Source organism: Lithobates pipiens, unplaced genomic scaffold (assembly GCF_037356315.1).
Source record: "Lithobates pipiens isolate NorthernLeopardFrog02 unplaced genomic scaffold, aLitPip1_a1.2 Scaffold_30, whole genome shotgun sequence".
NCBI classification, from domain to species: domain Eukaryota; kingdom Metazoa; phylum Chordata; class Amphibia; order Anura; family Ranidae; genus Lithobates; species Lithobates pipiens.
Window position 1 is genome coordinate 15,710,656 of NW_027507791.1, and position 72,089 is coordinate 15,782,744.

The following is a 72,089-nucleotide window of genomic DNA, read 5'->3' on the forward strand; positions in this document are numbered from 1 at the left end:
CTTTATCATTTCTTGAAGGTGTAAAATCCTCTTCTTGATGGTGTCTGAAGAAGACTATCACACAGAGATAAACCTGTCAGGTGGGCCTGGCGGCTCTTTATGGGAGAGACAGATTGGTGTTCGAGATACATTTTCCTGCAAGACAACGTCATGTCAGATGATACAATTTGCCCTCCAGCCACGGATCCCACCTGGATGTCATTACTTCCGCCATGGATGTTTATTCTAGATTTTTACAACCAAATCTCGCCGTGCGCGTATTGCAGAATTTACAGTTGGAATAAAACCGGCGTTGAATTCTAATTACATCCAGCGAGCAAAAATAGCGCTGAAAGAAGAAAAGTCTGAAATGGAATGTCTTTAATTAAAAAGTTGTTTCTTGCAAGAATAAGGCAAAGTGTTTGTAGTGTCACGGCATTCATTTTGGTTTAGCTTGCGTTCTCTAGGCAGGACGTGCAAGTTATTACAGTTGGCAGGAATGTTTGGATCAATGCCCCTAATCATGCCAACAAGGTTTACCTTTAATGGGGCCCTGCTCAGAGTGCCACACATCTAGAAAAAAGGCCAGGGGCTTATTGTTTGTTATTACCACACCGGGACTAAAGCTGGATACACATTATAAGAAAAGTGGCTTGTCCCCTCCTCCTAGGCATCCAATAGGATCGCCTGTCCTTTCAGCCAGTCGGGTGGCGGGTGTCAAAACCTGCTTCCTGATTGGCCGGGAGGGGGATCAGCATTACAATAGCAATTATTCATTCTGTTGTAACACCGGGGTGGACTTTGAGCGCATTCTCTGCGCCCCGTGCCCACTCGATTTTGAAGCCTATTAGAGCCTCTGGCTCTAATCAGTGCTTTAAAAAACATCCCCCCCTCCCCCGCATTGGAGTTCATAAATCCAGTGTCCTGAAAGGGGCTGTATGCATGGATAGGGGGAGGCGACGCCCATGCACCCTTAATGGACGGCCTGCTCCTGTTTGTCGGTTACCTTATTATATGCACCTTCATGGAAAATTGGGCGGCTGTTCCCCTGATTTTTTCATAGTGTGTACCCCACTTAAAGTGATATTAAAGGTTTGTTGTTTTAAAAAAATAAAAAAAACAGACATGTCATACTCTCCTGTTCTGTGTAGTGGTTTTGCCCAGAGCATCCCCGATCCTCCTCTTCTCGGGTCCCCTGTTGGCGCTCCAGGCCCCTTCCTCCTGCCAAGTGCCCCCAGTAGCTTGCTTTCACATACAGAGCCGCGGCTCAGGCCCTGCCTCATCTCTCTCCTCATTGGGTCACTGGCTGTGATTTACAGCAGCAGGAGCCAATGGCTCTCGTTGCTGCCTCAGTGCATGAGGAGTGAGAGTCCCCAGAGAGACGAGGCTGTCGTGCACATTGGTGGATAGCAATGGGGCTTGGGTAAGTATTATGGGGGATCGGGCTGCTTCACAGGGAATGTTTTTTTTACTTTCATGTATAGAAATGCATGGAGGTAAAAAACCTTGAGCTGGGCCTACTGGTAAACTGGTAGCCATGAATGTTAACTTACCAAATGTGGTGCAAATAAGTGTCTAAGCCTCAGGACTCATTCTTGTGGAAAAACAATGTTGCTTCCTTATCTTGGGTTGAAATTGACCCCCCAGATCTTGTCGCTCTATAAAGCAAACTACCCGGCGCTGTTTTATAGACTGTTATGCCGCGTACACACGATCGCAATTTTGGTCGGAAAAAGCTCGGAATTCCGACGGGATTTCGCTCAAGCTGTCTTGCATACACACGGTCACACCAAATTCCGACCGTCAAAAACGCGGTGACGTACAACATGTATGAGGGGACTAGAAAAAGGAAGTTCAATATCCAGTAGCCAATAGCTTCCATCTCGTAATTGAATCTGAGCATGCGTGAGTTTTTGCGTTCCGAATTGCATACACACGAACACTTTTTCCTGACCGAAAAATTGCGAACATGCTCTCAATCTTTTGCTGGCCGAATTTCGGCCAGCAAAAGTCCGATGGAGCATACACACGATCGCATTTTCCGACCAAAAGCTCTCATCGGTCTTTTGCGGGTCGATTTTCCGATCATGTGTACGGGACATTAGAGGATGTGAGGACTTGGTCTGATACAACCCTGTCTTCTATGGGCAGAATTACAGAAGATTTTTCAGTAAGTGTACAGGAAATGACGATCATGAGATCTACAGAGTAGAAGCAGGTATAGATCTGCAATGAAGTGGGCTAAAATCAGTGATGTGTGTATAGCTGAACTGGAATGAATTGCTCTTTTTTTACTACATCTTCATCCAGCCTTCTGAAGAAGACAGAAGTGAGGGGTCACCCCCTTCAGCAAACAATCAAGTCTTTCTGGAATACAGCAGAAAAAAAGCAGCAACCGGATTTGAATTAAAAGTGATGTATGAGATTGTTTTTTTTGTTTTTAATCATACTTACCGATGTTAATCTAACACTGGCGATCGCTCGGTTTTCAGAGCTCCCTGAGCAGAGAGCCGGTGATTGTCAGTCACCGCTCTCTTCTCAGCCCCCCCTCGCTCAATGGAGTGCTGGGCTGTAGAGGGGTGGGAGCAGCGGGCTCAGGCTCTCAGCGGCTTGCTGAGAGGCTGAGCTGGGTGCCAGTACAGGCTTGTTGCTAGATCCAGATTATATGGTTGCGATCTTTCCCAAGTCTAGACTGGCTCTGTGACGTCAGCTGACAGCGGGCTTCAGAAAGATCTGCACTTCTGTGATCCACAGGGGAGGTACAGCCAAACAAGCTTTGGCTGTACTTTTTCTTTATAGGAAAGACAACATCTGGGATACAAGATGAGATAGGAGGTAATGGAACTAAGGGGTGTGTGCCTGTGATGGCAGGTATCACAGTTGAGACTTGGTAGGCTTATCACTGAAATATCAATGAAGGATGGTGCCCACCTAATAAGTACCTCCCCGCTTTATTTTCACCACACCAAACATTAAGAGTGTCGACTTACCATTGAGATTGAAATATTAAGTCCTATTCGCTCTGCTGTCTATTAGTAATGAGCAGTGTCGGGACAAGGTCATTCGGTGCCCAGGTCGAAGATGAAAAACTGCGCCACCCCCCCACTGTGAAAAGCCACAGTGCCTACAGATGATGAGCTTTATACTAACGCATCAGTGACAGTGCATTAACCCCCTTCCTGCTACATATTACCAATACCATTGCTCATTAAGCAAACTCCCCTCAGAGACTGCAGACATGATATAAGACAAGAGATGATTAGAGGCTGAGGACATGATGCAGGCGATGGTTAGAGACTGAGGACATCATACTAAACATGGTCAGAGACTGCAGACATGATACAAGAGATCAATGAAGTCTCACCAGTGCCAATCAAATGCATCCTACCACTGTGCCCATCAATGCCACCTCACTGTGCCCACAATCGCAGCCTCTCTGTGCCCACAATCGCAGCCTCTCTGTGCCCACAATCGCAGCCTCTCTGTGCCCATAATCGCAGCCTCACTGTGCCCATCAATGCCGCCTCACTGTCACCATAATTGCAGCCTCTCTGTGACCATAATTTCAGCCTCTCTGTGACCATAATCGCAGCCTCTCTGTGCCCATAATCACAGCCTCTCTGTGCCCATCAATGCTGTCTCTCTGTGCCCATAATCACAGCCTCTCTGTGACCATAATTGCAGCCTCTCTGTGACCATAATCGCAGCCTCTCTGTGACCATAATCGCAGCCTCTCTGTGACCATAATCGCAGCCTTTCTGTGCCCATCAATGCCACCTCTATGTGCCCATAATCCCAGCCTCTCTGTGACCATAATTGCAGCCACTCTGTGCCCATCAATGCTACCTCTCTGTGCCCATAATCTCAGCCTCCCTGTACCCATACTCACAGCCTCTCTGTGCCCATAATCGGAGCCTCATTGTGCCCATCAATGCCGCCTCACTGTGACCATAATCGCAGCCTCTCTGTGACTATAATCGCAGCCTCTCTGTCACCATAATCGCAGCCTCTCTGTCACCATAATCGCAGCCTCTCTGTCACCATCAATGCTGCCTCTCGGTGCCCATAATAGCAGCCTTACTTTGCCTATGAATGCAGACTCACCATAGCCTGCCCAGGCTGGCCTGGATCACACAGCGGACATCTCCTGCCGCATTGCGTGTCACATAGCGTGTGTGTGTTCAGCGGCGCTGTAACAAGGTCCCGCCCCCCTAGACCGGCTTGTGTGATAGGCGGAATACTTATTCAATCTGCTACCACACGAGTCGGTCTAGGGGGTGGGACCTTGTTACGGCACCTCCGAACACTCACACAGATCCAGCTTTGTGACACACGGCGCTCCCGGCGCTGTGTGACAAACAAGAGGAGAAGGTGGAAGGGGAGCGCTGCAGAAACGGATAAAAGCGGCCCCAGGACAGGCGGCCTGTAGCGTGGCCTCTACTGCGCCCTCCTTCCTCCAGTAAATGGTCCCGCTCAGGGCATCCGTCCCTTCTGCCCACCCCTTGTATCTGCCCTGGTAATGAGTTTGGTTTCAGTCCAAACTTGGGATCACCTAATGACCCAGATGAAGTCCCTCTCCACCTTCATTTCACCACACCAACTCCAACATCAAAAATGTCAGCTAACCATCAGGTTTAAACCTCAAATTCTATTAGCTATACTGTTCATTAGTGATGAGTTTATATTATTCGCCCAAGGGCTCTATCCAGGTGTCTTGGGACTCATTGCCCATGGGGTTGTTAACTTGGAGAACCAAGAAGAGGCAGCTCAGTGTGCCTGTCTTGGGGGTAAAAGCTCACCTCCAAAACTCTGGTTGCTGAAGCAAAGTTGTACCCCAAAGTCCCCTGGAAGGAGACCATCAACCTTTGCCCTATGGGTAGCAGGACCTACTACTTGATTACATGCTTATTTTAGTTATGCACAAAGGGAGCAAAGAACTGGCATCACGGTAGCATCATGTCTAAAAGTGGAATCAAGTTTTTCAAGATCAGCATTAACAATTATGTCTATTTTTATACCCGTCAGTGTGAAATTATTGGCATTTAGGGCAGAGCAGATCATGAACTTATATCATAGATTGCTATACCAGGTATGACTCAAGAAAAAAGTGCTGAGACATGTTCACCAATTAGAGTCACGTGCAGTCTGTTGGTGTCTAGATCATTTTGGCCCCATGGTGAATATTTCTTGGCTGTTCCCAGGATGGCGCTGCCGTCTTCACATTGCTTTCTCCGACAGTGCCGTACATTTGAATAGAGAAAACAAAGCTGCTGATTTCCCAATGCTGAGGCAAAGGCGGCACGAATCTAAAAAGCAAAATCATTTTTTTGTGCTTCAAACCCCAATCTAGTCTCCCATGTCACAATTGAGTTTAAAGCAGTCACCCCCCTTTAATACAATGACATTTTGTTGCTTTGCAGCCTGACATGACGACAGACAAAATGTCTTGTTTTATCCAGCTGTATTTAGTGAAAGATATAACACCAAAATGTCAAAAAAACGAAACAAAAAAACAAAAACAGAATCACTGAGTTGGAAAAAGGATCACCCCCCCCCCCCCCCCTTGTGTCAGTATCTTGTTGAACCACCTTTTGCATTAATTCCAGCCTTTAGTCTGTTGGGATTTATCTCTACTAACTTTGCACACCTAGACTTTGCAATATATACCCACTCTTCTTTGCAGAACTGCTGAAGTTCAGTTAAGTTTGATGGTGACCATTTGTGATCTGAAGTTTTCAAGTCATTACACATATTTTCAATGGGGTTTAAGTCTGAGCTCTGACTAGGCCATGCAAGGACATTCACCTCTTCCAACCACCACCGTGTGCTCATTGTTGCTGTGTGCTTTGGGCAGCAGATTTTTTTCAAGAGTCTGACGGTATTTTACCCCATCCATATTTCCTTCTATCCTGTGACAACAAGGCCCATAAAGACATGGACGAGCAAGTTTGGGGAGGAGGAACTTGACTGGTCTGCACAGAGTCCTGACCTCAACCCGATAGAAAACCTTTGGGATGAATTAGACTGGAGAACAGCCTTGAAGTGATTTTAAAGCTTTTATTTTTTCTTTAAAATAACAAACATGTTATACTTACTTGCTCTGTGCAATAGTTTTTCTGCACTTCTGGAGACAGGGCCGCGACTGATCTCCCGGAAGTTCAACCCTCCCTTCCTCCTTCCCCCGCCGCCGAGCCAATTAGAAAGCGCAGCGCACGTTGCACTTGCGCAGCAGGGAACCAACTGCGAGGCCTTCAGCCTCCAGCTTGAAGGCTTCACTGCTGGGTTCCCTTACAAGGGATGGCTGTGGCAGCACCCAGAAGTCGATCTTCAGATCGGCTGGGGGCGAGGACATTGCGGGCTCCCTGCACAGGTAAGTGCCCTAATATTAAAAGACAGCAGATACAGTATTTGTAGCTGCTGACTATACATTTTTTTTTCACCCAGGCTAGACTTCCTCTTTAAGCAATTGATGGTTAGACTACATAGCTAAATTCTATAACAGCCAGTGGAGGTGCAGCCATAAAGGGCGCAGGAGCGCCACCCCCTCTCTCCTGGCACTGCTCTATCACCATAGATAGATTCATTCATTGCATGAATCTAGGGTCGCTGCTGACACCCCCGGGGGTGTTTTTGGAAGCACCTGATTAGAGCCGTATGCTCTAATAGGAGCCCAAAAATCTGAACAGCGGGCGCAATGCTGTGAAAGAATTCTCTTTGCTAACACTGAACCACCTCTCAGCCAGTCAGGTGCTCAGGTCTGTTACCTGATTGGCTGAAACGTCAGGTGCTGTGATTGGATGCCTGATACTGAGGATGATAGAAGACATAGAGGAGTGTGCAGGACACCGCCGTTGACCCGCTGTGAGACAGGTAAGTGCCGGGTGATGCACACTGGCAGCATATAATGAAGCACATTAGCAGCAATTGATGGGTACACTGGCAGCATTTGATGGTGTACAGTAGCGGCATTTGACAGGCACACTGGCAGAATTTGATGGGGCACAGTAGCAGCAATTGATGGTCACACTGGCAGCAATTGATGGGCACACTGGCAACAATTGATGGGCACAGTAGCTGCATTTGATGGCACAGTAGCTGCGCATGATGGGCACGGTGGCTGCGTTTGATGGGCACAGTGGCTCCGTTTGATGACACAGTGGGAGCATTTGATGGGCACAGTGGCTCCGTTTGATGGGCACAGTGGCTCTGTTTGATGGGCACAGTGGCTGCGTTTGATGGGCATGGTGGCAGCGCTTGATGGGCACAGTGGCTGCATTTGATTTCACAGTGGCTGCATGTGATGGGCACAATGGCTCCATTTGATGGGCACAGTGACTCCGTTTGATGGCACAGTGGCAGCATTTGATGGCACAGTGGCTCCTTTTGATGGGCACAGTGGCTGCGTTTGATGGGCACAGTGGCTGCGATTGATGGGCACAGTGGCTCCATTTGAGGGGCACAGTGGCTGCATTTGATGGGCACAGTAGCTGCGTTTGATGGGCACAGTGGCTGCTCTTGATGGCACAGTTTCTGCAATTGATGGTTTGTTTTTCAGTTTGTTTGCGCCACCCAAAAAAATTTTGATCACCAGCCGCCACTGATAGCAGCCAGCAGTCAACTCCCTCCCTGGAACATGCAAATCTAAGCCCTTGTACACACGGTTGGACATTCCGATGGCGAATGTCCGATCGGACCGTGTTGTCGGATAATCCGACCGTGTGTGGGCTCCATCGGAATATCTGACCGACAAAGTTTTAGAACTGGGCTATAAAATTTTCCGACAACATGATCCGATCGGACTTTGTCCAAACGTTTGTAGAGAATTCCAATCGGACAAAGTGCCAATAACTCTCTGATGTTCTTTGGAAGTGAATTCCAAAGTTTTGGAGCATAGCAGGAGAAGGCTCTGTCTCCCATTGAGTGTAGGTGAGTAGAGGGGACACACAGAAGACCAGAATTTAGGTAGTGGAGGTTACGAGGGGGGAAGTTGATAAACGTTCAGAGAAATAATGGGGTGCAAAGCCATGAAGAGCCTTAGCCCTTGTACACACGGGCGGAGATTCCGACGGAATGTGTCCTATCGGACCGTTTTGTCGGATATTCCGACTGTGTGTGGTCTGCATCGGACTGTTTCCGTCGGAATATCCGACGGACCAAGTTTTCCAACTTGCCGGTAAAATTTTCCGACAAAATGCTCCTATCGGACATACTCCGATCATGTGTAGCCTACTCCGACCGACAAAGTGCCACGCATGCTCAGATCAAATTCCTAGACCAAAGCTATTGGCTACTAGCCTGAACGTAGTCCCATCGTAACGAAATAACATCATCATGTTACGAACGATCGGATTTTCCGTCAACTTTGCCGACCGTGTGTATGCAACACCAGTTTCGGACACAATCCGTCAGACAAAATACAACGGATTTTGTTGTCGGAATGTCCGACCATGTGTACCTCAATCCAGACTTGAGGATATCGCTAAAGGGTGCTCAGGATGGGTTCTTTCACATTTGCAATCAGCAGGAAGCTGAGATATCACCTACCTTGCTGGCAGCAGCTGCAGGTATGTACTGATGATATGCACACATTTTTGAAGTAAGAATAATATTTTCAGCAATATGACTGCAGCATTTTGAGTCTGTGATTGTTGCCCCTTATTGACTTGACTTTAGTACTCCTTTAATGTTAACATCCCAACATTTTAGTGAGGGAAATGTCAGTGCGATGATCTTGGCATTGCGCCTTGTACAAATGTTGTGCATCCAGTGCGGCGAGTAAACCTCGCCAAATCGCTTCAAGGCCCGACAATCTGAGATACACCTTTTTGTATATTTTTTCCTGTTTTGATGGACTTCTATGGCAACAATTAAGGTGCAAATCATGTATCTGTCATCTCCCTATAATAACGATCTGATAAAAATGGAGATCGATGTGCTGCGGGGCACAGCCCTTCTGGAGTGATGGCGTCCCTACGGTGGACTGTGTGCCAATCATCAGCTGAGAACACCAAGTGCGGGGTAAACAATTAAGACACATCCCCAGTAACACTTTCCTAATTATGTAGAATTCCCGAGGCTTGAAAATAACTAATTAATGCAGACGTTGGGTAATTATTGGGAGATGAGAGCAATGACACGCCCGAAACTCATCGCTCAACTCTCGTCCCGACACAGAGCTACCGACATAGTTACCAGACACCGTCCACAGGGAGGCGCAAAGGGCGCGCTCAACATTTCTTGTGCGCTTTTATTTTTTGTTTTATTTCGATTTTTATTTGAGAAGTTTGGCAGGTGGAACCAAAAAAAATCTAAGCCATGCAAAAAATGTGATTACTCTCACGCTCGGAGAATTCCTCAGGCATTTCCTTTCATTTCTTTGGTAATTTCACAAACAACGATCGCATATGATGAATTTTAATTCTGCAGCAGGGGGGGGGGGGACACGGGGCAGGGAAGAGACAAAGGTGGGAAGATTCGGAAGGGTGTGCAGTGAACGCAGATATTTCATCATGGATATTTTCTGACGAAAAGATCTGAACATCTTACAAGGATGAGGGCAAAATAACTTCTGCACACCGGGGGCGGCCCGTCCATAAAGGGCACATGGGTGCCGCACCCCCCTATCCATACCGCCGCCCTCCTATCCAAGCGTTCGGCCCCTTGCAGGACACCGGGCACAAGAATTACAGCAGCAGGAGTAGGAGAACAGGAGCGGCAGAAGAGAAACGGGGGGCCGGAGGAGAACACGGGGGCCGGAGGAGAACATGGGGGCCGGAGGAGAACACGGGGCCAGGGGAGAACATGGGGGCCGGAGGAGAACACGGGGCCAGGGGAAAACATGGGGGCCGGAGGAGAACATGGGGGCCGGAGCAGAGGAGGGGGGCTGCAGGAGAACACCAGCTCAGAGGAGAACAGGGGGGCTGAAGGAGAACAAGGGGGCCGGAGGAGAACCCAGGCCCAGAGGAGAACAGGGGGGCCAGAGGAGCATAGGAGGGCCAGAGGAGAACAGGGGGGCTGGAGGAGAACAGGAGAACCAGAGGAGAACATGGAGGCCGGAGGAGAACATGGAGGCTGGAGGAGAACAGGAGGGTCGGAGGAGAACAGGGGAGCCCAGAGGAGAACAGGAGGGCCGGAGGAGAACAGGGGGGCCGGAGGAGAACAGGGGGACTGGAGGAGAACAGGGTGGGGCCGGAGGAGACCATGGGGGGCTGCAGGAGAACAGGTGGACCAGAGGAGAACAGGGGGGGGGCTGGGGGAAAATAGGGGACCAGAGGAGAACGGGGAGCCGGAGGAGAACAGGGGAACTGGAGGAGAATGGGGAGTGGGGGAGACCACGGGGGCCGGAGGAGAAAAGGGGGGCAGAGAAGGACATGGAGGGCGCTGGGGGAGGAGCACACAGGAAACATGATCGTTGCAGCAGGAGGGACAGCTGTGAACACCAATCTCCCTGTATAGCTTTTTAGCTGACATCCACGGGAGGGAGAGACAGAGAAATGGTTTTCAGCTAAAAATCTATACAAAGGAGATCGGTGTGAAAAGCTGTCCCTCCCGCTGCACCGATCATTTCCGGGCAGGACTGGTGCAAGGATTTCTGACACCCTAGGCAAAACCTTATTTTGCCCCCCCCCCCCCCCCCCCGGCTCTACCCCTGACTCCATCTCCTTTGCTCTGCCCATGTATACCCCACCTTTTTAATGAAGCGCCCATTAAATGCAGCCTCACCAGCGCCCATCAAATGCAGCCTACCAGTGCCCATAAATGAATGTTTGTTTGCTTTGATTCATTTGGGAGTTGGGACACAGACACAATGACACTATGTTCGAATGGAGCGGCTGCCTGCTAATGCTTGCTGAGACTTAGTAGCCTGCTGCAGAGAGAAGAGAGTAGGAACACCAGTGGCCGGGCGCCATAGGCAGCAGTGCGCCCTAGGTAGCTGCCTAGTTTGCCCAGTGGTAGCACCAGCCCTGTTCCCGGGAGATTGGGAGGTCCTTGCAGGTGTGCGGAGGCCACCGCAGAAATGGGCGGGAGACTTGGGATGTCTGATTTCAACACCCATGACATCGGCATCCATTTGTGTTTTCAGCATTCACAGCATCCCAGCTTTTCAGCTTTTTCTATTTTTCACTAAAAGCAAATAATAAAATACCAGCAGCCAACAATCACACGGTGCCTTGGCAGAGCCACTGTCAGTCAATCACTGCTATTTTGTCAAATTTTGGCATAGGAAAATGTACACATACATGGAAATGATCAAACAAATGCACAAACCACTTTTTTCTTTTTTTTTTTTTAACTAATTGTCTTACGAGACAATTTTCTTAATTTGTTCACACATGGTAAAATCTCCATTTTATTTTGCAATAAATTAATATACATCCCCCAGAAAGTGTACATTTTCTGAAAAGCAGTAGGTGGTAGTTTAAATTTTTGTATGTTGCACGATATTTGCACACTATACATAATATTGAACCCTACGGACTAAGACTGGGATGCCATTAAAGTTCATGTGCGTGTAAAGGCGGGCGTCCCAATACATTTGGTAATATGTATTTTCAGAAAAAAATACAAAAAAATGAATTTAATGCAAACAAATAAGCCTTTACAGCAGGGGAGCCCAACCTTTTGAAGAGCGAGGCTCTACTTTAGAGACTTGGAAACCAATCGTGGGCCACAATGAGCGTAGTGGGCAGATGACAGGTCCCATATCCGCACTGCATATGCAGCCCGCTCTTCTCTATGGGACCTCTGATCCGATCCACCCAGACAGAAGGGGACAGATCCACTTCAGTTTTTTTAGGTAGATTGGATTGGAGATAGGTGGGTGTAAATATACACAAATCCATTTACATCTGCCGCTCTATAGAGGTGAATAAAGAGTCCATTTGGGACCGCATGAAAAAAACGGACAGGCGGACCAGATCGGACCAATTATGTGAAAGGGGCCTAATGCTGCTTTCACGCTGTTGCGCTGCGGTTTACCTGCACCTCAACTGACCTCAATCTTCACTTCTTACTCAAGATTCCTGCTGGTATCGCTGGCTTATGCTGTACATATGGCTGCCAGCTACAGCTGTCTGTCCTCCAGGATAGCTACTGCTGGCTGGTACAACTGGCTGGTACTGCTGACGGGTATTGCTGTCTGATACTACTGGCGTCTATCCCTGGTGGCGGCTGTCCCAGGTCACAGGTCCCCGCCATCCCTAAGCATCAGTGGGACAAAGGCGCTAGATCCCCTTCAGTTTATTTTTTATTTTTTATTTTTTTTAGCAGATCGGACTGGAGATAGGCGGGTGTAAACGGACACAGGTTTTACATCTGCCGCTCTATATCGCTAACTGCTGCCTTTCCCCAGACGGGTATGGCTGGTGGTTGCTGCTGGCTGTCCCCTAGGCAAGGTACTGCTGGTGGGTACTGCTGGCTGGTACAACTGGTATACTACTATATATATATATATATATATATATATATATATATATATATATATATATATATATATATATATTTTTTAGCAGAGACCCTAGAGAATAAAATGCCGATCATTGCAATATTTTATGTCATGCGGTATTTGTACAGCGGTCTTTCAAATGCATTTTTTTGGACGAAAAATTAATTTTTTTTTTCAAAAAAAAAAAAAAAAAAACAGTAAAGTTAACCCAATTTGTTTGTATAGCATGAAAGATAATGTTACGCAGAGTAAACAGATACCTAACTCAGGTACGCACACTGGTGGGTGTGCACACTCGTGGAATGGTGGCAAACTACTTAAAAAAAATCACCATAGGATATGCTTTAAAAATTTCTACAGGTTTCCAGTTTAGAGTTACAGAAGAGGTCTTGAGTTATAATTATTGCTCTCACTCTAACGATCACGGCTATATATCACATGTGTGGTTTGAACACTGTTTACATTTGCGGGGACACGACTTATATATACGTTCACTTCTGAGCACGAGCACGGAGTGATGGGGCACTCCCCCCCCATTGTAATCCATGCATTCGGCGCCCTGTATGTAGATTAGGGGCGCCACTGACTTTGACCCAAACTCTTGCTGGGGACTAATTATTTTCACACATTGCATTCCAGGGAGAGAAGAACAACTGTGCTTATAACTTATAACAGAACAAAACCATTCTGTCAAATGAACCTGTTATTTATATAGAACCTAACATTAGCATATAAGCACTTAACATTATCATGTAATCATTAATAAAATATATAATAATTCTTTTTATTTATCACTGATTATGTGTACAGCGATGAGCTTCAGTCGCTAGAAATCATAAATGCACATAATCAGTTAAAAAAACAAAGTATCATAAGCTAACTGTTGTCTGAAAGATTGCAACATTCTTTTTTTTATAAAAGTAAAGAGCAAATGAAAAAAATAATGATAAAAAAAAAATGTTCCATTGAACAAAGGAACGTTTCAAGTTTCAGGCTGAGTTACAAAAATATTTCTCCGGTATCATTAATAATGCCTCTGCAACCTTTAGGCACATATTTGTAAAAAAAACAAACAAAAACGGGTAGATCCGGATACTTTTATGTTTGCCTGTATTCGGTGCTTTTTGAAAATGCTAAAATTTCAGTGTAGCTCTACACCCAATCGCTACAATCTTTTCTCAGGTATAATACATAACATGTTTTAAATTTTTTTGTTCCCACTGAAGAAATTTGGATCATATTTTATGGGTTTTTTTTGCCTTCCTCTGGAACAACTATGGGTATAGGAATCTGTACATAGGGGATTTCTATTTTTTAACCCTATTTATTTACTTATTAATTGATTGATTATTTTCTACTGGTTGAACTATGTAACTATGTCTGCAGCTTTCATTAAAATAAACCCTGGCGCCTGTTAGAGATGGGTCCAAAAACCCTGTCACCCCCCCCCCCCCCCCGTTCGGTTCGCAACAGAACTCCCAAATAGGGGAAAAGTTCTAACTTGAACGGCGAATCCCATTGAAGTCTATGGGAGCTGAACAGAAAAAAATCAAAAGTGCCCATTTTGAAGGCTTACTGTAATTGGCCATAAAAGGGGTCCAGGTACTGCCCTGGGGGACATGTATCAATATATATATATATATATATATATATATATATATATATATATATATATATATAATTTTCAGGAGCAGTGATTTTAATGATGCTTAAAGCGCAAAACAAAAATTCATAATTTCTTTAACCACTGGCTGCCTGCCATGTAGCAAAATGACGGCGGCAAAGTGGTGGCGATATCCTGACCAGACGTCATATGACGTTGCCAGGATAACAAGCCGATGCGCACCCCCGGGGGCACACATCGCGGCAATCGTTGTTGTGACGCGTCAGTCTGACACACCGCAACTCCAAGCTAGGTAAAGAATCTCTGACAGAGACTCTTTACCATGTCATCAGCCGTGTCCAATCATGGCTGATCACAATGTAAACAGGAAGAGCCATTGAACGGCTTTTCCTCACTCGCGTCTGACAGACGCAAGTAGAGGAGAGACGATCAGCTGCTCTCCTGACAGGGGGGTCTGTGCTGATTGTTTATCAGCACAGCCCCCCTCGGATGCCCGTCCATAACCACTAGGATGCCGCCAGGACCATCAGGGATGGCCACCACACTGAATCACCAGGTACCTCACCCTAGACCACCAGGGAAATGCCAATCAGTGCCCAGGCAGATGCCAATCAGTGCCAAAGAAAAATGCCTGCCAGTGCCACCAGTAATGCCTATCAGTGAAATCTATCAGTGCCCAGCAATGTCGCCTATCAGTGCACATCAGTGCCCACCAGTGCCACCTATGAGTGCCCATCAGTGCCGCATATCAGTGCCCATCGTCAGTGCCCATCTTCAGTGCCCATCAGTGCCATCTCATTGGTGAATGAAATCAGCAAACATTAGCAAAGTGCCCATCTACATAATATTATGCGGAATAAAAATTAATAGTGGAGGAATAAATATCCACCATATCCATGTCCAATCAGTAATTGAATCCACATTGCACCCTCCAGTGAATTACAAACTCACCTGAATTTTATGCTGTAGGTAATACAGCACAGGCAACTTAAAAAATAAAAACAAGGCTGCCTGCTCCTTCTCTGTTATCAGAAGTTTCAACCAAAGCCGTCGCTCCTTTAAGCTTCAAGATAACAGCAGGGATGGCGGCAGGTATTTATTGATAACTATATAGGTACACGGGTAAAATGTCCAAAATTCTAAAAAAAACAAGCTGACTGCCAAAATCACACAGAGAGCTCAGCACCTGAAACCAAAAGCATGATGTCAGCTCTAAGACTCCGCCCTACAAGTTTTGTCCAAAGGGACATCTTCAAGGGGCTTGAAGCAGAGCTCCACCCAATAGGGGAAGCTTTGCTTGTTTTCCTTTCCTTTCCACTGCCACATTTGGCACTTTTTTTTGGGGGGGGGGGGGACGAGTGAGTGGGTACGTGGTTTTCACAGGTACCGGCTCCCACTTCTAGCTCAGATTGCCACGGTGTCAGAAACCATGAAATCGGACTAAGACAGAAGTACAGTTAAATCAAACTTGTTTAATAATAAAAGTAAATAAAACATAGTCAAAATAATAGCCAAAGTTCAGGAACCGGGACGGGTAGTCAGACAAGCCATACATCAGGGAGCCGGAGATAAGTGTATTATAACAGCAAGCAGGATCTGAAGCCAGAAGGGATGTCAGCCAAGCAAGTCTTTTAACAGGAATGCAGGAGAACATCTCTGTGATGTTGACTAAGGTGAAGGCAGAGCTTCTCTGGACTGGACGGCTTAAGTAGGCAGGACTGACGAGCAGGATATCATCAACAGCTGAGTAACTGTGGAGAGATAGGAGCTGGCAATTAGCCACAGCTGAGTGGCCAGCTCAGAGAAGGGAGGGCTGAGCCCAGCCCAGACACACGGCGATCTGAGCCGGAAGTTTGGCCCCTCTTCTTCCCTCCACAGTCTTCTGGGATACGTGACAAGTCCCAGAAGACTATGGGACCATTCACAAGGCACACTGCGGTTTGTGCATGTGCAGTAGGAAACTGGGTGTAAAGCCGAAAGGTTTGAATCTCAGCCAGTTCCTGCTGAACTGGCCAAAATTTGAACCATCTATGGGCAGCTTAAAGTGGAGCTCCACACCAAAAGGGGAAGTTCTGCATCCTTCCTGCTCCTCCGCCTAACTTGGCATGTAATTTTGGTGGGGGTGCCTAGTTCCCCTTCCCCCTCTCACTCTCCGCAGTCTTCTGGGGCACATCACAGGTCCCAGAAGACTGCAGGACCATTCACAAACTACAGCACGGCATGCACATAGGAAACCGGCTGTAAATCACAAGACATAACTTCCTGTTTCCCTTACCAGACACGCCGGCGCCTGCACCTGAAGCTGATTGAAGAATCGGTTCAGGTGGGGGCCTCGATTCCTGGACAGGTAAGCGTTCTTATATTAAAAGTCACCAGCTACCGTATTTTTTATTGGGGGGGGGCTGCAGCTCAGCCCTAAATCGACTTTATATGGGGGCAAGTGTAACATTGACCTCACTGTAAATCCCTAAATTTCTACTGAGACCTACAACAGTGAAACAAGTGTTGGCAAAATAGTGGCAAATGTGACCTGATTGGGAGAACATGTTGGCTGATCTGGCTGCAGCAAAAAAATGCAGCAAATGTCACAATGAGAAAAAAGCAATAAATAACGTATTATTATTATTAGAGTTTTGCCATATAAGTTTCATAGTTTGTAAGGTTGATAAAAAGTCCATATAGTTCAACCAATAAAAAAAAATAATAATAATAATTAATAAATAAATATATTGAAAACCCCAATTTACAGAACACCATACCCAGGGCTAATCCAGAGGAAGTTTCAGAAACCATGAAATCAGACCGAGACAGAAGTACAGTTAAATCACACTTGTTTAATAATAAAAGTAAAAAGAACAAACATAGTCAAAACATAGCCAGAGTTCAGTAACCGTAACGAATAGTCAGCCAAGCCAGAAGTCAGGGATCAATGTATTGGAAGCAGAAAGCAGGGTCTGGAGCCAGAAGGAATGTCAGCAAAGCAAGTCTTGAACAGGATTGCAGAAGATAGTTTCTGTGATGTTGACGAAGGTGAAGGCAGAGATCCTCTGGACTGGACGGCTTAAGTAGGAAGGACTGACAAGCAGGATATCAACAGCTGAGTAACTGTGGAAAGAGATAGGAGCTGGCAATTAGCCAACAGTTGAGCGGCCAGCTCAGAGAAGGAAGGTCTGAGCCCAGCCCTGACAGGAAGGTAAAAAAAAGTCTCTTCTATAAAACTACAACAAATAGGATTTAACATACACCTTTCAGCCATAACATTATCAACCTGACAGTTAACATTAATAAAACTGATTATCTCATTACGATGGCATCTGAAAGTTGGTGGGATATATTAGGCAGAAAGGGAAAGTTGTCCCAATAGCTTTGCACAGCCTATTACATTATATTGTGCACCTCAAAGCTCAAACACACATGTAGCCTCAGCTGGGAAGTGCTGAACGGCTTCCTGTTCATTCACAAACTCAAGCATAGTAAACACAGTTTACTATGCTTCAGTTGTTAATGAACACAGTGAAGGATTGGCACTGATCACTCACTGTGTTCATTCAGAAAAGGAAGGAGCCTGTAAATGACATATTTACTGCCCCGCTTCTCCTACTCTCCTTCCTGAAACATCCCCCTTTGTGCCTGCAGCAGCATCCAGCAGGGTGGGAGAAGAGGGAAGCCAGCAGCTCGTTGGAGGGACAGGGCCTGGGAAGCAGGTACAATCTGCACCACTCGAGGTGATTAGAGTGTGCCAGGCACATCTAGCACATCCTGTGCGCAGACCTATAGTTGTCCCTAAAATTGATGTGTTTGAAAGCAGAAACAATGGTCAAGTGTAAGGATTTGAGTGACTTTGACAAAGGCCAAGTTGTAATTGCGAGAGGACTGGGCCAGTGCAAATCTACAGATCTTTGTGGGATGTTCCCGGTCTGCATTGGTCGGGACCGACCAAAAGTGGTCCAAGTAAGAAAAACTGGAGAATCGGCGACAGGGTCATGGGCAGCCAAGGCTCATCGATTCACGTGGGGAGCGAAGGTTGGCCCATTTAGTCTGATCCAAAAGAAGAGCTACTGGAGCTCAAATTGCTGAAAAAAGTGAATGGTGGTTGTGTTAGGTGTCAGAACACACAGTGTATTTAGGGTTGTCACCCCGTCCCTTTAAACCCTGTTCCGTAGCTGATTAAGGTGGCTTAAATTAGTCTCAGAGCCTGTTTAATTCATATGTGTTCGGGTTTAAAGTGATGAGGTGGCAACCCTAAGTGCATCGCAGTATGTTGTGTATGGGCCCCACAGCCCCAGACTGGTTAGGGTACCCATGCTGACCCATGTCTACAGCCAAAAACACCTACAATGGGCATGTAAGCATGAGAACTGGACCATGGAGCAATGGAAGAGGGTAGCCTGGTCTAAGGAACGGATTCATGATTTGAGGAGCACAACGATGAATTTGCGGTGTTGACGGGCTCCAGATTCTCCAGATCTCAATCCAATCAAGCATCTGTTGGAAAAACAAGTCCAATCCATGGAGGCCCCACCTCGTACCTTACAGGACTTAAAAGATCTGCTACTGAAGGCATGGTGTCAGATACTACAGCATACCTTCAGAGGTCTAATGGCATCCATGCCTTGATGGGTTACGGTGGGTGGCCATAAGGTTGTGGCTGATCGCTATACACACGGGCGCCTTTTCTTAACTGTTCATTCTCATTGCTGTCTTTCATTAGCTCCACCGCTCCTTCCCGCTGGTGGTTTTATATTACAGTTGAGTTTACCAACAAAGCTTCTCACTCTCTCAGCATCCTAGGAAGACGTGACCGGCATGCCCACCCTGTCTACGGGCACGCTGTGATTGAAAGGACGCATTAAAGAGACACAGCGGGAGTTCGTTGGGGTCACCGTCATCCTTACACTTAAACAGAAAACTTTCAGCTCCAGCAATGACTTTTCACAATCGCTGAATATCGCCATTTTGCATTTGTTCGAAACATGTAAAAAAAAGATTTACAAACAGGAAAACATTTTTGCTGCTCCTCCGGGAGGCAATATACACGACTTGTGAAATGTGCCCTGCCACTGGGGATGAAATCTTCTTTTGTCGACCTTCCCGCAGGCGTGCTTGTCAGCGGGGTCAGTCAGTCACATATTACAGAAAATAGACTTTGTGTTCAATAAACAATTACCCTGCAAGGGGGGACATTTTTTTTTTTTTTTTTGTTACATTTATTTCATGTAATCTTGGGAAATTAGAGGAGAAAAAAAATAAAACATTGACATTATAAAAACTGAGCTTTGTTCCTGGGAAAATGTCAGTAAATATATATTCAATTATTAATATTACATTTAATATTATCATTTTTTTTTTATTATTTTCATAGCTCTGAGAAAATGAAACCATTTACTAGAAATGAGGGAATGGAAACCATTGAGCTAAGAATGCCAAATCAGATTTACAGGTATCCGAATACCAAATAAAAGTATTGCCCATCTGATGCCGCTGATATGCTATATATAGCCATGATCAAAATCCCAGTACTTCTAGGTATAATCTGATGTATGTGTGTGTTAGCACTGGACAAAAAAAAAAAAAAAAAAAAAAATATATATATATATATATATATATATATATATATTTATTTATACAGTATCTGACAAAAGTGAGTACACCCCTCATTTATTTTTATTTATAATATTTTATTCTATCTTTTCATGTGACAGCACTGAAGAAATGACACTTTGCTACAATGTAAAGTAGTGAGTGTACAGCTTGGATAACAGTGTAAATTTGCTGTCCCCTCAAAATAACTCAACACACAGTCATTCATGTCTAAACCGCTGGCAAAAAGGTGAGTACACCCCTAAATGAAAATGTCCAAATTCGGCCCAAAGTGTCAATATTTTCTGTGGCCACCATTATTTTCCAACACTGCCTTAACCCTCTTGGACATGGAGTTCACCAGAGCTTCACAAGTTGCCAATGGAGTCCTATTTCACTCCTCCATGATGACATCACAGAGCTGGTGGATGTTAGAGACCTTGCGCTCCTACACCTTCCGTTTGAGGATGCCCCACAGATGCTCAATAGGGTTTAGGTCTGGAGACATACTTGGCCAGTCCATCCCCTTTACCCTCAGCTTCTTTAGCAAGGCAGTGGTTGTCTTGGAGGTGTGTTTGGGGTTGTTCTGTTGGAATACTACCCTGTGCCCCAGACTCCGAAGGGAGTGGATCATGCTCTGCTTGAGTATGTCACAGTACATGTTGCCATTCATGGTTCCCTCAATGAACTGTAGGTCCCCAGTGCCGGCAGCACTTATCCAGGCCAAGACCATGATACTCCCACCACCATGCTTGACTGTAGGCAAGACACACTTGTCTTTGTAATCCTCACCTGGTTGCCGCCACACACACTTGTCACCATCTGAACCAAATAGGTTTATCTTGGTCTCATCAGACCACAGGACAGGGTTCCAGTAACCCATGACCTTAGTATGCTTGTCTTCAGCAAACTGTTTGCAGGCTTTCTTGTGCATCATCTTTCTTCTGGGATGACAGCCATGCAGACCAATTTGATGCACTATGCAGCATATTGTCTGAGCATTGACAGGCTGACCCCCACCCCTTCAACCTCTGCAGCAATGCTGGCAGCACTCATGTCTATTTCCCAAAGACAACCTCCGAATATAACCAAATGAGGAGAAAGATTTTTGTTGGGCATCTGAAAGTCACTTGGCACCACATCCCTCATTTAAGCTTAGCATAGAGATGTTTTTTTGGGGATTTTAAGGGTGCAAAAGTACAACAGAACTAGAAAAAAATATATAATTTTATTTGAAAAATATTAAAAACATTTAAAGACATAAAGAGCATGTCCGATATGATCATACGAATATGATTTCGCCAAACCATTGGCTTCTTCAGGAGAATTGTTATCAGGCACTGTACATAAGATCACTAAAGAATCAAAAATAAAATATTTTTTAGGAAACTCTACAATTTTACATGCAACAAAGAAATTATTATAAAGATTATAAATTATAATTAGATTATATTAGATAATATTAGATTATAATTATAAACCAAGATGAATATTGCCTGCAAGGTTGCTCAAATACCTGCAGTCAGTATAGGAGGGGAAGAGGATATCCTCTTCCCTCCTATACTGGAACATAAATACTGACTGGGCATCGTTTTATACCCCCTTCCGCCTTCAATGGCGCCAATTTGGCACTGTATGAAGGTGCGGGAAGGCCCATTAAAGCAAGTGCACATGCCCACGATCACGCCGGCCATGACATCCGACGTTCACAATGAAACTGCCAAAGAATGACGGACGTTAACAACCGGAAGTGGCGCCAGACATTTAAAGACGTCAGATGTCCATAACGCCGGAAGTTCCACATTGGTCAAGGACGACAGCGTCAATTGACGTCCGACGTCCAACGCAAGGGGGATAACCAGTACCATGATGAGGGAAAGCTCAAAGGACCTGCTCTGTTAAGCAGCCATTTCCTGATACAATTGGACGCCCCCGGTGGGAATTCAGCATTTTTATGTATCTGTGGTAGAGCTTACAGAGTAGGCAATCTGGGAGTTTTTACTGTCAAAAATGTGCACATTTTATTGTCTGCCAGACCATCAACAAAGGCTTGAGAGATCAAGATTTGATATTTTGTTTGAGCATATTTTACCTGAGCCAGAGGTATAGGTCTATACCTATTGGTGGTTTAGCAGAAGATCCATAGCCATAGCTTTATATTTTTCTATATTAATCACCACAATATTACCCCCTTATCGGTGGGTTTTATAATTAATCAATGGTTATTTTTGAGTGAGATTAAATGTTGCGCTAAGTTGAAATTGGAAGATCTACTGAAACTATTCCAATTGGTAGTTTGAATCTCTTTTGTTACCTGTTGAGTGAAGACTCAAACATTTGGATTTCCCTGAAGGACGGGAAAAGATCGTGATTTTGGTTTGTAAAGATATGGTAGAGGAAAGCATCCCTCAGCTGGGGAGATCAAAGATTGGGAAAGATTCAAGAAATGATCCTCTAACGGATCATCAAAAGGACTACTCTCTTCCTACAATTACATTAGATCATTTAAAGCCTTTACTTAATTTATAGTTTGATTCTTCCAAATATCCTCTGAGGGTGCCCCCTTAGGAGGATTTTTTTTGATTCTTATCAAAAATTATCTTAAAAATAAGTTTCCTGGCAAATAGGTTAACATCCTTGATGATCTCAAAGGAATCCACCTCCTGATCAGGACAGAACGTCAGACCCAGACTGAGAACCTGGATCTGATCTTCCGTCAATGAATAAGAATACAGATTAATTACTTGGAACCTGTCTCTTTTCCTGTCTTGGGTGCTATTGCGTATGTATTGAAAATCTTTTTTGGGTCTGGTATAGGTTGTGGAGAAAAAATCGGTGCTGCGTGAAAATCCCTGATGGATGTGACAAGGGAGTCCCCCGAAATAGTGTTAGGCAAAGCTTTACTTACCTTTGATGCTGCTAAAGAATTGAGTGAAGATACAGAAGAGACAGTGCTGCCATCACCATCAGAAGGAAGTGAAGAATGTGAAGTTTTGCTCTGAGAGCAAAGACCTGGACGTGTAGAATAGTGTGGGGTATGGATTTCATAGGCTCCAGAGACAAGGGGGTGAACTAGTTTGGACCAACTGGTGTAACCATAGAGAAAAATTTATATGTGAATAGATGCCAGTTAATGATCCATCTATGTGGATAATCAATCACTAGGATACAGATCAAGCGAAAAAAACTAAAGTTTAAAGTTACCTATGATGTTTCTCATTTCTGAGATATCTTTACACATAGGTGTTTATTGGTTACATTTAATATTGGGGGATAGAGCCTGGATTAGGTGACCATACAGACACCCGGGGCGTCATCCTAGTTGTTAGTCCCTTTCCTTGGACTACACTAGGTGGCGGCACTTGCCATTTGCTTGTGCCTTAACACTCCCTTAATATCTCCCTTAACACTCTGGGATGTTACCATCAAAGCGCTGGTGTGGTTATCCACAGGCTTTAGGTCCTTTGAGCCTTCCCTCATCATGGCGCCGGTTATCCCCCTTGCGTTGAACGTCAGATGTCAATTTGAAATTTTAATTTCAGAAAATGGTTATATTCTTTGTATTTTATTCTATTCTATCATTTTTTTAATTCTATTCTGTTCTTCTATTTTCTATTTTGTTCTGTTTTACTATATTATTTTCTAGTCTATTATTTTCTGTTATATTCTTTTCTATTCAAATATATTTTTTTCTATTTTAGTCCTTTATTTTTTATTCTATTTTATTCTCTTTGGAAATTGGAAAACTATTCGAATTTGAAAACTTTTAAAATTCAAATTCGAAAACGAGTCGAATCCAAAAACTTTTTCGAATGTGAAAAATATTCTAAATTGATTTGAAAACTATTTGAATCGATTTGAATTTCGTCCGAATATTTTTTTATTAGTTTTTCTAATAAAAACTTTTTTATTATTATTATTTATTATTAATTTGTTCCATTCCATTTGTTTAGATGCAGCATTTGTTATTTTGGATAATTGGTATTCGTTACGTTCACTGACATCCAAATTTGAAAGGAATTTCCAATATCTATAATTTAATAGCTTGTTATTATTAGTCAGTTAGTTATTATTTAGAATTTTTGGATTTTCTTTCTTATTTTCGGATTTTCGAATTTATGAATTGCGATCATAACGAATGATCCGAAAAACGATAAAAAAAACAATAAAAACGAATGAAACGATAACGAAAAAAACTAACAAATTTTTCATCAGTGCACATGTCTAACAGAGTGTGATTTCAGCTCTCCGACCCCCTTTTTTCGAAAACTCAGACAACCTTTATAACTTCTGGACTTTAAAAGGATGTAGAGAAGATACGACTTCAGATAAACTGGTACAACTTATGTAGGAGGATTTGTTTAATCTATGTGTATCACCTGAGGCCAGTCACCTCACTGGGTATATGGAAGGGTTTACAACCACTTTAACATTTTAAAGCTTATTTTACTGATTGGGTTTACAACGACTAGAAGAGATGCAAATGACAGGTTCAACATAGATCCTATTTTCACACAAGAAAAGTGACACTGCACGTCATTGGGGGCACATCTGTGAGCTCCAGGTGTACCTGATAATAGCAGCTCCATGGAAGGATGCCCCAAATTTCTTAGGTCGTCTTCTTGCTTGCTGCAGAGAGTTTGACAGGCCAGCGGTGGTGGGTGAGAGATGACAGAAGGGGATGCTGCCAGGTCTTGTTTCTGCAGATAGAGATGTTGGCATTTGAACTGACTTATCATGATGCCAGCACAGTTCAGGCTGCCCACTGCAGATCAGGTGAGGCTGTGCCCACGCTGACCAGACATCACCCGTCTCATTGTCTGCGCTCTACACTCACTCACCCCCCCCCCCCCCAGGGAGACTTGCAAGCGATAAATAGGATGCTCTTTATTGTCCTCCTACCTGCATAGTTACGTGTTGCTAGCACATGGAACAGCTGTCATGTCGCCACGCTTCAGGTGCCGCGTAGTCGGCATGCTCTGGAACAAGAGAAGGAAATGTTCTGCTCTCAGGCGTTAATTATTGTGCAGAGCTATAAAAGGAACACAACACAACATTCAGCTACCAAATGTGACATGGAGGGTGAAGGTGACGGCACAAGGACTGTACCTTTTAAGTCTCAGACAGGGTTACAGATGGCACAACAGATGGCAGAAGAACCAAAAAAAAAAAAAACATTTGAAGGATTAGGCCCCCTCACTGGACCAGTCTCTGAGGCCTCCATCCCTCTTACTTTAGTTGGGGAAAGATCATCATTGGCTGGCTGTTTTGCTGGTCACCTGAGAGCTCCAAAGGATGGTCAACCAGTTTTCTGGATCTGGAGCCCTGCACATGCACCTACCATGCTGTAGATGCACCAGAATTTAAAGGGTACAAAGAATTTGTCCTTCTACCAACACTCTGGAACCAGTTGAAGTAATTTGGGAAGTCCAAAGGATGATCAACAAATGTTCTGGATCTGGGGCCCTGCACATGAACCTACCATGCGGCAGATGCACCAGAATTTAAAGGGTATAAAGCATTGGTCTTTCTACCAACCGTCTGGAACCAGTTTAAGTGACGTGGGAGGTCCAAAAGATGGTCAACCAGTGTTCTGGATCTGGGTCAATGTACATGCATCTACCATGCTGCAGATGCTCCAGAATTTAAAGGGTATAAAGCACTGGTCCTTCTACCAACATTCTGGAACCAGTTAAAGTAATGTTGGAGGTCCAAAGGATGGTGAACCAATGTTCTGGATTGAGGCCCTGCACATGCACCTAAATGCTGCAGATACTCTAGAATTTAAAGGGTATAAAGCATTGATCCTTATACCAACATTCTGGGTTGAAGTGACATGGAAGCCAAGGTTGCACCACTTGCAGCTGGTGCTGAGTCTCTGCTCCAGGAAGGGTACGGGACAGTCTTACGCCATCATCATTATGACAATACTTCAGATCACATGACCAAATCCAGGGGTTGAGTTTAAAGGCGTGTCTGAGCCCAACCTGTGCAGCTCTGACTTTTAATGCATCTATTGGTTTGCCAATTAGGACCTTCCATCAGGACTCTCATGTGGGAATCTTTAGGAAACAGGAAGATGGGGATGCCCTGGACACCCAGCAGGGTCGTTTTCAGAAAATGATGTACAGTGCTGGGCACGCCCACCAGGTAAAGATAGTTGGATCATAGGGGATGGTTAATATTTGTACCGGTGGACAGCACTTTGATTAAAGAACAATTTTACAAAGGTACAATTGTCCTTTTAGGGTGCAATGGACTCTAAATGTTATACAAAAGCAAAAAAAACTTAACTACAGTAGCTAAATAACCCCCCCCCCCCCCCCCAAAAAAAATCCCCTTATATAAAAAAATAAAATAAATGAATGCAAATGTTGCCGCAGTGAGAAAAATCAGGAGTCTACATTTTTCCAAAAGCACTTCTCTCATTCCTTTATTACAGGAATAACCTTGAGCCATTTATGTCAGCAGTTGAACTACATCATGATGAAACAAAAAACAACATCTATGGTGGTCACTGTGACCCAATCATTTGGTCTTATGACAAGGAGATGTCATTGGCAATCACTTCTGTGACAGACCTAGCCGGGACACAGGCTTTTTGTGAGGACTGAATGTGAGCCTCTTGCCGAGGGATTATGGGCCCTGGATTTTAAGGAGCACAGGGTGAATGAGAACCCCACTATAATCTGTGCTAGTCAGATTCAATGCTGTATATATGTATATATAATGTGTGTTGTCTCATGCTGTTGGGACACATACTGTTAGATGCTAATGTCATGAACTCCAGTCACCTGTATGTTGTGTAAATGAGTCTAGTCTGAGTATTGAGTATTCACACATTGTTGTTTGCGCTAATTAACCCTGTGTTTATGTTTATGGTAATGTTTATTGAATTGTTAGTGAGCTGAAGAAAAGTCTTATCTCTCAGTCAACTAGTCTGAGTGTTGATTTAGATAATTAGCTCATGCTAATTAGGTTAGGTTTTAGTCTTCTACTGTATTATAAATACTTGACATTTTGATTCTAATAAATGAGTCCATGTTAGCACTAAGCAAGTGTCGTCTTGTTTTGTGCTTGTGAGCGGTTGGAATATCTGATCTCTATATTCAGACTTAGGAAGCGGTATACTGACGGAAGCACTCAATCGGAGTGTGGGATCGGTTCCGTCACAAATTCATCCTGGGACCAGGAGATCATCATGTCCATTGTCCAGTCATGCGGACCTGAGACCAGAAGATAGTCATGTCTTTGGCATGTCCAATCATACAGTCCTGGGACCAGGAGATGTCATTTTCCAACCCTACCTTACTAGGAACAGGAGATAATAATGGCATTGTTTAATCAGTCGATCTTGGGACCAGTAAATGTCATTGTCCCGTAAATTAAAATCTGGGACCAGGAAATATGACTGATCCTGGAACAAGCACATATTATTTTCCACTCTTGCCATCCTGAACACAATAGATAATCATGCCATTGTCCACTGTCACACAGACCTGGGACCAGGAGACCTCCTTACCCAATCACATAGTCCTGGAACCAAGAAATAGTCATGTTATTGTCCAATCATGCAGTCCTGGGACCAGTATATGTCACTGTCCAATCACTCAGTTCTTTGACCAGGAAATAAGATTAACAAGTAAGGTGGTCCTTGAACCAGGAGATGTCATTTTCCAATCCTGCCATCCTGGGAACAGGAGATTATAATGTCATTGTCCACTCATTCAATCCTGAGACCAGTGGCTGTCATTGTCCAAACACACAGTCCTGGGACCAGGTGAGTCATGCCATTGTCCAATCATGCAGTCCTAGGACCAATATATGTCAATGTCCAAACATTCCTGTGAAAACAGGAAATATCATTGTATTAAATAGAAAGGTGGTCATGGGACAAGTAGTTGCCATTGTCCACTCTTACCATCCTGGGCACAGGAGATAGTCACGTCATTGTCCACTGCCTCTCAGTCTTGGGACCAGGAGATATCATTGTCCAATCAAGCAGTCCTGGGAACTGGAGATAGTTACGTCATTGTCCGATCACTTGGTTCTGGGACCAGGGGATGTCCTTGTACAATCACATGGTGCTGGAACCCGGGAAAAGTAATGTTACTGTCCAGTCCTGGGACCAGGAAATATGATTGTCCAGTAAGGTGGCCCTGGGACCAGGAGATGTCTATGTCATTGTCAAATCATGCCATCCCGGGACCAGTAGATAGTCACATCATTGTCCAATCACTTAGTCCTGTGACAATAAGATGTCATTGTCCAATCATGCGGTCATAGGGCCAGGTGATAGTCATGTCATTGTCAAATCAAGCAGTGATCCTCCTGGTCATAGCTAAAGAGGAAAAAACTTTTATTTTCCCAGCAGTAGGTGAAGAATTGCTGTGCAATGACTCACCGGGTCTGGTCAGGTATCTCTATCTCTTCCTGTATCACATTCCTGCAATATGAGACATCATCAGCACATCACACGCATCAACAATATGATCTACTCCCTCATCTTTAAATATCTGATACACTCCCAGGCAAGCCTCTATTAAACAATTGGCATATAAATGTAATTTTTCTGCCCACAGTAAACATTTATATGAGTCATTTTAGAGGTAAATAAAGATTCTTCAAGTGACATACAAAGTGAGTGCAACAAATATGCCAAATTGGGAGATAAACCGTCGGGTGAAGGTCATGGTGACTCTGACACTTTAGGGCAACCTTTCTCAACCTTTGTAACATTAAGGAACACTTGAGATAAATGTAAGGTCTCTGGGAGCACCTACTAATAATTACTTTATCCACAGCTCTTGGGAAATTAGCGTAAACAGCAAGTTGTAGATGTAAGAATATAAAATAAGGAGAGCGATGCACTTAGTATATTTGACTCCCAGGGCTGCTCTATACTACATTATATTCGTAGTCAGAGGAGAAGGATCTTCCTTTATAGGTGGTCATAGGAGAAGGACCTTCTTATATAGATATTCAGTGGAAAATGCCCTATATAGGTGGTCAGTGAAGAAAGGTCTTCTTATTTGGGTCTATAGTTGGTCAGTGGAGAAGTACCTATTTGTATAGAAACTCAATTTTGTATGTGTATAGGTGTTCAGAGGAGAACAGCCTAGTCTGAATTACTTACAAAGGCACTTAAGTGTATTTCTATGGGTGTATTTATGGAGTATTCATAAGAACTGGCAGTTGGGAGCAAACCAAAAAGTGTAACTATGCAGTAACAAGTGTCACCAGGATAACCCTTAAGGTCATGTATCTGGAAAAATTAACATTTTGGTCAACCTTTATGGTTGGAGCACATAGAGTTGTAAAAAGAGGGAGAAGCAGCCAGTTGACATAGGAAGTTAGGATATAGGCTGGTAACAGGGAGTCACGGTCCCTACTTTTTCTTTTAGACAGCCAGGTGTGGTCGCGCCCAAGTGGCTCTGGGTGGTATTGAACTCATGACTGCCAGTTGTTGTCTCCTGTTTTGCCTAAGGTTCCAATATTCCTGTGTTCCTGTGTTCCAGTTACAGCGTTTCAAGACTGACTCTGGCTTCTGACCCTGGCTCAGCTTATCGTTTATTCTAACTTCCGGAATCCTTGACTACGGCTTTACTTCGACTATCCCTTGGCTATTCCTGTCAAGCCCCCATGCGCAGATTCACAGCCCAGGTAGCTTATCTCTTTGTTACTGTGGGCTGTGTGTACTTGCAAGGGTGAGCGTACATTTCTGCACCATGGACTCCAACCTAGGTAAGCCCTCACACAGGGGTCCTGGTAATGAGGGAACAGCTTTGTACTTTATGTTACCCACTTAGTGGCAGGATCTCTATATTGGAGCCTGCTGCAGTACAGGACCTACCCAGGGACCGAGCCTAGGGTCACATTGTGCAAGGCCTTGCGAAGAGAAGTAGGGTGGCTTCCTTGTGTGCCCAATGGTGGAATCTAAATAAAGGAACAGAGCTGAAACCTGAGGGAAGCTGGTGGGGTAAACAACTTGCTCTATTTTCTTCAAAAATGATTCAAAATCATGTGTCAGAGCAGTAACAAGCCTAGCTGCCTGCTGAGGGGTCCACATAGTCCTTCTGCAAGTGTGAGAGGCTCTCAGTGTGAAGTGTCCTCTAGCCTGAAAGTGTTAATGCCTGCATGAAGTAGGAACTAAAGTGTACAACTGAATTGGCTTGCAGTTCCCAAGAGGTTTCTGGGGGTGATAGGTTTAACTACCAACCATATGAAGATTAGAGACAATTAGTGGGTGGTCTGTGTTTCCTTGGGCAATTTAAATATGAAAGTGTCAGGTTTGATTGGCAGTAAGATTCCACAGCTTCACTACCTATAAAACCTACCTACGTGGAAGTTTTTAACTGTTACATCCTTGTGTGGGGTTTTGCCTTCTAGAAATGCCCACTCATGCCTTGCAGCACCAGCTCCTAGGTTTGAGGTCCCCACCAGGGACACTATTTAAGCAGAGTATGGTTTCCCTCTGTTTTTGTTTTCTCCCTCTATCAAAAATGTATCTAACAGATTAACCGACATTTACAAAATTAGACCTGAAGTCTGTAAGTGGTCGAATGTCCATAAAAACTACAGACATTCTCCTCTGGTGTACAGTCTGATGTGAAAAGCTTTCTTTTCTTTATGTGAGCCTATAGTGGGACAATAGTGTGTACATTTTTTTATTAAAAAAATCATAAAAACATACATATTTAAACAAAAATAAACAAAACTAAACAAAAACAAGTGTGCTTACATCAGCAAGTAAAGAAACTCATTTCCTGACAAGATAACATAGAAAGAAGCATATTTTAATGACAACAAAAAAAGGGACTACAAACCCAGAACCTCAACTTAAACACATCCAAGAAACCTTTGGAGATTTAATTGCCCTCAGGATGCGATTCCACCCCCCCCCCATTAACCGCTCTCCCCACATTATTCACCCCAACTTCCACATCATTCACCTTGCAATTCTGCACCAGTCACCCTCATTCCCTTCCCACCTCATCCTCCACCATCATCCAATCCATCCCTCACATAAGGTTACATTTAATGATGTTACAGTCCCTTGCCAGATGCCTCTGTTCCTGGCACAAAGAGCACTTCTTTTCTGGACAGGAAGAGGAGAGATGTCCCTTGACTCCACATTTATGGCACAGCTTAGGTTGACCAGGGTAAAAGACGGTAATCCTATCTCTACCAATAAACGTAGAGGAGGCAAATGCTTGACCACATTCCCACACACACTCAACCTCTTTGACACCGACCACCCACCCACCCATCCAGATTCCTCTATCATCCACAATCTTTTTTAGCAGGCACAAGGTTTCACCAAACCTCCTCAACCAGACCCATAAATCCTCAGGGGGTATAGTCTCATTCTTTGTCAGGGTAGTCACATTTTTTATCAAGGGCTGACATGAGATTAAATTAGGAACAAGCCCCTTCCAGTCCGGCTGGCCCCTATATACATGCTCAAACTGCTCCCAAAACAGATCCAGCGATTCTGGACACACAAATGTTTAATCATATACAAAGGAACCAGCCAGACTGATAAGAGCATAAATATCCTCCTTCTTAAATCCCATGGGTAGGATCTTATCCACAACCACCCTCCTGATAGGTGGAATACCTCCTCCTTCCCACCTGAGCTGTAACACATTCCTGCATTTAATGGAAGGTGTGTTATGTGAAAGTCCCACAACTGGCTCCATTCCACTAGCAGCATGACTTTGTCCCGACACGGCCTTAGCATAGCTCATAACTGGGACATATGACACATTAACTGGTTGCATAGGAACATTAACTGGCTGCATGGGTACCTCTGAAATCTGGTTTGGTAAATCACCCACCACTTGATCCTCCCTCCTGCCCTCCAGCACAACAGTCTTGCTCACCATAGTCCCAGAAGTACCACAGTTACCAGCAGTCCCATCATCAAGTAAAGTCTTCTATTTAGAAAAAAACCACCAGCTGTTTCAGTGTTCATGCGGCCCTCCTGCTCTGCAGTTTCAATGTTCATGCGACATTCCTGCTCTGCACTGTTATTGTCCATGTGGGACTCCTCACAGCCAGCAGAAACTTCTCTGTCTGGATACACACCATCTCCTCCTGCTGATTGCAAGGATCTGTTGGCAGGTGCAATCTGTTTCTTTGTAGCAGCAATCTCAGGAAAGTCCTCCACACACTGAAATTTTCAGGAAGCATTTCTTTACTAAGATTTTCATCTGATGAGGGAGATTCCATTTCTGCCATTTTCCTCAACCTCCTCCTGAGATGACCCAGGCTGCTGGGGAGGGAGGGGAGCAGATACTGTGCCCCAGATTCTGAGATAGGCTAGTACTGGGCCACCATGTGAAGCCACTTTCTTACCCCCCATCCATACTGTTGCCCTTGCTCTGGCATCCACCCTCTGGCTGGTACTGACAAAGGCACTTTCCTTCATCTGTTGAAATCTCTCCTCGTTCTCAAACTTTTCTCTGAACACACCGCTGCTCTCCTTCAGAGAGGCGACTAACTTCTCCAGCTTTTTCAGGGCCTCCTCCAGAGACTTTAGCTTGGAGACTTCCCTCTTAGGCCCCTTTCACACGGGGCGGATCAGTAATGATCCGCCCCGTGATGATCCGCTCGCTCAGCGGGGATCGCTCCGTTGTCCCCGCTGAGCCGGCTGCGGACAGGGCGGTCTCCGCACACTGTGCGGGGACCGCCCTGTCAGCTCTCCGCTCTCCTCTATGGGGATCGGATGCGCACGGACCATCTGTCCGTGCTCATCCGATCCGCTCTGCAGACGGATAGAAAAATAGTATTTTCCTCTGTCTGCACTATCGGACTGTTGCGGAGGCGGAGGAAATCAGGTGTCTGCGGATGTTCATCCGCAGACACCCGCTATCCCATAGGGATGAATGTGTGCCCGTATTTCATCCGCAAACGGATGGATGAAATACGGACATATCATCCGCATGTGTGAAAGGGGCCTTACTGTTTCCAGACTTACTATGCAGGGATTTCTTATTCCTGAGATCTTTTTTCATGACAACAAGTTTCTGTTCATATTTAGCAATGTGGCAAAGTCTGTTCACCACTCTATCCTGGAAGGACTCCTTTTGCATAGGTACAAGCCCAGGATCCATTGCAGCTTGAGCACATGTAATAGGCCTCAGTGCCTCTGGAGAGCCTCCACCTTCATCTCCCCCCACCCACTGCATGGTGGTTGTGGGAGAAGCCTGCAAGACAGGCCCAGGCTTGCTGCTTTTCTCAGCTGAGACCAAAGCAGAGTGAGCCAACAGCACCTAGAAAAACAGCACCACCTGGTGGAAAAGCTCCTCTGGTGCACTGATGTGACTGGCTTAGAGCCGGTTCACACAGCGGGCGATGCGAGGCGACACGACTCGCCTTGCCTCGCTCTCGCAAGTCACCCCCGTTCTGTACAATGGAACCGTTCTGAGAGGAGCGACTCGAGTCGCTCCGACTCAGAAAAAAGGTTCCTGTACTACTTTTGGGCGACCTCGGGGCGACTTGCATTGACTTCTATACAGAAGTCATCTGCAAGTTGCCGCTGAGGTCGCGGCAGGTCGCGGCGAGGCAAGTCGGAGTCGCCTCGCCTCGCCTGCAGTGTGAACCGGCCCTTAGTGTTCTCTGTACAGTACCATGGTATATGTCAGAGCTATATATAAATGAATACTAATAATAGTTGTGATTTTGGTGGATGTTAGCGTGTAAGCTCCTGTGGTGTGGAGAATGGCGTGAATGCTGTACTGTTACATGTACAGCACTACTGTATATGCCAGAGCTATACAAATGTATTATTTTTATAATAATAGTGTGTGACTGTGGTGGGAGTGCAAGCTCCTTTGGTGCAGAGACTGATGTGAATGGCTTAGTGTTCTCTGTACAGCACTATGGTATATGTCAGAGCTATTTCAATTTATAATAATACACTGTGACTGTGTTGGGACCTTAGAATGTAAGCTCCTGTGGTACAGAGGCTGTTTGGAATGTCTTTGTGTAAAAAGCTATGGAATATGTTGGATGAGTATGACAAATAAATTCCCTTTTGGCTGGCACACCTCACCTGTTGGCTCCATCCTCCTGCTGGGCACTGTTTTCTTTGCCCTGTTGGTGCGCAGCCATTGTACATAAACTCGCACAGATTTCCCTTCACCTCAGATAGTACAGAGCCATCTGCTCGCCTCCGTGTGCATCTGTTTGCCTGGTCGAGACATTTGTTACTTTCATGTAATTTAATGGTGTCTTTCCTGAGGCAACCGCAGAAATAAACCAGGATAGCTTGGTGAAATTAAGCCACGGCAGTCGCTGCCAGTCAGGAGGAAACAATATTTTAAAAATAAAAGCGGCGTGGTGCGGCCATTGTAATGCCTTCCTATTAGATCTCATTGATCAGGAGAATGAATCTTTAAGCATTTAAGCTGCTTCCTCTATAGAAAAAAAATAAAAAAAAGTGTCGTCAACGAGCGATAAAACCTGTTCGGAGAATGGATGGCGTCCAAGAACTTGCTCGGCCACCTGTGGTTTGGAGGACGCGCGCGGCTCAGCGCCGGGGAACGCAGGTGGCAGACTTCATTACGCTCTCACTAAGATCATGTTTTAGGAGCACAAACAAGTCTAGAAGCCGTTCTGCCGTTTAATTGGCAGCTCTAATTCAAAAACTCGTTACTTGCTTTAAACCTGGGTCCCGGCGGTATTGGATGATTGACAGCGCAGGGAATTTTTGGCTTTCTTATCCATAATTTAGTCAAGACATTGTAAGGAAAGTCTCTGTCTACCTGTTTATTAATACACTCCATAAACAGCATAGTTGTTTGTTTTTTTTCAGCGGGAATGCGGGGGAAATTCAGTGCGGGGGGGGGAACGCAGTTCTGGCACCGCCAGCGCTGAATGTATGTAATGCCAAGTGATGCTGGGGTGTGCTGAAGGATCTACTTATGCTGACTGCTGGGGGATCTACTGTTGCGGGAGGGGTCTATTATTATACAGGATTTATATAGCACCAACAGTTTACGCAGTGCTTTACAATATAAAAGGGAGACAGTACAGTTACAATACAATAAAATACAAGAAGGTTAAGAGGGCCCTGCTCATAATCTATTGTTGCAAGGTCCTATTGTTGCTGGGAGTAGTAGGTTGCTGCAGAGCAGAGTCAATTCCTTTCTGGGAGGGATCTACAGTTGAGGGAGGGGTCTACAGTTGCTGGGTACTGGAGGGTCGAATGAAACTGGCCTCTGGGAGATCTATTGTTGTTGGGGGTATTTTGTTGTTGGGGGAGCTATTGTTGCTGGGGGGGTCTATTGTTCTTGGGTGATAGACACTGCCGAAAAATGTGTTCATTTTAGTTTCATTTGTTCTTGTTTTTGTTTTTGTTTTTTTAACGGGTTATTCATTATGATCGCAATTCATACATTCGTAAATTCCCAAATTCATAAATTCGCTAATTTATGAATTAAAAAAATAAGAAAGAAAATCCAACAATTCAAAAGAATAACTAACTAATAATAACTAACTATTAAATTATAGGTAATGGAAATTCCTTTCAAATTTGGCTGTATTTATCCAAAGTTACGAATTATCTGAAATAACAAATGCCGCATCTAAACAAATGGAACAAATGCAATGGAACAAATAAATAATAAATAATAATAACAATAAAACGTTTTTTGGCTTCCAGCAAAGTTCCAATAAAAAAAGAGATTGCGCCAAAAAGGTTAGAACAGGCTTTCTCAACCAGGGTTCCACCAGAGGTTGCAAGGGGTTCCTTGAGCTATGAGCAATTTCTGCCATTTAGATACGTTCCTGCTGACACCATTGATCTTTGTAGCTATGTGTAAGGGGGAAATCTTCCCAATGACCACAAGTGTAAGTTGCATTCTTCCCACTGACCATCACACTCATTTATTCTGTGTTGTAGATATGGTAATTATTAGCCAGCGTTCCCTGAGACTGGAAAGTTATTACAAGGGTTCCTCTGTGTGGAAAATGTTGAGAAAGGCGGGGTTAGTGTATCAAAATGGTAACAGGTTGCTTCAGGGTAATGTTATCCTTAGAGTGGGGTTTGCATTAGAGTTAACTTTAGTGTTATTATTATTATTATTATTCAGGATTTATATAGCGCCAGCAATTTACGCAGCGCTTTACAATATAAAAAGGAGACAATACAGTTACAATACAATAAAATACAAGAGGATTAAGAGGGCCCTGCTCTAAGAAGAGCTTACAATCTAATAGGGTGGGGCAGGTGGTACAAACTGTCGGGAATGAGCTGATGGAAGTGGTAGGAGATTAGTTTGAGACGTGATAGGCTTCCCTGAATAGATGAGTTTTCAGGGATCGCCTGAAGGTAGCAAGAGTAGGGGATAGCCGGACCAGTGGAGGTAGCGAGTTCCAGAGGATTGGAGAGGCTCTGGAGAAATCCTGGAGACGAGTAAATTTACATTCAGTTTGGCATTGGGGTAAAAATTTGCATAGGGTTAGCATTAGGGTCTGCATTAGGATTAACATTAGGGTCAGAGTTTGCACTAGAATTAGCATTAGGATTCGCATTAGAGTTGATGTTAGTACACGCGACCGGACTTTCCGGCAGACTAGATCCGACGGTCTTACAGACAGACTTTCGGTGGAGTTCTGATGGACTTTCCGAACGAAAGGACTTGGCCACACACGAACGGACTTAGTCCGTTCGAAAATCCGTTCGAAAGTCCGTTAGTTTTGAACATGATGACGTAAACGGGACTAAACAAGGAAGTTTAATAGCCAGTAGCCAAAGCTGCCCTTACGTTGTATTTGATCTGGCGGACTAGCACACAGACGAACTGTTTTCACAATTTTTGGTCCGTCGGAATTGAGTCCGTCAGATAGATTTGAAACATGTTCTATTTCTAGGTCCGACTGATTTGTATTTTTTTTTAAAAAAGATCGGACTAGCCCACACGTGATCGGATTGTCCGACGGACTGATCCGTTGGACCTAGTCTGTCGGAAATGCCAGTTGTGTGTACGTGGCATAAGGGTTTTGGTCCATATAAGGGCTACTGTTAGACATAGGATTTGCATTATTCTTATGCCCTGTTGTTGGCTCCAACTTGTCTTGCATACGCACGGTCACACAAATATTGGCCAACAATTATGAACATAGTGATGTACAAGACGCACGTGATATCTCCATTACGAACGCTAGTTTTACAAGACCGAGTACTTCCAGCTCATACTTGATTCCGAGTATGCGTGGACTTTTGTGCGTCGGACTTGTGTACACACAATCGGAAAGTCAGACAACAAAAATTTGTTGTTGGAAAATGTGAGAACCTGCTAGCCAACATTTGTTGGCGAAAAGTCTGACAACAAATGTTTGATGGAGCATACACACGGTCGGACTCACCGCCAACAAGCTCACATCCAACATTTGTTGTTGAAAAATCCAATTGTGTGTATGGGGCATTAGTGTTAAGGTTTGGACTTACAGTTAGTGCTTGGGTTAAGGTTTACTTTACATTAGGGTTAGCATTAGGGTAATCATTTGGGTGAATATTTGTATAGGTTTAGCATTAGGTTCTGCTTTGGAGTTAGCATTAGAGATAGCCTTAAGGATTTAGGTTTCATATAAGGGTTAGCATTAAAGAAAGGATTTGCATTAGGCTTAGCGTTTGGGTTATGGTTTACATTAAGGTTAACGTTAGGATTAGTGATGGCCGAACGGTTCGCCCGGCGGTCGTTTCGCGGCGAATTTCCGACTTTCGCCGTCCGCGGGTTCGAACGCCTTTTTCCGTCGTTCGCCCCGGCGGACTTACGTGTTTAATGTATACAAGAACTTTAACCTTTCGTGACACGTTTATCATGTGTTACAGGACAACCAATTGAGACATGACAGCTCATGGACACTTGGACATTCCCCCTAACCTATAAATACACCCGATCCGGTGGCCATTTTACATTCTTTCTTCTGTCACTGTAGGGAAAGGATCCTGTGTGGAGTAGGGACAGAGAAAACGCTAGCTATTTGGTACACAAAAGTTCTTTTCAGGACTGGTATAGGTGTTAGGTCAGCAGCCTGAGTTTCTTTTGTCAGTTTAGATAAAGGGACAGAGCGCTGTATGCTGCTATTTTAGGGACAGCTCAGCCAGATTAGTCTTTCTTCATCATCATCATCATCATCATCATTAGCTGTTACTATCAGGTCCACAAAAGAGCTGTTCCAGCTAATCGTTCCAGCCTACTCTTTTTTGCCAATTTGTATAGGGACAGGCAGGAAGCAGTGTGTCAGGCAGTGAGGATAATTTTAAAGACTTGCTGTTACTATTAGTTCCACAAAGGTTCTTTTCAGGACTGGTATCAGTGGTACGGTAATAGGCTTGTACACGTATAATATTCTTTCTTCCAAATATAGAAAGAATATTATACTTGACTGCTGCCCTTCTGCTGCAGTCTGCTAATCATTCACAACTCACTTGTTCCACAAAGCTCTTTATCAGGACTGGTAACTTGGTCTGTCTAGGGTGCTACGGTACATAGGCTTGGGTGCGGTACAGTCTGCTGTTCTGTAAGGACCGCTATCGGTCCACAATACATAGGGTTGCCGTGCACTACTGCTGACCGCTGCCCTATACTGCAGCAGTCCTTCAGCGGTATAGGGACTGACGCACAGTCTGCTAAACACTAATACACAACCTGCTTGGTCCACAAAAGTTCTTATAAGGACTGGTAACTTGGTATAGGGTGCTACGGTACATAGGCCTGAGTGCAGTACAGTCTGCTGTTCTGTAAGGACCGCTATCGGTCCACAATACATAGGGTTGCCGTGCACTACTGCTGACCGCTGCCCTATACTGCAGCAGTCCTTCATTGGTATAGGGACTGACGTACAGTCTGCTAATCACTAACACACAACCTGCTTGGTCCACAAAAGTTCTTATAAGGACTGGTAACTTGGTATAGGGTGCTACGGTACATAGGCCTGAGTGCAGTACAGTCTGCTGTTCTGTAAGGACCGCTATCGGTCCACAATACATAGGGTTGCCGTGCACTACTGCTGACCGCTGCCCTATACTGCAGCAGTCCTTCATTGGTATAGGGACTGACGTACAGTCTGCTAATCACTAACACACAACCTGCTTGGTCCACAAAAGTTCTTATAAGGACTGGTAACTTGGTATAGGGTGCTACGGTACATAGGCCTGAGTGCGTTACAGTCTGCTGTTCTGTAAGGACCGCTATCGGTCCACAATACATAGGGTTGCCGTGCACTACTGCTGACCGCTGCCCTATACTGCAGCAGTCCTTCAGCGGTATAGGGACTGACGCACAGTCTGCTAAACACTAACACACAACCTGCTTGGTCCACAAAAGTTTTTATAAGGACTGGTAACTTGGTATAGGGTGCTACGGTACATAGGCCTGAGTGCAGTACAGTCTGCTGTTCTGTAAGGACCGCTATCGGTCCACAATACATAGGGTTGCCGTGCACTACTGCTGACCGCTGCCCTATACTGCAGCAGTCCTTCATTGGTATAGGGACTGACGTACAGTCTGCTAATCACTAACACACAACCTGCTTGGTCCACAAAAGTTCTTATAAGGACTGGTAACTTGGTATAGGGTGCTACGGTACATAGGCCTGAGTGCGTTACAGTCTGCTGTTCTGTAAGGACCGCTATCGGTCCACAATACATAGGGTTGCCGTGCACTACTGCTGACCGCTGCCCTATACTGCAGCAGTCCTTCATTGGTATAGGGACTGACGTACAGTCTGCTAATCACTAACACACAACCTGCTTGTTCCACAAAAGTTCTTATAAGGACTGGTAACTTGGTATAGGGTGCTACGGTACATAGGCCTGAGTGCGTTACAGTCTGCTGTTCTGTAAGGACCGCTATCGGTCCACAATACATAGGGTTGCCGTGCACTACTGCTGACCGCTGCCCTATACTGCAGCAGTCCTTCATTGGTATAGGGACTGACGTACAGTCTGCTAATCACTAACACACAACCTGCTTGTTCCACAAAAGTTCTTATAAGGACTGGTAACTTGGTATAGGGTGCTACGGTACATAGGCTTGAGTGCGGTACAGTCTGCTGTTCTGTAAGGACCGCTATCGGTCCACAATAGATAGGGTTGACGTGCACCACTGCTGACCGCTGCCCTATACTGCAGCAGTCCTTCAGCGGTATAGGGACTGACGTACAGTCTGCTAAACACTAATACACAACCTGCTTGGTCCACAAAAGTTCTTATAAGGACTGGTAACTTGGTATAGGGTGCTACGGTACATAGGCTTGAGTGCGGTACAGTCTGCTGTTCTGTAAGGACCGCTATCGGTCCACAATAGATAGGGTTGACGTGCACCACTGCTGACCGCTGCCCTATACTGCAGCAGTCCTTCAGCGGTATAGGGACTGACGTACAGTCTGCTAAACACTAATACACAACCTGCTTGGTCCACAAAAGTTCTTATAAGGACTGGTAACTTGGTATAGGGTGCTACGGTACATAGGCTTGAGTGCGGTACAGTCTGCTGTTCTGTAAGGACCGCTATCGGTCCACAATAGATAGGGTTGACGTGCACCACTGCTGACCGCTGCCCTATACTGCAGCAGTCCTTCAGCGGTATAGGGACTGACGTACAGTCTGCTAAACACTAATACACAACCTGCTTGGTCCACAAAAGTTCTTATAAGGACTGGTAACTTGGTATAGGGTGCTACGGTACATAGGCTTGAGTGCGGTACAGTCTGCTGTTCTGTAAGGACCGCTATCGGTCCACAATAGATAGGGTTGACGTGCACCACTGCTGACCGCTCACCTATACTGCAGCAGTCCTTCAGCGGTATAGGGACTGACGTACAGTCTGCTAATCACTAACACACAACCTGCTTGTTCCACAAAAGTTCTTATAAGGACTGGTAACTTGGTATAGGGTGCTACGGTACATAGGCTTGAGTGCGGTACAGTCTGCTGTTCTGTAAGGACCGCTATCGGTCCACAATAGATAGGGTTGACGTGCACCACTGCTGACCGCTGCCCTATACTGCAGCAGTCCTTCAGCGGTATAGGGACTGACGTACAGTCTGCTAAACACTAATACACAACCTGCTTGGTCCACAAAAGTTCTTATAAGGACTGGTAACTTGGTATAGGGTGCTACGGTACATAGGCTTGAGTGCGGTACAGTCTGCTGTTCTGTAAGGACCGCTATCGGTCCACAATAGATAGGGTTGACGTGCACCACTGCTGACCGCTGCCCTATACTGCAGCAGTCCTTCAGCGGTATAGGGACTGACGTACAGTCTGCTAAACACTAATACACAACCTGCTTGGTCCACAAAAGTTCTTATAAGGACTGGTAACTTGGTATAGGGTGCTACGGTACATAGGCTTGAGTGCGGTACAGTCTGCTGTTCTGTAAGGACCGCTATCGGTCCACAATAGATAGGGTTGACGTGCACCACTGCTGACCGCTCACCTATACTGCAGCAGTCCTTCAGCGGTATAGGGACTAAGAGTTTTGTCACAGGGTCATTTAAAAAATGACATGCAGAGGAAGAGGCAGGCCCTTCCGCAGGGGTGGTAGGGGTAGGGCAGGAGCAACAGGCTTGAGCCAAAGTGGGAAGTTGCAGAAGGTGCGTTCAATTACTTTAAAGGATGCACCAGACTTGGTTGAGTGGCTCGCTCAGCCTTACTCTTCTGCACCCTCCTCATCCTCTCGATCTGCACCCTCTTCTTCACTCTCTGCTATGTGCACCCCCAAAGACACTACCACCAACAACACGACCACCACCACCACCACCACATACCTTCCGCTTGAGTCACTGGAATTATTTTCCGATCCATATCAAGAGGACATTTCTGATGCGCAGCCACTCTTGGTATTGGATCAGGAAGAGGAGGTAGCAACAAGCGCTACTCAGCAGTCTGACGCCAGTACCCAGATCAGCCCAAGGAGGAGGTTGGTCCCCGGTGTTGCTGCCTACTCTACTTATAGCGGTGGGGAAGGTGACGTTGATGATGACGTGTCTAGTGATGTCACGTGGGTGCCCACAAGAGAGGAAGAGGAGGGGAGTTCAGAGGGAGATATGGACCAGCAGATAGGGAGGAGAAGCAGCAATGACTTACATTGCACAGCAGGGACAAAGCAGACTGCAAATGTATCAGGAGCGAGTCATCGACCATGTACGGTCACATCTGGCGCTCCCAGGACACCGGCACATGGCTCCGCAGTGTGGGCTTTTTTTAACGTGTCCGCTGCTGACAATAGCGTTGCCATCTGCAATCTTTGCAGTCAACGCGTTAGTCGCGGTAAGCCCAATACTCACCTAGGGACGACCGCCTTAAGAAGGCACATGAGCAGCCATCACCGAGCCCAGTGGGAGCAACGGAACACACAAAGCCACACTGCAGGCTCTCACCGTCCAGCCTCGTCTTCTACTTCTCCTTCTCCTCTCTCCTCACAATTGTCCTCCACTCCACCTTCCATCACGCCAAGCTCACATTTTTCTGCAAAAAGGCAGGCTTCCGTGGGCCTAATGTTTGAGCGTAAAAAAATGATGACGCCGGATAACCCTCTTGCCCAACGGTTGGCGGCTGGCTTGTCAGAACTCATAGCCCGCCAACTACTGCCATATAAACTGGTGGACTCGGAGGCCTTTCGCAAATTTGTGGCCATTGGAACACCACAATGGAAGGTCCCAGGAAGGAAGTATTTCTCAGAGAAGGGCATCCCAGAGCTATATGGCCATGTTCAGCGGCAAGTGAATGTATCTCTGGCACACAGTGTCGGTGCCAAGATACATCTGACCACAGACACGTGGTCTAGCAAACACGGGCAGGGAAGGTATATCAGTTTTACTGCCCACTGGGTGAACCTTCTGACGGCCGTCAAGCATGTAACCCGTGGCACCCGTGTAGATTTGGTTTTACCGCCACGGATTGCATGCAGGCCTGACTCTTCTTCTCCTCCTCCTACTCCATCCTCCTCCCTCTCCTCCTCAGCTGCCTCCTCCTTTTCCGCTGCTAGCGTCTCTTCCACTGCACCGCCCAAGCTCCCCAGAACCTATTCCACATGCCAGGTGAGACGTTGCCATGCCGTGCTGCGTCTGTTGTGCCTGGAAGCAAAGAGCCACACTGGCCCGGCACTCCTTTCAGCTTTGCGTTCACAGGCAGATGAGTGGCTAACACCGCTCAATTTGACAGTTGGTAAAGTGGTGTGTGACAACGGTGCCAATCTGCTTAGCGCATTGAAACAGGGCAAAATCACGCACGTGCCGTGCATGGCACACGTCTTAAACTTGGTCGTGCAGCGATTCCTTGTCAAATACCCTGGGGTCCAGGACATCTTGCGGCAGGCAAGGAAAATCTCGGCCCATTTCAGAAGATCTTACACGGCCATGGCTCGCCTTGCTGACATTCAGCGGCGACACCATCTGCCGGTCAGACGTCTTATTTGCGATTGCCCGACGCGATGGAACTCAACCTTCTATATGCTTGATAGGCTGCTCCAGCAGAAACGTGCAGTTAACGTCTACCTGTATGAACTCTGCGAAAGAAACGGTTCTGGGGAGCTGGGTTTTTTTTCACCGCGCCAGTGGCTGCTCATGCGCGACACATGCAGACTTCTGCGGCCATTTGAGGAGATCACCAAACTGGTCAGTCGCAGCCATGGCGCCATCAGTGACATGGTACCTTATGCCTTCTTTCTGGAGCGTGCATTGCGTCGTGTCATTGATCAGGCTGTGGAGGAGCAGGAGCGGGAAGATGAGGAAGTCGCAATGCTGGATGAATTCCCAGGGGGGGCTACTCTATCTGAGACAAGTCAACAACAGGAGTCTGATGAGGAGTCAGAGGAGGATGGTGCCGGGGCGGATGAGCAGGAGCAAGAAGAGCATGCTTTAAACCTTTCTGGGATCCCTGTTGTGCGAGGATGGGGAGAGGAGAATGAAGAGGACGACATTATCCTGGATGATGAGCAGGAGCCAGGCCACCACACCGCTTCCACTTTAGTGCAAATGGGGGCCTTCATGCTCCAGTGTTTTAATAGGGACCCCCGTATAAAAAGCATGAGGGTCAAGGACCAGTACTGGGTGGCAACGTACTTAGACCCCCGGTACAAACACAAAATGGCGGAAATGTTACCGCCGTCGCAGAGGGCTGTCAGAATGCAGCACTTCCAGGCCTTGCTTCGAGAAATGCTGCATTCTGCTTTTGCGTGCGCTGGCAGAGGAGCAATTCCCACTCCCAGAGAAGGATTTGCGGGTACCAATCCAACAGCGCCTGCAAGAAGAGGCCGGTTTGAAGATGTGTTGGTGACTTCGGATATGAGGTCATTCTTTCAGCCGACCCATCGACAGGTGTCATCCGGATCCAGCATCAGGGAACGCCTAGACCGTCAGGTGTCCGACTACATTGGGTTAACGGCCGATGTGGACGCTCTGAGGAGTGATGAACCCCTAGACTACTGGGTGGGCAGGCTTGACCTCTGGCCAGAGCTTGCCCAATTTGCAATCGAACTGTTGGCTTGCCCCTCATCCAGTGTCCTGTCCGAAAGGACGTTCAGCGCAGCAGGGGGGATTGTGACCGATAAGCGTACTCGCCTAGCTCACCACAGTGTTAACTACCTCACATTTCTAAAAATGAATGAGGCATGGATCTCGGAGGAATTCAACACATGTGATCAGTAGACCATGTATATGTCTATAAACAATTTTTGGAATCAAGCACACAGACCTTCTTAATTCATTTGGCTCACTTCCCTGACCCAAAAAAGCACACCGTACTATATGCCCCTACCCTCCTCTTTGAAGAGGTTGAGCGGTGTCATATTTCTACTGGGGCTGCTTATTATGAGGGGTTCCCACCATCCCTGTGCTGTGCTGACTTCCTCCTGGGTGTTCTTATTATGAGGGGCTCCCACCATCCCTGTGCTGTGCTGACTTCCTCCTGGGGGTTCTTATTATGAGGGGATCACACCATCCCTGTGCTGTGCTGACTTCCTCCTGGGGCTGCTTACGGTGCTGCTGTCAGCGCTGTATGTCACGGAGCTGCTGTCAGCGCTGTATGTCACGGAGCTGCTGTCAGCGCTGTATGTCACGGAGCTGCTGTCAGCGCTGTATGTCACGGAGCTGCTGTCAGCGCTGTATGTCACGGAGCTGCTGTCAGCGCTGTATGTCACGGAGCTGCTGTCAGCGCTGTATGTCACGGAGCTGCTGTCAGTGCTGTATGTCACGGAGCTGCTGTCAGTGCTGTATGTCACGGAGCTGCTGTCAGCGCTGTATGTCACGGAGCTGCTGTCAGCGCTGTATGTCACGGTGCTGCTGTCAGCGCTGTATGTCACGGAGCTGCTGTCAGCGCTGTATGTCACGGAGCTGCTGTCAGCGCTGTATGTCACGGAGCTGCTGTCAGCGCTGTATGTCACGGAGCTGCTGTCAGCGCTGTATGTCACGGAGCTGCTGTCAGCGCTGTATGTCACGGAGCTGCTGTCAGCGCTGTATGTCACGGTGCTGATGTCAGTGCTCTGTATTACGGTGCTGCTGTCAGTGCTCTGTATCTCCTGCACCCTCTTGTTTGCCTACCCTGGTCCCTGACCTTCCCTCTCCTCCATTGCCTTCATTAGCTCCATAGTCCTGAATTGTCAGAACAATTTCCCAAATAAAAAAAAAATGCTTGTAGTTATCGATCCCAAATTCACCTCATACATGTATTATGCTATTGTCCAGGTGGTGGGACTACGTGCTACCCCCTAATAATTACCCCGTGGCCGCAAATTCGACCTAAAGGTTTGCGAAATTCGCCTCCCATTGAAGTCAATGGAGCCCGCGGCGAACGGTCGTTTTCGCGAACGTTTGTGTCCGTTCGCGTTTCGCGTTCGCGAAACGTCCCGTCGGAAGTTCGTCCATCACTAGTTAGGATAATCATTTGGGTAAGCATTTGCAAAGGTTTCACATTTAGTTCTGCTTTGGAGTTATCATTAGGTTTAGCATTAGGATTTACATTAGAGTTAGCGTAAAGAGTTTGGGTTGATATAAGGGTTTGCATTAGGAATAGGATTCTCATTTGGGGTAGCATTAGGGTTTGGATTCACAAGAGTTAGTGTTTAGGTTAAGGTTTATATTAGGGCTAGAGAAAGACAGATGAAAGCACATAAATGACTCCGTGGGGGATTAAGGGGTGACTAGAACGAAGCTGAGTTTCAGTATGAAGGACACTTCATAGTTATTCTAGCACAACTGGAAATGCTTCACCAACGCAGCCTTCTTCAGATTAGGGAATCTATCTGATAAGCAGTGAAACAAAAGGGCGCAGAGGTCTAGTGAATTACCCAAAAAACATTTTGCCATGGGGGAAAAAGATGCAGAAATGTCAGGATATGAGTGTGATACACCAAGACCCAGACGCGCATTCTTCCTCAGAGCATAGTTTGCCTGTATGGTGGCAAGCCTTTAAAATTACTGGGATCTGAACCACCAGACCCTCACAAGACAGGTCCTCCTCTCTAGGGGTGAGGCTATTGCATCATCTGCGTAGCTCCCTTTCACTACAGCTTCCAGCAGCAATATATTTCATAGTTACATACCGTAATTAAATAGTAGTCAATTAAGTCCAACCTATGTGTGTGATTTGATGTCAGTATTACATTGTATATCACTGTATGTTGTGGTCGTTCAGGTGCTTATCTAATATATTTTTTTTAAGCTCCCCATTGAAACCACCGCCTGTGGAAGAGAATTCCACATCCTTACCGTTCTTACAGTAAAGAACCCTCTACGCAGTTTAAGGTTAAACCGCTTCTCTTCTAATTTTAGTGAATGGCAACATATCTTATTAAATTCCCCTTTGTGGAAAAGTTCTATCCCTATTGTGGGGTCACCAGTATGTATTTGTACATTGAAATCATATCCCCTCTGAATTGTCTCTTCTCCAGAGAGAATAAGTTCAGTGCTCGCAACCTTTCCTCATAACTAATATCCTTCAGTTCCTTTATTCGCTTTGTTGCCCTTCTCTGGACTCTCTCCAGTTCCTGCACATCCTTCCTGAGGACTGGTGCCCAGAACTGGACAGCATACTCCAGGTGCGGCCAGACCAGAGTCTTGTAGAGCGGGATAATTATTCTCTTATCTCTGGCGTTAATCTCCTTTTTAATGTATGCCAATATTCTGTTTGCTTTGCTTGCAGCAGTTTGGCATTGCATGCCATTGCTGAGCCTATCATCTACTAGGACCCCCAGGTCCTTTTCCATCCTAGATTCCCCCAGAGGTTCTGCCCCCATTCAGTAGGTTGTATTGATATTTTTGCCACCTAAATGTATTATTTTACATTTTTAACCACCTCAATACAGGGCACTTACACCACCTTCCTGCCCAGACCGATTTTCAGCTTTCGGCGCTCTTACAGTTTGAATGACAATTACTCAGTCATGCAACACTGTACCCATATTAAACTTGCGTCCTTCTTTTCACACAAATAGAGCTTTCTTTTAGTGGTATTTAATCACTAGTGGGTTTTTTGTTTTTTTGTGTGCTATAAATAAAAAAAAAGACCGTAAATTTTGTGAAAGAAATGCTTTTTTCTTTGTTTCTGTCATAAAATTTTACGAATTAGTAATTTTTCTTCATAAATTTTGGCCAAAATTTATACTGCTACATATCTTTGGTAAAAATAACCCAGATTAGTGTATATTATTTGGTCTTTGTGAAAGTTATACAGTCTACAAACTATAGCGCCAGTCAATGAAAATTGATCACATCTGATCAGGCCTTCAGTACATCAGGTGTATCTCATTTCTTGAGAACCTAACAAGTCAGGAAATTACAAATACCCTCCAAATTACCCCTTTTTAGAAAGTAGACATTCCAAAGTATTAAGTAAGTAGCATGGTGAGTTTTTTTAAGTTGTAATTTTTTTATACAGAGGACCAACATTGAAGTAGTAACTTCAGGCATTCTAGGAGCATAAATTACACATCTCATTTCATTCCTACCCATTACACTTTTGAAGCCCAGTGGAATTAACCACAAAATGACCCCATTTTGGAAAGCAAGCACCCCAATGTATATTCTATGAGGCATGGGCTGCAGATAGGTACTCGGGTACTCTGATGGGCTACAGACAGGTACTCGGGTACTCTGATAAGCTGGTAACAGGTACTCGGGTACTCTGATGGGCTACAGACAGGTACTCGGGTACTCTGATAGGCTGGTAACAGGTACTCGGATACTCTGATGGGCTACAGACAGGTACTCGGGTACTCTGATGGTGTCACGTACCTAATGGTTTTGAGCACGAATTGCAGAGGGAGGCCTCCCTTACGGCTCCCACTTCCGGTTCCCTGGTAAGGTAACAGGAGACACAGGAGTAAGGAGGGGCATGGGTGCCTGGCAGGATCAACAGACCAGAAAGGATGAACAGACTGGGTCAGCTCAGCAGACAGGAACAGCTTGGCAGACAGGATCAACTCAGCAGACTGGATAAGCTCAGCAACCTGGATCAGCTCAGCAAACTGGTTCAGCTTAGCAGACTGGAACAGCTTGGCAGGTAGGATGAGCTCAGCAAACTGGATCAGCTTAGCAGACTGGAACAGCATGGCAGGTAGGATGAGCTCAGCAAACTGGATCAGCTTAGCAGACTGGATCATCAAACAGGCCGGGTCAGGTATCAGGCTGGAAGCCAAGGTACAAGGGAGCAGGCAGGAGATAAGTCACACACAGGCCAAGGTCAGGTATCAGGCTGGCAGCAAAGGTACAAGGGAGCAGGCAGGAGAGTAGTCGCAGACAGGCCGGGTGGGGTGCAGGCAGATAACAGGTAGGTCACAGACAAGCCGGGTCTTAATCACGGGTAAGTATTTCAGATCAGGTTCTCAGGCACACAACCTGTAGAGCAGACAGCGGGAACCGTCTGTGACAGACAGGCTTAAATAGCCAGTCTTGGGCCAACAGGGGCGCGCGCATTCGCGTGCGCTCCCGCGGACACGAGCCAGAGAGCCTGGGGTGCAGATTTCTGGCAGGATCTCAATGAGAAATGGGCTGGTGACAGGTACTCAGGTACTCTGATGGCCTGGTGACAGGTACTTAGGTACTCTGATGGGCTGGTGACAGGTACTCACGTACTCTGATGGGCTGGTGACAGGTACTCACGTACTCTGATGGGCTACAGATAGGTACTCACGTACTCTGATGGGCTGGTGACTGGTATTCTGGTACTATGAAGGGCAGTGACAGGTACTCAGGTACTCGGTACTCATATGGACTGTGACAGGTACTCAGGTACTCATATGGACTGTGACAGGTACTCGGGTACTCTGATGGACTGTAACAGGTACTCGGGTACTCAAATGGACCGTGACAGGTACTCGGGTACTCAGATAGACTGACAGGTATTTGGGTACTCAGATAGACTGACAGGTATTCAGGTACTCTGATGGACTGTGACAGGTACTCAGGTACTCTGATGGACTGTGACAGTTACTCAGGTACTCTGGTGGACTATGGCAGGTATTCGGGTACTCTGATGGACTGTGACAGGTATTCGGGTATTCTGATGGACTGTGACAGGTACTCGGGTACTCTGATGGACTGTGACAGGTACTCAGGCACTCTGATGGATTGTGACAGGTACTCGGGTACTCTGATGGGCTGTGACAGGTACTCAGATGAACTGTGATAGGTACTTTGATAGGTGGTGACAGGCACTGTGATGGGTGGTGACAGATACTTTGATGGGTTGTGACAGGTCCTCTTTATTGGGGGGGCAATCAGTGTGTGTTGGTGTACACTGTAGGCGGTAACGAGATGTTACCGTAATCTCCTTCTCACACACGATCGATGTGTGAGGAGGAGTACCTGGTAACATCTCGCTACCGCGGTTTGTTGAAATTTAGCGATCGGCTGTGAAAGGATCACAGCCGATCACGTGGTAAACAGCAGCCGGCCAAAGGCTGTTTACCAACGTCAGTGACGAGCAGCGCTCCTGGGAACATGCCGCCACCGACGTGCACGCGCAGCGCACTCCCGATCGCACGCACGCGCAGTGCAAAGTGGGGCGGTACCACCTGTGATCGGCCGTGAATTTATCATGTGGTAAACAGTCATGCCCAATGGCTGTTCACCCCTGTCGGTGATGAGCTGTGTCTCAGTTACACGCCGCACCGACAGTACAGGACTGCATGCACACGATCGCGCGCATGCCTGTTTAAATGGGCTCACATCATATGACGTCCACCCAGAACAAGAGCCTTACCGTCCCGCCGTCATATGACAGTGGGCGGTAGGCTAGTGGTTAAAGATTAAACTTCATTTGTCATGTAGTTGCCCACCCCATTCATTTGTTCATATCTTCTTGCAAGGGTTCCACATCCTGCGGAGAAGTTATTGCCCTGCTTAGCTTAGTATCATCTGCAAATACAGAGATTGAGCTGTTTATTCCATCCTCCAGGTCATTTATGAATAAATTAAATAGGATTGGTCCCAGCACAGAACCCTGGGGGACCCCACTACCCACCCCTGACCATTCTGAGTACGCCCCATTTATCACCACTCTCTGAACTCTCCTTTGTAGCCAGTTTTCAATTCATGTACTATGGTCCATGCCAACAGGCCTTATTTTGTACAGTAAACTTTTAGAAAGGGTATAAGGGTTAGTGTTAGAGATAGGATTTGCATTAGGATTAGCGTTAGGGTTTGGATTTCCAATAGCTTTAATGTTTGGGTTAAGGTTTTCTTTAGGGTTGGAATTACGAGTGGGCATTTGCATAGGTTTAGCATTAGTTTCTGCTTTGTAGTTAGAATTTGGACTAGCATTAGGATTTACATCAGTGCTAGGGTTTGGGTTCACATTAGGGTTTGCATTAGGGATAAAATCTGCATTAGGTTTTGGATTCACTAGAGAGTTAGTGTTTGGTTTAGGGTTTACATCAGGGCTAGCATTAGGGCTGGAGTTTGCATTAGAGATTGCATTAGGGTTAGTTTTAAGAATTTGCATTAGGGTTAGTATTATGTCGCATACACATGATCGGAATTCTCATCGGAAAAAGCTCTGATGGTTTCCCCAACGGAATTCCGACGGAATTCAGCTCAAGCTGTCTTGCCTTCACACGGTCACACCAAATTCCGAATGTTTAGAACGCGGTGACGTACAACACGTACAACGGGACTAGAAAAAGGACATTCAATAGTCAGTAGCCAATAGCTTCCATCTCGTAGTTGAATCTGAGCATGCGTGATTTTTGGTGTGTCAGAATTGCATACACATGATCGGAATTTTTGATAGAAAGTTTTTCCGTCTGGAAAATCGAGAACATGTTATCAATTTTTGGCTGGCAGAAATTCGGACAGCTAAATTCCGATGGAGCATACACACGATTGCATTTTCCGATGAAAAGCTCTCATCGGTCTTTTTCTGGCAGGAATTCCAATCGTGTGTGCGTGGCATTAGAATTTGGATAAGGGATATTGTTAGAGTTTGGATTAGGGTTAGTGTTAGAATTTGGATTGGGGTTAGTGTTAGACTTTGAATTAGGATTATTGTTAGAATTTAGATAAGAGTTATTGTTAGAGTTTAGATTAGGGTTTTGCTAGAGTTTGTATAAGAGACATTGTAAGAGTTTGGATTAGGGTTAATGTTAGAATTTGCATTAGAGTTAGTGTTATGCCGCATACACACAGTCAGACTTTCCGACGGTAAATGTTTAATGTGAGCTTGTTGTCAGAAAGTCCAACCGCGTGTATGCTCCATCGAACATATGCTGACGGAGAGCAGGTTCTCAAATTTATTGCCAACTTCACTTGTTGTCGGAAAGTTTGATCGTGTGTACACAAGTCCGTCACACAAAAGCTCACGCCGGAATCAAACAGAAGGAGCCTTTTTCTAGGCTTGTCGTATGTCTTATACGTCACTGCGTTCTAACGCTTGAAATTTCCGACAACATTTGTGTGACCGTGTGTATGCAAGACAAGTTTGAGCCAACATCCTTTAGAAAAAAATACAGGGTTTTGTTGTCAGAAATTTCCGATCGTGTGTACGCGGCATTATAGTTTGGATTGGGGTTAGTGTTATCATTTGGATAAGGGTTATTGTTAGAGTTTGGAATAGGGTTAGTGTTATAGTGTTATAGTTCGGAGTAGGTTTATTTTTAGAGTTTGCATTAGGGTTAGTGTTAGAATTTAGATTAAGGTTATTGTTAGAGTTTGGATAAGGGATATTACAATTTGGATTAGGGTTAATGCTAAAATTTGCATTAGGGTTAGTCTTAGAATTTGGATAAGGGTTATTGTTAGAGTTTGGAATAGGGTTTGTTTTAGAAGTTGCATTAGGGTTAGTGTTTGAATTAGAGCTATTGTTACAGTTTGGATTAGAGTTATTGATAGAATTTGGATTAGTGTTAGAGTTCAAATTAGGTTTGATTTTAGAGTTTGCATTAGGGTTAGTGTTTAGATCAGGGTTATTGTTAGATTTTGGATTAGGGTTGTAGGTAGAGTTTGGATTAGTGTTATGACCTTGCATACACACGGTCACACAAAAGTTCTCGGAACTTTCGACCGTTAAGAACACAGTGACATACAACACTATGACGAGCCAACAAAATTAAGTTCAATGCTTCCGAGCATGCATCAAATTGTTACTGAGCATGTGTAGGAATTTTGCTTGTCGGAATTGCATACGGATGAACGCATTTTCGGATAGGAACTTTTTCCGAATGAAAAATTCCGCCAGCAAAAGCTTGATGGAGCATACACACGGTCACATTTTCTGTTTCTGACCAAAAGCTCTCATCAGTCTTTTGCTGGCCGAATTTCCGATCGTGTGTACAGGGCATTAGAGTTTGGATTGGGATTAGAGTTAGTGCTAGAGTTTGTATTAGGGTTATTGTTAGAATTTGGATTAGGATTATTGTTAAAGTTTGGATTAGGGTACGTGTTAGAATTTGGATTAGTGTTAGAGATTGCATTAGGGTTAGTGTTAGAATTTTAGTGCTAGTTGTAGAGTTAGCGTTAGGCTGGGTTCACACTATTGCAAATTAGATGCAAGTTTTCTCTATGGAATAGACATGTGCGCCGTCAATAAATTAGTTTTGTTTAATTGTGTTCCGTTTTGTATTAGAATTATTTCATAATTTGTGACCAAACTTTCATACGAAATACAATTATGAATGTTTGTTATGATAAATTTATCATTATGAGGGGCTCCCACCATCGCTGTGCTGACTTTCTGTTGTTTTTTTACTTTTAGGTTCGTTAACTTTTCGTAACAATTATGAATATTCGTTAGGAATTTGGATCCGAAATTCGTAAATGAAATTTCGTATTTCGTACAGAATTCGGAAGCATGGCAATTCGTATTTTGGATCCTCGCAAATGTATGAATTTATGGAAATTTGTACAAATTTTTGATTCATACAAAACTAATCACACATGTCTACTATGGAGCTGGTTCACAAATCTCCGGTGCAGCTCCGGTGTGAATTGTACAGGAACGATGTGCGTCTTTTGGTCCATTTCAGGTCCAAATTGAGCCCCTGCTTTCTCCAGTGGGATCCCAGCCTAAAGGTTTCAAGTTAACATAAGGGTTTGCATTAGGGATAAGATCTGTATTAGGGTTAGCATTAAGGTTTGGATTCACAAGAAAGTTAGTGTTTGGGTTAAGGTTTACATTAGGGCTAGCATTATGGTTATAATTAGGGTTTGGAGTAGCGTTTGAGTTAGTGTGTGGTTTAGAGCTAGCATTAGGGCTGGAATTTACATTAGGGTTGGTGTTAGAGATTGAATTAGGGTTATTGCTTGGATTAGGGTCAGTGTTATGCCCCATACACACGGTCGGATTTTCCTACGGAAAATGTGCGATCGGATCATGTTGTTGGAAAATCCGACCATGCGTGGGCTCCATCTGACTTTTTCTGTCGGATTTTCCGACGCACAAAGTTTGAGAGCAGGATCTAAAATTTTCCAACAACAAAATCCGATCGCATAAATTCCAATCGTGTGTAGACAATTCCGACAGACAAAGTGCCACGCATGCTCAGAATAAACTAAGAGACGAAAGCTATTGGCTACTGGCCCGTTTATAGTCCCGACGTACGTGTTATACGTCACCTCGTTCAGAACGATCAGATTTTCCGACAACTTTGTGCGACAGTGTGCATGCAACACATGTTTCGGCCAAAATCCGTCTGAAAAAATCTGACGGATTTTGTGGTCGGAATGTCCGACCGAATGTGTACAAGGCATAAGAGTTTGCACTACGGTTAGGTTTAGGGTTAGGAATAGGGTTGTCTTTGTTTTGAAACATGTTAGTAATGACTTGATGATTACATACCATAGTTTTGTTTGAAAAAAAATTAAAAATTCAAATAACTTTTGCAAAAGCAGTATGCCTGGTGACATTTGGGGATAATTTTGAAGAAATGTAGACTCTGTACTCTGCTCATCCTCTACCCATTAATCATGTCACACAACATGAGGAAATTTTATTACATAAGATTTCAGTTACATTTTATTATACTTTATTTTGGAGAGGGTAATGATATATTTTTGGACAGATATTTTTTATGGCTTTATTCTCTTAGTGAAAAAGGTGGATCACTTGAGTGCCTCTTCTAAAAAAATATACTTTTGGTCCAAATTAGAAAAAGAAGAAATTAGAGAAGTTTGACATGTTATAGACAGTCGAGGCTGTATGTGGCTCTGGCATTAATTAGCTGAGTCTTTTCATGTTAAACCAGCAATTAAATTATTTTCCACCTCATCTCCTTGCAGGAATTTAACTGCCTCTAATGCCCCATCTGATCAACATAAAAAGAAAGTGGATAATCTGCCCCTCAATTTCCTGGTGGCAATTACAGAATTATTTCATTCTAGTTAACATAAACAAACCTAAGGTTCAGAAAACTTCCAAAGTGACTTTACCTGATTGACTGGCCTGCCGTAATTGGGCCATGGCAGGTGTGATTCCTAATGTGGTGGGGTTAGTTTGTTACGATAAAAGAAAAATATCAGAGAGAACTTATTATGGTATGCTTGGTTTTCAAGACTGGAGGTTTGCACAAATAAAGACTGCAATCACTGAGCATTTCTTTATTGACCACCAAGTTACAGAATATTAAAATTTTCAATGTCTGAATTTATCTTCTGCCCATTACTATTATTTGTTTCATTTTGTTAATATTTCTGAAAAGAGTTTTGTGGTATAGAGCAACCCTGGGTGTTAAATATGCTAAATGTATCACATTCCTCTTTTTTTATTTTATTAACTGCTTCAGCCCCGGAAGATTTTACCCCCCTTCCTGATCAGAGGACTTTTTGCGATTCGGCACTGCGTTGCTTTAACTGACAATTGCGCAGTCATGCGACGTGGCTACCAAGCAAAATTGATGTCTTTTTTTTCCCCCACAAATAGAGATTTCTTTTGGTGGTATTTGAGCACCCCTGTGTTTTTTATTTTTTGCGCTATAAACAAAAAACATTTTTTTTCCTCAGTTTAGGCCGATACATATTCTTCTACATATTTCTGGTTACAAAAAAAAAACGCAATAAGCGTTTATTGATTGGTTTGCACAAAAGTTATAGCGTTTACAAAATAGGGGTTTTATGACATTTTTATAACATTTTTTTTTTACTAGTAATAGCGGCAATCAGTGATTTTTATCATGACTGCGACATTATGGCGGACACATCTGACATTTTTGACACATTTTTGGGACCATTGCCATTTATACAGCAATCTGTGCTATACAAATACACTGATTCCTTTGTAAATGACACTGGCAGTGAAGGGGTTAACCACTAGGGGGCAGTGTATGGGGTTAAGTGTGTCCTGAAGAGTGTTTCTAACTGTGGGGGGGGTGGCTACGTGTGACACATCACTGATCTCTGTTCCCGATCACAGGGAGCAGAGATCAGTGACACTGTCACTAGGCAGAACGGGTCGATGCTTGTTTACATTAGCATCTTCCCGTTCTTTCTCCCTGTGAGGCGATCGCGGGTATCCATGCGGCAATTGAGTCAGTGGGACCTGTGACCCGACTCACAGAGGTCCCAGCCGGGGGGCGTGCACGCGATGGCATGGTGGCAAATTTAAAGGTACGTACAAGTATGCCCATTTGCCCAGCCGTGCCATTCTGCCCACTTACATCTGCATGCGCCTGTCGGGAACCGGTTAATGAATTACTCTGGCTGTCAATGGAAAAGTGCCTCCTTACACTGGTGCTTAGTAACATGCCCACTTACACTGGTGGTCAAAGGGGAAAGGACTTCTTTAATTGGTGGTTAGTGAAATACTCCCCTACACTGAGAGAGCTAAGCAAACTGTTGGTGTCATCGGTTATTGGAGAGGCAAAAACTTCCAATTGCTCAAGGGTTTGTACCTCCGAAGCCATCACAGTTGTCAAGGCCTGGACTTGAACCTGGGACCTCTGCTCTGTGGCAATGACTTTTCTCGCTAAGTTCCTGAGATGCTGGACAGTACCCTGTCTGATCCATTGGAAAATCCTGCCTTGTACCTTGACTTCTGCTGAACCTTGAACTCTTTGCTCCTCCCATGAACTTCCTGATTTAAACCATGTCCCTGCAATCACTTCCTGTTTGCTAGAATATTGTGCTCTCTTCAGCCGATATTTTGCTGTTGTCTTCCCTGATGGCATCAATATTTTTGCTACCACTCATTACCAACCTTTGACTTGTTCCTCAACAACGATTTTGCCTGACCCTTCGCTGCAACCACTTGTTACTGACCTTAGTTTGTTTACTGACTACACTTCTGTTTGGTTCCTACCTGCTATATCTGCTACTGGACCCTGGCTTGCTCACCTCTTGGTGGGGTGATTCTGTGTACCGTAACCTGGTACTAACACTCAGAAAAACCCATCTCCACCATCAGCAGCTCTGGTGAACACCGGTTAGTACTCAGACTCCACACTTCAGGTGAGCCCACGTCATCCGCCAGGGTGACCTGTTGTATACCTATTCTGCTGGTCAGTGGGAGTCCCCCCATTGCTATAACTACTGACCTCCGAGCCTGACCCCTGATTGTGACCCCAGATTTCACTAGAAACCTGGTTGAGTAAAGACATGCCTGCTCATTTTGACAGTCACTAGAGTAGTGCACTCTTACATTGGTGCTCAGTAACATATCCCCTTACACTGGTGGTCTTTTATTAGTGAAATGCTTCCTTACACTGATGGTCAGTGGAAAAGGGAGCTGTGGACTCTACACAAAACGTGTGGAGGTGGTCAATGGAGAAGGGCCTTCTTATAAAGATTTATAGGTGCTCAGTGGAAAAAGGCTATACTAGATTACTGATCAATGGAAAGAAAGTGTCCTCACAGACAGCCAAGAAGATCATTGGTTTTATTAGTTAGTTGCTGGAGAGGCAGAAACTGTTCATTGCTAACCCCTAGCCATCTCTGGAGCTCAGGGACATGCTCCCTTACATTGGTGGTCAGAGGGAAAGGGACTTTCTTATATAGATCAGTGAAGAAATAGATAGATAGGTGTACAGATAGGTGTACAGGAGGTCAGTGCAGAAGAGCCTTCTTATGTAGGTGTATAGGTGGTCACGGGCCTTTTTTACCCAGACACTAGGCGCAGGAATTCACCCACACCCCCACCCCACAGGGCAAGAGCTTTTCAGATCAGAGGGTGGGTATGGCCAATTAGCACTAACAGCGGGAGTGTTTTTAAAAGGTATTGTTAAATAATAGCAGTGCATTACTCACAAGGTTCAGGTGTGCACTACATACAGAGTGCAGAATTCAGGAGTGAACTACATACATGGTGCAGAGTTAAGGACTGTGCTACTTACATGGTACAGAATTCATGAGTTTGCTATGCACAGAGTGCAGAGTTCAGGAGTATGCTACATGTAGGGTGCAGAGTTCAGGAGTGTTCTACATACAGGGTGCAGAGTTCAGGAATGCACTACGTACAAGGTGAAGGGCTCAGGAGTGCACTACATACAAGGTGCTAGTCTTAGGAGTGCACTACATACAAGGTGCATGGCTCAGGAGTGCATTACATACAGGGTGCAAGGCTCAGGAGTGCACTACATATAAGGTGCAAGGCTCAGGAGTACACTGCATACAAGGTGCAGGGCTCAGGAGTGTGCTATGTATATGGTGAAAGGCTTAGGAGTGTGCTACATACAAGGTGAAGGGAGCAGGAGTGTGCTATGTACAGGGTGCAGGGGTGTGCCATGTACAGAGTGCAAGGCTCAGGTGTGTGCTGCGTACAGGTTGCAGGGCTCACGGGTGCACTATGTACAGAATTTAGGCCAGTTTACCCCAAAATTTCCCAACTCCCCCCCCCCCCCCCCCCGCAGTACAGGCTCTCCTCTCATCCCCAGATTCTCTCGCCACCTACAGTATAGCAGAGCGAGGAGCTGCTGCAGAAGAACAGCTACAATGTACAGTGTGCAGGCTACCGGTATGGGCTTCAAGAGGAGCTGCTGCAGAGACTACAGCGGCTGTTCACACCCCCTGTTCCCTGCTCTTATAGGCATGTGCCAGGGCAGAGAGGGTTCTGTGCGCACCCTCAGGAGAGGTGCGCTATCATTTGTACATACTGAAGCCAGGCTTCTGTGTGTGCAAGTGACAGTAGTAAGTGGTGAGCAAGGGGCCTGGGCCGGAGGTGGTGGCGCTCAGTTCAACCATGTTCCAGTTGAAAAAAAGCCTTGGGTGGAGGAGGACCCTCTTAGATAAGTGTATAGGTGGTCAGTGGAGAAGGGTCTTCTTAGATTACCATTTAGTGGGAAGAAGGTCCCCTTTACAGATAGCTAAGCAGATCGTGGTGTCACATGACAAGTTGCACAAGTGTGAACGAAGCCTATTTGTTCCAAAAATCAAATGTTAAAAGCAAACAAAATCTTTCAAATGGCCAACGCAAGTTCTGATAATTTTCTCCCAAGACCTTTCCTAAGAACGTTTGTTGGAAATTCTGTCCATCTAGAACCAGCTTTCGTAAATCAACCCAATGCATCTGAAATTGTGCAAAAACATTTCTGAAATCTGTTTCCCAGTGTTTTCCAGAGGTGCTAAGAACTGTATATGATCTGGCACTGGGGCAGCTCACAAAAAGTGACAGTTGCGCAAGGTTAAGGGAGACGTTTACACCAGTCGCAGTTTTCCTGCCAATCGCATTTGCTCTCCTCCTAGCGCCATGTCTGATAAACAGGTTCCATCATTCTGTTTTGCTCTCTATAACGACCTGATATTTTGCTCACAGCTGGAGCCCAGAGTGTCTCAGCTTCCCTCCGTCCTAATGATCGACAGCTGATTGGCTCCACTAACCCCCCAAAACCCGAAAAATATTGCAGCGCAAAAGTGGAGTGGGAGGTTTGAGACAGTTAACTTGACTAACACAAACTAATAAGAGAGGATTTCCTCCAGATTAGATGTGATCTCTTTAATAACTTTCTAAATGTCACCTCCGCCGGTTTCCCAGAGGAGGCGCGTATGCTGCGTTGCCTTTCTGAAAAATGAAATGGATTCGGAAAGCGAAAGCTGAAGTCGCCACGACATTCAGCTTTCATCTCCCTCGCTTTATATTTCCTGCTCCGGCGTTTAATGTAACAAAGCAGAAGTGACGGTACAACCTGAATATTGGCCTTTGTCATTTCCTGGAATGTAAGAGCGAAAACATAAATGGAATGCTTTGTTAATGTTATGATGGCTGACCTTCAACTCAATTCCCACCCAACGCTTAAAAACCAACTCACTCAGCAATTGTTGTTTTATACCAAAGGGCCCATTTAGATCGATACTACTGTGCAAAAGTTTTAGGCAGGTGTGACAAAAATGCTGTAAATGACAAATGCTTTCAGAAATAGAAGTTAATGCAGTGGAACCCCAGATTTTGAGTAACGTGATTAACAAGCGTTTCGCAATACGAGCATTTATTTTGAAAAAGTCCTGACTCGGTTTGCAAGTGTTGTCTCACAAAACAAGCAGAATTCAAGCCTCTGCGGTGTGCAGTATCGTATTTGGCCAGTGGTGCGGGAGCGCCGGTGAAACTCTGAGCTGTTCGGAGCTGTTCGAACTCACAAGCACTCAGAAATACTTGGAAACACTCGGAAATACTCCGTTCCTAAGTTTCCGAGCCTTTCTGAGGGTTTTGCAAGTGTATCCGAGCGGTCTCCAAGTATTTCCGAGTCTTTCTGCCATCCCCCCCACTTCTGACCACATGCGGTATTGCATGTAATAGAAGTCAATATGCAACAAATTATCTTCATTTTCCATTGACTTCTATGGGGATTGCGAGTGCTTTGGCTTACAAGCATTCCCCTGGAATGGATTATGCTCGTAATCCAAGGTTACATTATAGTTTGTTTAAATTTTTTCAACTAAATGAAAAATGTAAGGAACAGAAGGGAAATACAAATCACATCAATATTTGGTGTGACCACACTTTGCCTTCAAACAAGCATCATTCTAGGTACACTTATGCCGCGTACAAACGATCAAACAATTGGGTGGAAAAGTCCGGCAAACTCAAGTCCGCCGGACAATTCCCCCGTGTGTAGCCTCCGGCGGACTTTTTTTACCCGAAAGTACGGCGGACTTAGAAAGTAGTTCTGCACTCCAATCTTCCCGCCGGAATTGCATTTCGGCGGACAATCCAGCCGTGCGTATGCCAGTCCGCCGTACTTTTGAAATTAGCGGACTCTGGGACTGTGACACCATAATGGGCGGGGACATCATCCGGTGATGTCCCTATATAAGTCGCCGCGCGTCGCGTCGGTGCCATTGTGAGCGGAGGATGCGACGAGGCAACATCTAAAGAGAAGAAGAGAAGAACAGAAGGACGGCGGCGACAGCGGCAACAGAAGACCGGGCCACCGCCTGTAAAAGAGCTAGAAGAAGGTGCGGTGGCCCAGCAGAAGAACCGAAGAGGGGGACAAGACCCCTGAAGTCGGAAGAAGAGGGTGGCGGCGAGGAAGAAAGCCGGGCTCCTCCGCTAATAAAAGAGCTAGAAGAAGATAGCGGAGGAGTCCGGCGAGAAGACCCCCGAAGACGGAAGACCCCCGGAGCTGTGCAATAAACTATTTTAACCCTTGTGTGTTGTGTTTTTTTGTACTTTATTTTACAGGTGAATGGGTAGGGGTACATTGTACCCCATACTCAGTCACATAGGGTGGGGGGCCGGTATCCGGGGGCCCCCTTATTAAAGGGGGCTCCCGGATTCTGATAAGCCCCCCGCCCGCAGACCCCGACAACCAATGGCCAGGGTTGTCAGGAAGAGGCCCTTGTCCTCATCAACATGGGGACAAGGTGCTTTGGGGTGGGGGGGCCGCGCTGAAAAAGTGCCGTGTGTGGGCAAGTAGCCCGTTCGGAAAGTCCGGCAGACAGTCCGGCGGGAAGTCCGCCGGACTAAGTCCGCCGGATAGTCAGCTACGTGTGTACGCGGCATTACACACAGTTTTTGAAGAAACCCAGGTAAGTTGTTCCAAACATCTTGGAGAACTAAGCACGGATCTTCTGGGGATATGGGCTGCCTCTTCCCTCTGTCTCTTCATGTCATCCCAGACATACTCCATGATGCTGAGATCAGGGCTCTGTGGGGGACAAACCATGACTTCCAGGACTCCTTGTTCTTCTTTACGCTAAAGATAGTTCTTAATGACACGGGCTGTATGTTTGGGGTGGTCGTCCTGCTGCAGAATAAATTTGGGAGCAATCACATGCCTGATGGTATGGCATGATTAGTAAGTATCTGCCTGTATTTCTCAGCATTGAGAACACCATTGATCCTGACCAAATCTCCAACTCTATTTGTAGAATTGCAGCCGCAGTAAGGAACCTCCACCATGCTTCACAGTTGCTTGAAGACACTCATTATTGTATCGCTCTACAGCCCTTTACCAACAAACTGCCTCCTGCTACAGCCAAATATTTCACATGTTGTCTCAGCAGTCCAGAGTACCTGCTGTCATTTTTCTTCAATTCCCTTACTATGTTTTCCTGCATAGTTGAGTGGCTTAGCCTTATTTCCATGTCGGTAGTATGGATTTTTGGCCACAATTCTTCCATGAAGACCACTTCTGGCCAGACTTCTCCAGACAGGAGATGGGTGTACCTGGGTCTCACTGTTTTTCCTCCAGTTCTGTGCTGATGCCACTGCTGGACATCTTCCCATATTGTAGGGAAGCAGAAGCGGACTGACCATTGGGCCACTCGGGCACTGCCTGAGGGCCCCATGCCACTAGGGGGCCCCATCAGGGTTGCCAGCCTCAGTAAAACCAGGGACAGTATGTAAAAAAAATGTATTTATTTTTTATATCTGTTTCTGAAATGTCCCTTACTCAAATCCTTTTGATTTAAAAATCCTGAGATTATAGCTGCCCCACCTCTCCAGTACCTTCTCAGTCAATAGAAACATGTCTGTGTATACTGTGTGATTGTATACTGTGTGTGTGTGTTTGTGTCTACTGTGTGGCCCCATAATCTCTGATTGCCTGGGGGCCCCATGATCTCCTATTGCCCGGGGGCCTCATGAGTTGTCAGTCTGCCCCTGTAGGGAAGTAAGCATGAGGTGTCTTCTATCTGCTGCATTAAAGGATAAGTTCACCTTTGGGATGTTAGATGTTCAACCCATTTTTAGGGTGGAACATCTAACATGTTCCCAATGCTGCAACCGCTGCCAAATCCCACTCAATCCCGTGACAACAGTATGTTCGCATGTCGGCTTGTAGTTCTCAGTGAACTACCATGGCTCTGTGGAGCTCAGTGGTGGTTCATTAATTCTTCCTGTCAGTGTATCTGCTTGCCGTATGGGATGTACGGAACACAGATATACTGACAGATCTCAAGGAGACCTGCATGGCACGGGCAATGCTTTACAGGCTCAAAATAGATAAATAAATGCACATTTTTTACCTGCAAAAAAATGTGAATTTATTATTACTATTTTTTTAAGTGAGTTTATCCTTTAAGTTTCCTTGACCAACCACTATGTCAACGGTCCGCAACATTGCCCTTTTTTTGCTTCTTCTAAAGAGCTTAAACCGCACATCTTGAAACTCTGGTCTGCTTTGAAATCTTTGCCTGGGAGAGACCTTGCTTATGCAGTAGATCTACCTTGTGTCTTGTTACTGTGCTCAGTCTTGCCATGGTGTATGACCTGTGACATAGTAGCAGAGTTTGGCTATTCCTCACCCAGTTTTAAGCCTCTTACACAACTGTTAATGAGCATGTTTCAACCTACATATGAAATTGATGATCATTAACACCTGCTTGGTATAATTAGTGAAACAGCAACAAAGGAAGCAGACAGAAGCAGTGGTCAGAAGACATGCCAAGGTCAGTAAATGCAGGGTTCGAGTAGTTAGGACAAGCTGGGTCAGCAACTTGATTCAGGATACAGAATCATAGGGTCTCAGGACATATGGAAAGCTGACGACAAAGCAGTAGACATGTGCAATTTGTTTCGTTCCAAATTCCTTTTTTAACGAATTTCAACAAATCTGTTAATTCGGAAATATCCGAATTAACGAAAACACGTTTAACAGATTTTTTTTAATATTCGTAAATTTGAATATTTAAAAATCAATAAATTTGAATATTTTCGAAAATTTTAATATTCGTAGATTCGTAAATTTGCAAATTCAAATATTCGAAAATTTGGAAATTCAAGATTCTAAAATCCAAAATTTCAGAAATCGAAAATCCGAAAATAAGAACTAAGATTCTAAAAATCAAAAATCCGATAATAAGAACGAAAATTCAAATATCTTAAACTAACTAATAATTAATAACTAACTAACCTAAACTAACTAATAATAACTTAACTATTACTAACTATTCAATTATAGGTATTGGAATTCCCTTTCAAATTTGGCTATTAGTGAGCGTAAGACATACGAATTTATCTGAAGTTACGAATTATCCGAAATAATGAATACGTGTCTAAACAAATGGAATGTAATGGATTAATAATAATAATAATAATAATAATAAAAATATTTAATTATTATTATTATTGATATTAATAATGCATTACTTTTTTTAGATGCGTCATTCGTTATTTTGTATAATTCATGAATTCGGATAAACTCGTATACATTAAGTTGACTAACAGCCAAATTTGAAAGGAAATTCCAATACCTATAATTTAATAGTTATTATTAGTTATAAATAGTATTTTTGGATTTTCAAATTTATGAATTTACAAATGTATGCATTTCAATTATAACGAATGACCTGAAAAACGAAAAAACAAAACAAAAAAAAACGAATGAAACGGAAACAAACTAATTTTTCATCAGTGCATATGTCTACAAGGCTGCACTGAACCTGGGGCTTGGTGCCATTAGCTACTGGCAAGTCCTTCCTGACACACCACCACTACACTGCTACTACACTACTACTACACCACTACTACCTGACACTCCAGTGATCTCCACTAGCTCCCAGGTCCCGTGCCAGGCAGTTGCCATTGCTGCATTGTGAACACAGGAGGTTACTGCTTGGTATGGGCACCATTACGAGAATGTTCTCAATGAATGCAAGGCATTCTCTCAATGGACAAGGTGGAGAGTGTGACATCACCATGCCACCTCTCCACCTTGTCCAATCAGAGAAAACTTTGCATTTGTTAATGCGGCCGCTCAGCACATGACCTAGAAGCTAGTGGAGATCACTGGAGTAGCGGTGTAGTAGTGGTAGTGTCTACTACAGTGGTTTCCAGCTTCTAGAGGGATCCCACAGATCTGGTAGATACATAGTTACCTTGGTCCAAGCTGGAACAATGTAACTATGTAAAAATGTCAATACCTGGAATTCTTCTTCATCTTTCATTTTGCTGTGATGTGACCCTCCAAAGCCTTTTATCACAGCAGCATAAAGTGGCACAATGGTCGCAGGTCTTCTCCATAATTCCCAATTTTCAGCTGTCTTTCACCTTCTTTTGAGATACCGTACTGAGCCTCATTTGAATTTCACCGTCAGAGCAAGGAGCTCACCATGACAGCCGGCGTGCCGGATTCTGGCTTCCACGCCTCTCCCTCTGAATAATAATCTGAAGCACGGGAGTAAATATGAACTGCTAACACCTCACAAGGCAGCGGAAAAGCAATTTACATAGTCAATGAAGTGACATCGCGCTGCAAAGAAATATCTGATACAGTCTGCAGGAGGACAGGATTGAGCAGAAGACAATAGGAATCTGCACAGCGACTGGTCAAGTCCGGGCATGTCAGAACTTTCCAGGCCACCCAGCACTGGGTCACATCAACCTGACCGCACATTTCTTGTCCATTAAACATCTTTATTCTTTGTATCAAAACCATGGCCCAGGGGCCACATACATCCCTTTGGTACTTGTTATATGGTCCTTTGTAGACTCCAGTAGTATGTCTCACGTGACACATCCCCAGTCTCTACAATTTGCAACTGGTTTCCACCCTTCAGCAACATCTATAGAAGGTCTACAGTCTCTGACCATCTCCTGTAGTATGTTTGCAGTCTCTGATCATCTCCTGTAGTATGTCTGCAGTCTCTGATCATCTCCTGTAGTACGTCTGCAGTTTATGATCATCTCCTGTAATATGTCTGCAATCTTTGACTGTCTCCTGTAGTATGTCTGCAGTCTCTGACCATCTCCTGTAGAGTGTCTGCAGTCTCTAATCATCTCCTGTAGTATGTTTTCAGCCTCTGGCCATCTCCTGTAGTAGGTCTGTAGTCTCTGATCCTCTCCTGTAGTATGTTTGCAGTCTCTGATCATCTCCTGTAGTATGTCTGCAGTCTCTGATCCTCTCCTGTAGGATATCTGCAGTCTCCGATCATCTCCTATAGTATGTCTGCAGTCTCTGATCCTCTCCTGTAGGATATCTGCAGTCTCTGATCATCTCCTGTAGTATGTCTGCAGTCTCTGATCCTCTCTTGTAGGATATCTGCAGTCTCTGATCATGTCCTGTAATATGTCTGCAGTCTCTGACCATCTCCTGTAGTATGTTTGCAGTCTCTAATCATCTCCTGTAGGATATATGCAGTCTCTGATCATCTCCTGTAGTATGTCTGCGGTCTCTGGTCATCTCCTGTAGTATGTCTGCAGTCTCTGACCATCTCCTGCAATATGTCTGCAGTCTCTGACCATCTCCTGTAGTATGTCTGCAGTCTCTGACCATCCCCTGCAATATGTCTGCAGTCTCTGACCATCTCCTGTAGTATGTCTGCAGTCTCTGATCATCTCCTGTAGTATGTCTGCAGTCTCTGACCATTTCCTGCAATATGTCTGCAGTCTCTGACCATCTCCTGTAGTATGTCTGCAGTCTCTGATCCTCTCCTGTAGGATGTCTGCAGTCTCTGACCATCTCTTGTATCATGTCTGCACTCTCTGACCATCTCTTGTATCATGTCTGTGGTCTCTGACCATCTTCTGTAGTGTGTCTGCAGTCTTTGACCATCTCCTGTACTATGTCTGCAGTCTCTGACCATCTCCTGTACTATGTCTGCAGTCTCTGATCATCTCCTGTAGTGTGTCTGCAGTCTCCGACTGTCTCCTGCAGTATGTCTGCAGTCTCTGATCATCTCTTATAGTATATCTGCAGTCTTTGACTGTCTCCTGTAGTATGTCTGCAGTCTTTGACCATCTCCTGTAGTATGTCTGCAGTCTCTGACCGTCTCCTGTAGTATGTCTGCAGTCTCTGACAGTCTTCTGTAGCATTACACATACTGAATATAACACGCAGTCCTCTGGTGCTTTCAGGGGCAGTTGAGATCCCTTATACCTCATAAGTTGACAACCCCCCGATCTACACTGTCCTTGCATTGAACACCAGCCGAGCCCTGAAAAAGTGGAACTTACCTGTAGAAAAACTTTTAGCTTTCCATCCTTTTTTTTTTTTATGTCAGCTATGAAGGAGCTTCTGTTCCTCCAAATGGCTCCTCTTCCAGGCAGTGCGCAGGAGTGATCGAGTCTTAAAGACATTAAAATAGAAAGATGGGGGAGATCTCTCATGACACTTTGCTGTCACGCTGCAATTAAAGACGGAGAACGCCTTTCACAAAGCTTGATATGTGAATCGAAGATTGAAGCTTCCTAAAAATAGAACAAAGCCGGATTCTTTTTAACACTAATTTTCATATTCTTTTCAACTTTCAGAATTATTACTTTTCAATTTTTAGAACTAATAAAGAATCCTACCAAGCACAGAACTGTCATATATGCAGTCAGTGAACATCGTACAGACTCCACTGTCCATGGCCCATTGGATAGATCAGAAAACCTGGTTGTCACAGATCAGCTCTGTAGCTGATCTGCTACTTTTAGGGTCACCAATGCAATCCTTGCTGCTTGCCCAGCAGTTTTAAATAACACTCAATCCCATCTGCTGATTGGTATAGCAACTTCTCAGTTAGTCCCTGCCAAGACTTCCAATGACTTTCAATGACACTTGCAGAATCCCTACTGGGGCTTTCTATGATACTTCCAGAATTCCCTGAAACTACATTGGGCATGTCCTCTGACCAAAAAGGTATTTTAAGCTCCAGTCCTTGAAGTGGTCAGAGCTGTGTCTTCTCTCCAGCTACTCCTTGTTAAAAAGAGCTATAATACCTATCTTCAAAATTGCCTGGGCATTGCTGACCCAGATGGACCTGACTACCTTATTTGTTTGTCGTCTGCCTTGACGGCTGCCTCTACCCTTGCCTGGACCCGACTACTCTCTTAATTGCCACCTGCCTCAACCCCTGCCTGGATCTAACAGTTCTCTTGATTGACCCCGGCCTGGTCCTGACTGCACTTTTGCTTGCCACCTGCCTCAACCCTGGTGTGGACCTGACTACTCTCTTGATTGCCACCTGCCTCAACCTCTGCCTGGATCTAACTGTTCTCCTGATTGCCACCTGCCTCAACCCCTGCCTGGATTGAATTGTTCTCTTGATTGTCACCTGCCTCAACCCCTGCCTGGAACTGGATACTCTCTTGACTACCACCTGCCTCAACCCCTGCCTGGATCGAATTGCTTTCTTGATTGTCCCCTGCCTCAACCCCTGCCTTTACTTGACTACTCTATCGATTGTCACTTGACTCAACCCCTGCCTAGATCTGAATACACTCTTGATTGCTGCCTGCATCGACCGCTGCCTGGACCTGGCTACTCTTTTACTTGCCGCCTGCTTTAACCTTTGTGTGGTTCATGACTACTCTCCTGATTGCCACCTGCCTCAACCCCTGCCTGGATCTAATTGTTCTCTTAATTGTCACCTGCCTCAAAGGCTGCCTTGCACTTACTACTCTCTTGATTGCCATCTGCCTCAACTCCTGCCTGGATCTAACTGTTCTCTTGATTGTCACCTGCCTCAAACCCTGTCTGGACCTGACTGCTCTCTTGATTGTTACCTGCCTCAACTCATTCCTGGACCTGACTACACTTTTGTTTGCACCTTCCTCAACCCTTGTGTGGACCTGACTACTCTCTTAATTGACACCTACCTTGATTACTGTGTGGACCTGACTACTTTCCTGATTGACACTTGCTTCAACACCTGCCTGGACCTGACTAATCTCTTGATTGCCACCTGGCTGGCTGAACCCTTGTCTGAACCTGATCACTCTCTTGATCGCTTCCTGCCTCAACTCTTTTCTGGACCTAACTACTCTCTTGCTGGACACCCGCCTCGGCCCACATCTGGACCCAACTATTCTTTTGATTTATGCATGCTTTAGCACCTGCCAGAACCTTACTATTCTTTTGTGTGGTTCGTGACTACTCTCCTGATTGCCACCTGTCTCAACCCCTGCCTGGATCTAATTGTTCTCTTGATTGTCACCTGCTTCAACTCATGCCTGGATCTAACTGTTCTCTTGATTGTCACCTGCCTCAACCCCTGTCTGGACCTGCCAGAGCCTTACTATTCTTTTGATTTCCACCTGTCTTGGCCCTTACCTGGACCTGACCACTCTCTTGATAGCTACCTGACTCGATTCCTGCTTGGACCTGACTAATCTCTTGTTGTCTGCCTCAACCCTTGCCTGGACTTGATTATTCTCTTAAGTGTCCCCTGCCTTGACCACTGCCTTGGCCTGACTGCTCTCTTGATTGCCAGCTTCCTCACGCCCCTGCTGTGAACTAACTATTTTCTTGATTGTCTCCTGCCTCTACCCCTGCCTGAACTTGACTACCCTTTTAATTGCCAGCTGCCTCAACCCTTACCTAGACCTGACTATTCTCTTGATTGTTGCTTTCCTCTGCCCCTGTTTGGACCTGACTACTCTCTCCATTGCTACCTGCCTCATCCCTTGCCTGGATCTTATTGTTATCTTGATTGCCACCTGCCTCAATCACAGCCTGGTTCGGACTATTCTCTTGCAAATTCCCCAGTGGATATTCCACACACCATAGCTGTTCTGCTCTTTCCTACCCCTTGATGCAGTAATCCTGAGGGCCACAATCTGGTATCAGCCTGCAGAAAAGAGCTCCAGGGGTTATTAAAACTCCCAGCCAATTTCCATAATCAAGAGCTCTGGTGAAGGCCAGCTGGTGCTGAGATTCTGCACCTCCATTGGACCCTTGTCACCACACTAGTAGGGAGTGTTGCTGTGGCACTGATGCAATTGCTAGAGCTTCCCCTCAATGAGCTGCAAGCACAGAACACTGACCGTTTATTTGCCTGTCAATAGAAGGCGCTGGATAAGTGATTTTCTTTTTTATTTCATATATTTTTTTATTGAATGAACAAAAGAATAGCATACAGCATTCCATTGTGACATTAGTGCATTAGAGTATACTTTTATTCAATAAAGATAGAAGAACATTATATGTCCGAGAAATTAGTTCTTAGTATAGTTAAGATACAGTTTATATAATTCAGAGTTTTACATATTATTCATCAATTCTGTATAAATTCATTCAATCATGTATAAATATAAATGGGGGGGTTGGGGATTCATTTTGTATTACATTTATCTATTTTTTTCTCCTTTTCTCTTGTATCAGGTATGGTCTATTGCGAAGTTGTGTTTTCTGTATTTTTTCAGTATTACTATATTGTCAGGCCCGACCTTAATTGTTACATGAGATCATCAAACTTTAATCGTGGAGAAGGGCTTGATATCTTCAGCTTGCACCCATCCTGCAGGAATGGAGATCATTACGTGGCCTATGAGGATGACCACAACTACATTATCAAGTTAGACCACTGCCTTTGAGTTACAGACCACTACCATCGAGTTATTTACTGCTGTATAGGCAGAAGAAGATTTCAATTGTATCCAGTTATGCCATGTCGAGGTGAATTTCTATATTGTTTCCTGTGATATGCTAATGAGTTCTTCTATTTTCTCTATGTTGTTGATTCTGTGAAACCATTCTTCTTTGGATGGAATGATGGTTGAACGCCAGTGGCAAGGTATACAGTGTCTCGCTGCATTTATCATGAACAAAAATAAGGATTGGAGGTATTGTTTCTTGGGGATCATGGTATGATGTAGGAGGTTTGGTGCCAGGGTGAAATTTAAATTTTCAGAGGTAACTGAGGTGGTGGTATTGCGAACCATCCTCTAGAATTTCTGGATCATGGGGCACAACCACCAAATATGTAGCATGGATTCTTCCTCTTTTTCACATCTCCAGCATCTATCAGATGTCTAGGGGGAAAGTTTGTTTAGTAGGGTGGGTGTGCTGTACAATTTTGTAAGAATTTTGAACCCACATTCTTGGGTAGCTACATTCAGAGATCCTCAATGAGCATACATACAGTGCCTTGCAAAAATATCCCCCCGACATTTTTCGTGTTTTGTTGCCTCACAGCCTGGAATTAACATGGATTGTTTGAAGATTTGCATCATTTAATTTAAAGAACATGCCCACATCTTTGAAGAAATTTTTTTTATTATTATTGTGAAGACAAAAACAAATAGGACAAAATAACAGAAAAAGTCAATGTGCATAACTATTCACCCCTCTAAAGTCACTACTTTGTAAAACCACCTTTTCTGGGTATCACAGCTCCAGGTCGCTCTGGATAAGTCTTTATGAACTTGCCGCATCTCACCATTGGGATTTTTGCCCATTCCTCCTTGCAAAACTGCTCAAGCTCCTTCAAGTTGGATGGTTTGCACTTGTGAACAGCAATCTTTAAGTCTGACCACAGATTTTCAATTGGATTGAGGTCTGGGCTTTCACTAGGCCATTCCAAATCATTTACATGTTTCCCCTTAAACCACTCAAGTGTTGCTTTAGCAGTGTGTTTGGGGTCATTGTCCTGCTGGAAGGTGAACCTCCGTCCTAGTCTTAAATCACACACAGAGTAATACAGGTTTTTCTCAAGAATATCCCTGTATTTAGCACCATTCATCTTTCCCTCAACTCTGACCAGTTCCCCAGTCCCGACTTCTGAAAAACATCCCCCCAGCATGATGCTGCCACCACCATGTTTTACTGTGGGGATGGTGTTCTTTGGGTGATGTGATGTGTTGGGTTTGCGCCAGACATAACGTTTACTTTTATGGCCAAAAAGTACAATTTTAGTCTCATCAGACCAGAGCACCTTCATCCATACATTTTGGGAGTCTCCCACATGCCTCAAAATGTGGCATTTTGTTTTTTGCTGAAAGTAATGGCTTTCTTCTGGTCACTGTGCCCAACTCTATGGAGCATATGGCTTATTGTCGTCCTATGTACAGATATTCCAGTCTCTGCTGTGGAACTCTGCATCTCCTCCAGGGTTGCCTTAGGTCTCTGTGCTGCCTCTCTGATTAATGCCCTCCTTGCCCGCTCTGTGAGTTTTGGTGTGCGGCCGTCTCTTGGCAGGTTTGCTGTTGTGCCGTGTTCTTTCCATTTGGTTATGATAGATTTGATGGTGCTCCTAGGCATCATCAAAGATTTAGATTTTTTTTATAACCTAACCCTAACTTGTACTTCTCAACAACATTGTCCCTTACTTGTTTGGAGAGTTCCTTGGTCTTCATGGCAGTGTTTGGTAAGTGGTGACTCTTGCTTAGGTGTTGCAGCCTCTGGGGCCTTTCAAAAATGTGTGTATATGTAATGACAGATCATGTGACACTTAGATTGCACGCAGGTGGACATCATTTCACTAATTATGTGACTTCTGAAGGTATTTGGTTGCACCAGAGCTTTTTATGGGCTTCATAACAAAGGGGGTGAATACACACGCACATGCCAATTATCATTTTTTTTATTTTTGAAAAATAGTTTTATGTATATATTTTTCTAATTTTACTTCATCAACTTAGACTATTGTGTTCTGATCCATCACATATAATTCAGATTTAAAAAAAAAAAACATTGAACTAAAGGCAGTAATGTAACAAAATAGGTAAAAAGCCAAGGGGGTGAATACTTTTGCAAGGCACTGTATATATTGTTTCCCATTCAGTATTTGTTAACTTGGTATTAAGGTCTTGTTCCCATACTTGGCATGATGTACTGGAGAAGTCTGTTGTTTCCTCAAAGAGAGAAATGTTTAAAATTGATATGAGGTGTCTCTGTGGGGTTTTTTTTTTTTGGATAAGTGATTTTCTAGGTTCACACTTAA